Genomic DNA, 72,089 nt, shown 5'->3' on the forward strand with positions numbered 1-72,089 from the left:
TAGCTGTGATCCAGTTAGCAAAATTTTAACAAAGATGAGACTTTTTGTCTGATTTTGATATATTTCCATGGGCTTCCAAACCTTGAATCTGGAATTGTTTTAGGACATATTTGAGAATATCCCATTCACATGCCGACCATAATCAGCACCCATTTCACATCTGGCTGTCTCTGCTGAAATGACTGAATCCTGCAGTAATCCTGCTGATACTATCTGCTAGAAAAGAGCAAGGTATAGACAGTAATTGGTTATTGTGAGTAAGAGGATCTGTTCCAGGTCATCTCACACAAAATATCCTCAGAGGACCCTTCTCTTCCATTGCCTTTTAATCTTCTGCTAGTGATTTAACCTTTTAGACCAATATACAATTTGACTTTTCCCCAGGTCCAGCTTCTTCATAAAATAAAATGAAAGTACTCTGTGTAACTGAAGGCAAACTTTTAACCCATTGGAATTGAAGGTGGAGAACTGGGTTTTATGCCGTGAAACGAGTGGACTTTAAGCACAAATCAGAAGCCACTAAGCTCTATACCATGCTCAAAATCAAAATGACTTGACTGATTCACCGTTAGGAGCACATTCCTTTTGACTTATTGTTCCTATATTGGATATTGTTTTAATTTGATCCATCCCCATTACCTCCTATGTAGGGTAATACTTTGCCTAAACCATGACATCTATTAAGTCCATCTTTGAAATCAAAACCCATGTCATTTTCTTACTATCATTTTCCTTCTCTCAATTTCCTATTGAGATATTTCACAACTTTATGACTGCCTCCAGCCTATGATATCCTTCTTTCAGAAATGATTTATTAGTGGTCACTTAAGCAACTGTCAAAATGAAATTTTATGAACTTCTCGTCTTAATTTGAAGTGTTATTTTAAGTGTGTCCTAAAAGATTTGCCTCTCTTAAAGAAATCAAGGAATCTTGAACTTAGTGATCTGGAAGGGATGGGGTGGAGGGAAGAGAGAAAGAGAAAAAGAGAAAGAGAAGGAGTAAGAACATAAACCCCTGGACTCACAGGCTGTTTAGCTGCTTATGTGACTATTTCACTACATTGCAGTGGGACCCATAACCCAAACCCCTACAGCTGGTTAAGGTTAGGTTCTCAGCTCAGTGTATAACCATGCTATGGGACAAAGAAAAATGGCCCATGTGGACATAGAACCCCAAACCCTAATTTTATTAGTACTTCATTCTGAAGTAGATATGCTAAAGAAGGAGAAAAAAAAAAAAACAACAAAGTAAGTTATGAAACCTGCAAAGTTAACAAAGTTAACAAAGGATTACTGCTGTTCTTCTAAAAAATTAAAGCCATGATTTACAAGGAGAAATGCTTTTGGAAAGTTTTCTACTCCAGAACACTTATCTCTCTCCCCTGATTCTATTATCTCGATTTCTACCTCTTTCTCCTCCACTCTCTTCCCCTTCATTCCCCCTTAGGTCTTTACTAAACATAATATTTTTATAAACCTCCTTTGACTTTATATATTTAGAAAATATATATGTGGAGGATTGATGACAATATGAGAAATAGTGTCATAAATATTCAGAGTAATCAGAAAATAGTCATCCAGGGTAGCATTTTTCATGTTAAGCAACAATGAGAAGAGGACAGGTGGCCTTGTTAAATGCCCACAGTTGATTAATGAAATGTGAGATTGATTGTGAAATGCTTGGAGGGCCCCCCAGATAGTCTTCCCTCAACTTCTCAAGGAAAGGCAAGAAAATGCTTTCCATATCTCACAAAATAAGTGGATTAATATTTAATCACAGACTTTTTCTCTTGTTTCTCAATGTTTATGTAGCCCAGAAGAAAGGCTATTCCCCTGACAATAGTGTTATCACCCCACATTTATATAGTGCTTTATATTTTATGATGTGTTTTAAGATGAACCATCAGGCCTCATCTTAATGGCTACCCAGTCTCTAAGGATAGTGAGTAGAGCCTCATTCTCTTTCACTCATAGGTGGGACAACAGAGGGAAGATGAATTTACTACTATCTTGTCATTTGTTAGGACTGAGATTAGAATCTACTATTTCCTTCCAACATCTGTATATTGGTTTCATATTTGCTTAGGTGGAATTGTCTAAACTGAAGAAACTATTTGCTATAGTTAAAATTGCAACAATATTTAAATTAAACAAAAAACTGGACCTGCATTTTTATATAATTTATAATTATATTATTTGTAAGTTACAAAAGGGAATGATAATGATCATTTTGGGGAGATGAGAAGTATGTTTTTAATGGGAATCAAAAATATAATTTCCAATGAATATAACTTTGAGGTTACTTACCAAAATTGATCTCATTTTCTTAGTTTAGGTAAAATTTCATGGGTGTTTTAATAATATGGCTCTATTTGCCATGAATTTATAGATTTGGGAATCAAAGCTACTTTATTTAAAGGCATCTATTCTGTGTTTTATATGTTTATTTCCCATAGCGATTAGCTATTACTATGTAACAAAATATTCCAAAACCTAGTGGTTTAAAAAAACCATTTACATAATTTTGGGCAATTTGGGCTAGATTAAGCTATGAATTTCTCCTGGTCTCAGCTGGGTTCACTCATATATTAGCAATCAGCAGACAGCTTGGGTGAAGAATGGCTGATCCATACTGGCCTTAGTTGCACTAGTCTCTTACTCTCTGGCAGCCAGTCAGAGATTGTTCAGAAGACTGTAGTTGGGGGAGAGAGAGTGGGGTGAAGGAGAGGGAGAGAGAAAGGAAGCATGCAAAGTTTGCAGAGTCCTAGACTCAGAACTGGCACAGTTTCATTCTGCTTCATTCTTATGGTCAAAGTTAAGTCCTAACATCAAGCCAATAGGCTGTCTTTTGTTGAGAGTATCATAGTTACAGTGAAAAGGGAGGGGAGAAACACTATGTCCATTTTTGTAATTTATCACCTTACCTGTTTACTTATTTTTGATTTTGAGCAGATTATTGTTTGAGTTAGATGAGGTCATTGGTGCAACTATTTCAAATTCCTTCAAGGAGTTAGCTGGTATATATGCTACATATATTCTATATATGGAAAAAAATATTAATTAAATAATATATTTTTATTAACTGGAATTTTCTGATAGCTAAAATAATTTAATTTTACATTAGGGCTATTTTAGAATTTTGGAATGAAATTGTTAATTTTAGATTTAAAAAAGCTCAAGCAGCCTACTGATGGTAAATCTTTCTACGTGGATTAATCATAGTTACTCATGGTTCTGATTCATATAGATCCTGAGAATATTCCTCAGGAAATCACTTTTCATGTGTGTGTTGCAAGTAGATATTCCAGTAGATCTTGTCTGCTGGTCTCATTTATTCATTTAAAAATCCTCTCACAACTGGAATTTTGGAGATATTTATAGGTAGACAGAGAAAGAAAGAAAAAAGAGAGAGAAAGTACATATCCATATTTATGTTTGTGCAAGGTATTAAAAACTTCAAAATATAAAAACTTTAAAGGTTGGCAATATTAAAATGGAACGATTTAAGGTTAAAAAATCAAGTTGCAGAAGTGTTCAAAATAAGGAAGCATTAATTTTGAAATAAGAATAGTTGTATCATGATTTCAAAACTTCATACTCTTGGAATTAATACTTTAGTTTTTCATGCTTTCCAAAATCATGAATAAAAAAGTAGTAATACCGGCTTTCAGTCTTCAACATAGAATTAAAGAATTATCATAAAATTATCAGATCCTAAATTATAGAAACACTGTTATCTGAAGTTCTAATTATACCCACTTTTAACAACAGTTTAGTTTAATAAAACTTTCCATATCAACTATTGTCACAATTAAAATATAATTTATTATCTGCAACCAAGGGAGCTCATCCACCACGATTATCCTTTGTCTTGAGGAATGCAACCTTCTAGTATCTTCCACACATTCTTTCTTACTATAAGTCTTACTGCCTCAGAGAATCCATTTTCCATACTTTTAAAACAGATAAATAGTCCTCAACATATGTTGTTGTTCTGAGCAATCAACTCCATTGCTCAAAAACTTTCAATGATTCTCTATTACTTGGGGGAAAACACAAAAACAAAACCAAACAAATAAAAAAACCTCTTAGCTTTGGTTTCAAATCCAGTCAGAAATACAAACAAACAAAACTTTATTACTGAGATCAATATGAATGCCCTATTATTATGCTAATAAAGAGTTATTTACTTAAAGGAATGTCCTCAAATGAGTCTTGATGAGTCCAGGAAGAGGCAAGCAAGCCAATTTCCATTACAATGCCATCCTTGCTAAATATTCATGAGGTCTCACTTTGATAGAGCTCTTCCATCAATAATGTTAAAGATGACACCTGCATTATAAGAAAAGTACTTAGCATGTGGAAAGAGTGCACAGAGTTGAGCTTTAAGATAGGCAAGCCTTCTGAAAACTTACAGTGGTTTGAAGTAAAAGTGAAGTCAACAAGCTTTTCCAACTCAACCTCTGGTATTAGATTATATTCTTACATTTTGAAAAACAAAATTCCGGTTATAGTAGATTATCCTTTGTCTATAGAGGTTAAAGTTTGGACATATTTTTAGGACAATAGACTTTTTGGTAGAAATCAAACAAATACATTAATTTAAAAACATTTTTGAGAATAATATTTTTATTATACTGAGGAGAAAGGGATGAAAAATTATGGATGCAAAATAGTGGTGGAATTTATCCTGCTGAGACTATATGTACCTACAGATGTTATCAGGTGGCAGGGCCATTTTACATGTATATTGTTAGTCCTATCTCTCATGTTCTGAGAGTATTAGGTAAGTACTCATTAGCACTGAAGGGGTAAACAGTCTATTTCCTGAAAATAGAAAAATATATGAGAAAACAATGTTCCCATCAAAACATTCTTTAGGCTGAAATATAAAATAGAGCAAAAGGATAAAAAAAAACAAAAGATGAACAAGAGAAAATATGTTTAGGATCTATGGGATAAAAGCAAACAAAAAGACAAACAGACAAGTTCCTGTATTTCATTAAGTATATTTTTAAAGGTTTATTTCTTTTTTAAGAGAGAGAGAGAGAGAGCAGGGGGAGGGTCAGAAGGAGAGCTGAGTGGAGAGTCTGAAATGGGCCCCATCCCAGGACCTTGAGATCATGATCTAAGCTGAATTCAAGAGTTGGATACTTAACCGACTGAGCCCCCCCAGAGACCCCTCAGGAACATTAAGTATTATAAAGATAACAATTTTATCCAAAGTAACTCATTTTTAATGAATTTCAATAAGTATATAGGGATTTTTATTATGTGAAGTTTTTTTAGGTAGTTTTTTTAAAAAGAGGTTTTTTAGAAAGATAGTTCAGTTACAAAATGATGGGAAAATTATATTACTCTCTATTGGTACAGATCAAGAAAATATGGAAATTTCTTATACAAATGTTCCTAACTTTTTGGAACTCAATTTGATAACTGATACCAGTAGGTCTTTTCTTCAAGGCATTATACTTCTAAAAATTTATTCTAAGAAATATAATCTCAGGTACTCATAGTGATTAAATACAAGATTTATCTTCACAGCAATAATGATAAAAAAATAATTGGAAACAAAGATCCTATGGGAGATTGGACAATCTAAAATTCATCCATCTAATGGAATACTAGGCATGGTTAACAGTTGTGTTTTAGAATTTAGAAGAATATGAGGGATATATCAAATAAAAGGTAAACAAAAGTTGCAAGATGATATTTATAATAGGATTTATCAATGTGATTTCTGTGTGTGTGTGTGTATATACAGACAGAAGATAAAGAGAGGAGAGTGTGAGAGAGAGAGAGACCAAATGGCAGTAATGTTGTCAGTGGCAATTACAGATTGCAAACAACCATCCATTGTAGAAAATGGCACACGTCACCTAGAGATGCTTTCAGTTACCGGTAACAGTTGTTTAAACAGAATAAATGTGACTTAAAGAAATGCTTGTTCTAAGAAAAAAATCTGAATGTTGGTGTTCGTTTCTGGCATTGATTTAGTGACCGAGCATTGCTGTGAGGGCCCCAATTTCCTTCCATGTCTCTGCTGTGCCATGTTTGGATTCTCAGTTTTTATCCTTGTGTTTATCACAGTAATAAAAAGGCTACAACAGACTTAACCATTACATCTGAATTTAAGGCAAAAGAAAGAGATTGAGGAACAATACCAGCCATATCTGGGATCCTCAAAGAGGAAGGCAAAAGCTTTCCCAGAATTGTTCTCTCAGAATTGACTTTATGTCTCCTTGACCAGAAATGGATCATGTGGTCACTTCTAGATTCAAAGCGCTATGATAAAGGGAGGAACTTGAGTACCACAAATGATTTAGTCCAATGGTTCTTAAACTTGGCTGCTCACTTATATCAATGGCTGTCAACTAGTGTTCTAAAATATGAAAGATATATGTTGGTCTTGTGGCTAGGTAAGAAATGGAAAACAGTCATTGACAAAAATCAGAAAATTCTTTTAGTGATTCCAGACTAAAAAGTTCTTCCTTTCTCATGTTATCCTAGCCTTTTCCTGTTAGCTGCCAGCAAGACATTTAATTGCTTAATCAAACTACTTTCTTCATAAAAAACAATGAAGGGGAACAAATATTCATTTCAATTATCATCATGCTGGTCTAGAAATATGAAATAAGATTTTTTATAGGAGAAAACTGAAAACATTTGAAATGTACTAAAATTATTATCTTTGTTCCATGGAAAATTCAGTGCTATCTAGGAATATCCTCTTAGGTTATCTGATCCTATAGACCTCTATGCCTTTCATCATTTTTTTTTATTTAAATTCAAGTTAGTTAATATATACTGTAGTATTGGTGTCAAGAGTAAAATTTAGTGATGCATGACTTACATATAACACCTAGTGCTCATCCCAACAAGTGCCCTCCTTAATGCCCATCACCAATTTAGTTCATCCTCCCACGCATCTCCCCTCCAGAAACCTTCAGCTTTTTCTCTATAGTTCAGAGTCTTTTGTGGTTTGCCTCCCTCTCTGTTTTTTTTTTAATTTTTTTTAAATTTTTATTTATTTATGATAGTCACACAGAGAGAGAGAGAGAGGCAGAGACACAGGCAGAGGGAGAAGCAGGCTCCATGCACCAGGAGCCTGACGTGGGACTCGATCCCGGGTCTCCAGGATCGCGCCCTGGGCCAAAGGCAGGCGCTAAACCACTGCGCCACCCAGGGATCCCCTTCTCTGTTTTTATCTTATTTTTCCTTCCCTTCCCCTATGTTCAACTATTTTGTTTCTTAAATTCCACATATGAATGAAATCATGTAATATTTATATTTCTCTGACTTATTTTGTTTAGCATAATACTCTCTAGTTCCATCTACATTGCTGCAAATGGCATGATTTCATTCTTTTTTGATGTTTGAATAATATTCCGTTGTGTGTGTGTGTGTGTATACCACCTCTTCTTTTTCCATTCTTTGGTCAGTGGACATTTGGGCTCTTTCCAAATTTGGCTATTGCTGATAGGGCTGCTATAAATATTAGAGCACATATGTACCTTCGAATCAGCATTTGTTATCCTTTGGAAACACACCAAGTAGTATAGTTGCTGAGTCATAGGATGGTTCTATTTTTAACTTTTTGAAGAATCTCCATACTGTTTCCCAGAGTGACTGCACCAGTTTGCATTCCCACCAACAGTGCAAAAGGGTTCCCCTTTCTCTGCATCCTCACCAACATCTGTTGTTTCCTGAGTTGTTCATTTTAGCCATTCTGACAGGTGTGAGGTCATTTCATTGTGTTTTTTATTTGTTTGTTTAGAGAGAGAGAGTAGGGAGGGACAGAGGGAGAGAGAGAATTTTAAGCAGGTTCCATGCCAAGCACAGAGCCCCGATGGGGGGCTCAATCTCATGATTCTGAGGTCATGATCTGAGCTGATATCAAGAGTTGGATGCTTAACCGACTCAGTTACCCACACACCTCTCATTGTGGTTTTGATTTGTATTTCCCTGATGATGAATGATGTTGAGCATTTTTTTCATGTATCTGTTAGCCATTTGCATATCTTCTTCGCAGAAATGTCTCTTCTTATCTTCTGCCCACTGGATTAATTATTTGGGAGATGTTGATTTTGGTGAGTTCTTCATAGTTTCTGTGTACTAGCCCTTTATCTGATATGTCATTTGCAAATACATCTGCCATTCTATAGGTTGCCTTTTGGTTTTGTTGATTGTTGCATTCATTATGCAGTAGCTTTTTATCTTGATGAGGTCCCAATATTTATTTTTGCTTTCATTTCCCTTGCCTCTAGAGATGCGTCTAGTAAGTTGCTATGGCCAAGGTCACAGAGGTTGCTGCCTGTTTTTTCCTCTAGGATTTTGATGGTTTCCTGTCTCACATTTAGGTCTTTTATCCATTTTGAATTTATTTTTGTGTATGATGTATGGTGATCTAGTTTCATTGTTCTGCATGTAGCTGTCCAGTTTTCCCAAAGCTATTAGTTGAAGAAACTATTTTTTCCATTGGATATTCTTTCCTGCTTTGTTAAAGATCAGTTGACCATATATTTGTGGATCCATTTCTGGGTTCTCTGTTCTGTTCTATCAATCTATGTGTCTGTTTTTTGCCAATACCATACTATCTTGATGATTGTGACTTTGTAATACAGCTTGAAGGCTGGGATTGAGATGCCTCTGATTTTTTTCTTTTTCAAAATTCCTTCAACTATTTGCAGTCTTTTCTGGTTCCATACAAATTTTAGGATTGTTTGTTCTAGTTCTGTGAAAAATGCTGGTGGTATTTTGATAGGGATTTCATTAAATATGAAGATTGCTTTGGGTAATATACACATTTTAACAATACTCTTCCAATCCATGAGCATAGAATGTTTCCCTTTTTAAAAAAAGATTTTATTTATTCATTCATGAGAGACACATAAAGAAAGAGGTAGAGACATAGGCAGAGGGAGGAGCAGGCTCCATGAAGGGACCCACTTGTGAGACTCAATCCCAGGACTCCGGGATCATGCCCTGAGCCAAAGGCAGATGATCAAACCACTGATCCACCCAGTCGTCCTGTTTTCCCATTTTTTTTGTCTTCAGTTTCTTCCATAAGTGTTCTATAGTTTTTTCAGCATACAGATCTTTTATCTCTTTGGTTAGATTTATTCCTAGGTATCTTATGGCTTTTGATGCAATTATAAAGGGGATCGATTCCTTGATTTCTCTTTCTGCTGCTTCATTCTTGGTATATAGAAATGTGCCAGACTTCTGTACATTAATTTTATATCCTGTGACTCTGCTGAATTCCTGTATCAGTTCTAGCAATTGTTTTGGTGGAATCTTTCAAGTTTTCTGCATGGAGTGTCATGTTGTCTTGTGAAGAGTGAAATTTTGACTTTTTCCTTTGCAATTTGGATGCCTTTTACTTATTTTTGTTGTCTTATTGCTGAGGATAGGACTTCCAGTACTATGTTGAACATAGTGGTGAGAGCGAATATCCCTGTTGTGTTCCTGACTGACCTTCAGGGAAAAGCTCTCAGTTTTTCCCCACTGAGGATATTAGCTGTGGGTCTTTCATATGTGACCTTTATGATGATACTGAAGTATGTTCCTTCTATCTCTACATGGTGGAGGGTTTTTATCAAGAAAAGGTGCTGTATTTTGTCTAATGCTTTTTCTGCATCTATTGAGAAGATCATATGATCCTTGTCCTTTCTTTTATTAATGTGTTATATCATGTTGCTTTATTTGCAGATATTGAGCCACCTCTGCAACCCAAGAATAAATCCACTTGATCATGGTGAATTATCCTTTTAATATACTGTTGGATTCAATTAACTAGTATCTTGTTGAGAACTTTTATATCCATGTTCATCAGGAATGTTGGTTTATAATTCTCCTTTTTAGTGGGATCTTTGTCTGGTTTGGAATCAAGATAATGCTGGCCTCTTAGAATGCGTTTGGAAGTTTTCTATCCATTTCCACTTTTTGGAACAGCTTCAGAATAGATATTAATTCTTTAAATGTTTGATAGAATTCCTCTGGGCCCTGGAGTCTTGTTTGTTGGGAGATTTTTGATTATTGATTCAATTTCTTTGATGGCTATTGGTCTGTTTTTCTTGTTTCAGTTTTGTTAGTTTATATGTTTCTAGATATTTATCCAATCCTTCCCAATTGCCAATTTGTTGGCATATAATTGTTCACAATATTCTCTTATAATTGTTTGAATTTCTGTGGTGTTGCTTGTGATCTGTCCTCTTTCATTTGTGATTTTATTTATTTGAGTCCTTTCTCTTTTTTTTTTTTTTTTTTGGTAAGTCTGGCTAGGGATTTATAAATCTTATTAATTCTTTCAAAGAACAAGCTCCTACTTATGATTTTCTATTCTACTGTTTTTTTTTTCTGATTTCTATATCATTGATTTCTGCTCTAATCTTTATTATTTCTCTTCTTCTGCTGGATTTTGGCTTTATTTGCTGTTCTTTTTCCAGTTCCTTTAGCTCTAAGGTTAGGTTGTGTATTTGAGACTTTTCTTGCTTCTTTTTTTTTTTTTTTTTTTCTTTTCTTGCTTCTTAAAGGCAGCCTGTATTGCTATATCCTTCTCTCTATGACTGCCTTTGTGTGTCCCAAAGATTTTGGACTGTTGTGTTTTCATTTTCATTTGGTTCCATGCATTTTTTTATTTCTCCTTTAATTTTCTGGTTAACCCATTCATTCTTTAGTAGGATGTTCTTTAACTTCCATGTATTTGTGGTCTTTTCAAATTTTTTCATGTGGTTGATTTCAAGTTTCATAGTATTGTGGCCTGAAAATATGGATAGTGTGATCTCGATCTTTTTGTACCAGTTGAGGCCTGATTTGTGACACATTATGTGATCTATTCTGGAGAATGTTCCATGTGCAGTCAGTAAGAATGTGTATTCTGCTGCTAGGATGAAATGTTCTGAATATATCTATGAAGTCCATCTGGTCCAGAGTGTCATTCAAAGCTATTGTTTCGTTGTTGGTCTTCTGTTTAGATGATGTGTCCATTGCTGTAAGTGGGGTATTATTGTATTATTATCAGCAAGTTTATGTTTCTTATTAATTGATTTGTGTGTTTAGGTGCTCTCAGGTTGGAAGCATAAATATTTATAATTGTTAGATCTTCTTATTGGATAGACCCCTTTATGGGTCTTTCCTGATATGGTGCCCTTCATCTCTTATGACTGTCTTTGGTTTAAAATCTAAAATTTATGTCAGTTTGTCTGACATAAATATGGGTACTCCAGCTTTGTTTAGATGGCCATTAACATGATAGATGGTTCCCCACCCTCACTTTCAATCTAGAGGTGTCTTTGGGTCTAAAATGAGTCTCCTATAAGCAGCATATCAATGGATCTTGTTTTTATTTAATCCATTCTGTCGACTTATGTCTTTTGATTGGAGCATTGAGTCCATTACACTCAGAGTAAATATTGGTAGATATGAATTTAGTGCCGTTATATTTCCTGTAATGTCAGTGTGTTCCTGTATTTTGCCTCTGTTCCTTTATAGTTTTGGTTGCTTTTGGTCTCTATTTCCCATTCCAAGGATCCCCTTTGATATTTCTTGCAGAGCTGGTTTAGGGTTTATGCCCTCCTTTAGTTTTTGCTTGTGTTGGCAACTTATTATCTCTCCTATTCTAAATGACAGCCTCTCCTTGACTTTTCTCTGAGAAAAGGCTTCCTCTTTGGGCACCAAGGCTTTTCTTTCCCTCAGTTCATACCTCTGAATGTTGCTATCTGACACATTCTCTCCTTCCAATTGTGCAGATTGTATTCTTAATCCTTAGATCAATTTTCTAGTTGTTCAAAAATGATTTGATGTTAATCTAGCTGTGTTTGAGGGACAAGGCAAGCTCAGGGCTCTCCTACTATTCTGCCATCTTAATTCCTCCAGCTTTCATTATTATTGAGCTATTTTATAACTTTTTAAGTTGTGATTAACTGATGTGAATGCAAATAATACTTGTCTATAAACATACAAATAATTTATGTTTGGTGGAATTAACACCTCTCCTACTTCTACTATATAATCTATCAAATTCCCATGTATCTGTAAGTTCTTATCTGCCAGTATATGTATGGCATTTTCAACTTTTGTTTCAACCAATCGTCACAGTGTATTGCTTCATTCCTTCACTAACGAGTTAAACAAAGTCTTTGATGTATTGATTTAGGAGTTCTATGCGAACTGTGATGGACTCTGAAGTATTGGTTAACAGTTGAAAGCTTCTGAGGTTAATAGGTAAAATAAAATTTTGACTTGACTTTGTATCTGATTTGGTCTCACCCAGAGCTGCTTTATTAGTATAAATAAAATCAGTAGTTAGGATAGGAGATGTTTCATTGAAACATCTGAGATTTAAATAAATCAAAATAATAAAACAACTTACCAACAAACTTGCAGAAAAAAGTAGCTGTAGAAAAATATTATCAAATTTATCAAAAGCTAATTTATATGTTGTGCATAGAGTCCTAAATTCAGAGGAACATCATTCTCTTTCACTGTTTTTTTTCCACTCTGTTTTGTCTAGGTTAACAACACAAAAATAGTATCATACTCAAGAATTTTCAAGTTAAAAAAAAAAGAATTTTCAAGTGACTCAAATTTGGGCATATATGTTTTAAGAATTGGCATTAGTTTTTAATTTAAAAAGATAGGGGAAAATAGATGAAGGTCTTTAATTTTTGATGAATTTAGAAAAGAAGTTTCTAGAATTTTAAATTTTATCTCAAACAAGTGTTTAGGACTTTTGTAAGGACTTAGTAAATGTGCCTTTACTTTCAAAACAACCTGTTTTGTTTTTTTAAAACTTTGTTCCATTTTATCAAGTATTTGATAAAATTAAAAAAAAACAAAAACTAATGCATTCATTTACTCTGAATTGTTAATGACTAAAGGTATTGTCCCTTCCTTGAAAGAAGCTTTTAATGATTAATGGTGGGGTTGCAAGTACCCTGGCAATTCAATGTCTGCTGTTTTGGGGTCAACATAAACATTTTCATTGACCCCCAAATTACATCATCTAGGCTGATGTTATTCTGTACAATACATAACCTCTGTACTGTGTAACTCATAGTATTTATTCTCTGGTCTTTATACAGCTTGAAGTACTTTTAGGTCTGTAACGAGGTATATTTAAATAATTTCTTTTGTCATAGTAGGAATATTCAACATGAATTTAGTAAAGTATGTGAGCTTTGGACAAAATTAGCTAACTACCAAACATCATTGACCCTTCTGACTTCAGCCAGCTAGCATGAAATGTCAATTATACCACTTTGCCTGAAGATTTGGTGAAGTGTAAAACATCCTCTCCATAGGAATTAACCTACACTATGAATTTTTCCCAGTTGTTAAACAGAGTGATGGAATATTTCAATTGTCATGAAACAAATAGCCGTTATAGAACGATAACCACAAAGAAAAGGTAGAATTGCAATTAGAATGCTCATAACTTGCAGACTAAGTTTGGGACCAGCTGAGTTAAGGATGTATCTTACTCCTAATGAAACCTGAGCCAGATCTACTGCATGCTGGGAGCATTACTGTTGGAGATATCTTTGTGGCAAATGAGTTGCTCTGTTCACCCAAGTGGATCTAACAGCCATTTTCCTGAACAGTTGGAGTCATTTTCCTGGCCAGAATGAGGTCTTAAAAACAAAAACAATAACAATAGCTCTGCTTATCTACGTTGCCAAAAGTATGACTGGCAAATCTATGTTTAATGAGATGAAAGGTAGATAGAATGTATTGGAGAACCATGTTTGGCAACATCTCAAGAGAATGATGTAAGTTCTATTTGAGCAGCCATTTCTACTTTGTTGTGTTGAAATCTTAGGACTGATATAAGTATCTCAGGTGTTTTGGGGGGAGGGGAGGGCAAATTGAAGTGGGTAGACCTCTATCTTCTGGAGAACCTCCCTCATTTTTATCCAGTTTTTAAAAATCAATGTTCCTTAATTTTTTTTATTCATAGAATTCCACTGCTAAAAATACTGTACAAGAAAATTCCTCTACACCAGTGATACTCACAGGGGCTCTTTTGTCTCCAAAGGGTATTTGATAATGTCTACAGATATTTTTTTGGTTATCGCAACTTGGTAGTGCTATAGGCATCTCATTGGTAGAGGTCAGAAATTCTAGTAAACATCCTAAGGTGCACTGGATAGGACAGTTTCCTACAACAACAACAAAATTACCTGACCCAAAGTGTCAATAGTGCTGTGGTTGAAAAACCCAGCTCTAAAACAGAGCTATGATTTCCATAACAGCTCTAAATTCTCTTTTGAAGTGCTGGAAAATATTGATTTTACAATACTGTGGGTATTATTTTTCTTTGTTTCTAAAAGGGCACATTTTTTTTCTTTGAGAAACATCCTGATTTAGAAAGAAGATAAGAAATTAGATCTGAGTTAAATTTTGATCCTTCTAATTATTCTCTCTTTAGTCTTGGGATGTTCCTTGATCTTTCTGTTTCTTCCTTTGGAAAATGGAGATAGTAATACCAATTTATTGAATTATTATTAGAAATAAATACAAAATATATTTGTTTAGCTCTTTGTTTATGCAAATAGGAAATGAACAAAAATCTCACCTATTGGCAGATACATATGTAGTAAAATTCTTTAAGAATGCTGTTGTGGCCAGAGCCACAAGATTAATATTCCCTTTAGCCTAACTAAACTTTAGATAGGCATCTTCCTAACTGTAGGTCCTTAGAGCATTTACTTTAAAACACTTAAAGTGAAAATTCTTTTCTACCCCTTTGAAATGTATATAATCTCCCAGCCTCTTGCCAGTTTTGTAACCCAGAAATGTCTTTCTCATGGACCTGGTAGCCATCCCTTTGAAGTGTAATTATGCAAAAAAGAGCCCCTATCTCCATGTTTCTGTGGGAGGGTAGGAAATTAGCAGGCATCAATCAGCAAACACAGATGATCTATCAGACAGAAAACATTTGCAAATCTAGGAATAACTCCATGTGTTCAACCCATCCTATTGATCAACCTCCCTACTAATGTCCTCCCTTTCTTTGGTAGTCCCCGCCCCTTGCTCAGTTTCTGCTTTAAATCAAGAACTTAAAGGCATATTCTACAGGGGCCAAGAAATGGGCTTAAAGTGGAAGACTTTTCTGAGCAAAGAAAACCCAGATAACCTTATCTAGGGAAGCAGCGAGGTGGAGGGGTGGCTCATTACATCAGCTTTATAAGATCCAATCTTCTAAAGTAAGTGCCAGCTAAGAGGGAGTTTCCTGAAATTATCATAACCCTCTCCTGGAAATATCAGTCATCCTAGGGCCCGATATTGCCCAATATGGATGGAGCAGACAACAAACTACTTTATGGGTTTGGATCTCTCAGCTAGATCCAGAATTATTTATAGGAGAACTTTGTACTCATAACCAAGTTGTATAATTTCTCTTGAAGAGATAGGATCCTACGTGCTATGCACTATAATTTCTTACATATCACATTTATTTAGCTACTTCAATAAAAATAATATAGACAAAAAAAAGGAAAACTAAAAATTCAAGAACAGAGTAACAGTTTTATTTAGGAATGTGAATTTGGCAATAGGCCAAATCTGCAGGCCACTTATTTTGGTTTTGTTGGCACAAAGCTACATGCATTTGTTTATTGTCTATAACTTCTTTTTCACTAAAAAGACAGAGGTGAGTAGTTGTGACAAAGTCCTTACAGCCCCAAAAGTCTAAAAAGGAACTAAAATGTTCTCTTTGGCTCTTTGTGGGGAAAGTTTGCTAATTCCTGTATGAAGAGTAGAAGTGTATACAGGTTCTGTGATTTAACTGGGATTACAGAGTGGAGTTAATTACTCTGGCCTGTATGACCAGCTTATATGTTTTTATGTTACTGATAAACTTGTCCCTACTGTTATAAAAAGTAGCTAAGAGTGTAGATCTCTTAGAAGGTCAAATAAATGGCACCCCTGTAGTCTTCTAGGGCTCTGAACAGTTGAGAAACAAAACTGGGAACAGTAGCAGCACCTGGGTGTCTTAGTCAGTTAAGCATCTGCCTTGGGCTCAGGTCATGATCTCAGGGTCATGGGGTATAGCCCTGAGTTGGGCTCCCTGCTCAGCGGGGAGCCTGCTTCTACTTTCCCCTCTGCATCTCCCTCTGCTTGTGCTCTCTTGCACTCTTCTTCTCTTTCTCAAATAAATAAATAATATCTTAAAAAAATAGAGTTGTCAAAATCAGGAGCAGTAGATGGAAGCTTTCTCAGTGTTGGTAATGATTCAGTGGGAAAGTGTGTTTAGTATCAGCCCTTGGACCTGTTAACCGAACCTTGTGATTAAGCAGATTTACCAACTGCAGCAGGGCAGCACCCCTACCGCCCCCAAGAGGGGCAGCAATAGCTAGAGATGGGAGTATCTGAGCCAAACATGCCAGCATATTCTTCCCATATTTATCAATAATTCTGTCCAGAAATGGAATAGAGAAAGGTCTAGAGAAAGCTCTAGAAAGAAGATAGAAGTATATGCTTGGTGAATTTCTCCTCTAGAAAACCAGGAGAGGTGAAAAGGGTTTCCTTCTAATTGACAGTTCAAGCATAAGTCTTAATAATCAAAGTGGAAGATATTTGAGATGCTGTACTGTTTATATATTGCTTATTTTTGCTTCATGTTTTTTTTTCAAAAATGAACAAAATTTACTTCAGTTAGAGTACATAAATTAACATATATACTAATGTTTTTCTAGAAGCTTTATAAAGTTGAGACATTAAGTACAGAAATGCTTAGTCATATTTACATTTGCAAAATCTTAAGTGAGGACAGAATTTAGGCACTTCTAAAGTTCTTTTTTGTCCTTGTTGCTATGCTGTGGCCTCCATACTTTTCTTCCTCCCCACTTTTTTAGTCCCCACACCTCACTCACTCTGAATGCAAACATTATCAAGTGACAGGTAAGGAGGAGATATATAACTAAGGATAGTATTAATACAAATAAAATATTATGGCCTTATCAATTGTCAAGTCATCCCTTTGTCCAACTTTGGAAAAGTTTGATTTTTTTTTTAACTTACTTTGTTTAGTAACACTGCTGAAAACTTTAAAAAGTATATAATTACATTCTGAATATTACTTCTTCTATTAGCTAACAACTTTGTATTCCAGCATATTGACATATGCTGATAAATTTCCCCAGAATGAAATGTAGTTTTCCTTATATATAATCTCTAGTGAGCTCTGCCTAAGCTTGAGGTCTAGCTTTTTGCCCACATCTTCACTTAATCAAGTGAATTGATAGGTTCTCAGTACCCAATGGATCCAGTGTGTTAGTACAAATGTTTTTGCTTCATAGTATTACCTAGGGGAAAATGTATATATGATGGATGATTTTCTATTATTTGAAAGAGAGTGATACTTGTTCTTCCATGAGGAAAACATCTCATCAAAGATTATGAAAAACAAAACAAGCAAAACCCAAAACTGAATAGTAATGCTAGTTCAATTTCTTATTGGATGCATACTTCTCTATGGCAAATTAAGAATCTACAAAGCATCATAATTTGATACCTTCGTACCACTGTTGTAGGAAATACATTAGTGTAAATTGGTTTTTTCCTAACTGAATCCTTATATCACAATGTAATTTGGATGAAAGGGGTTTCCAGAAAAGTTTTATTTTATTTTAAAAATTTCTGTTTTATTTTGCTCACTGGCATATTGAACAAACAACAAGCCATTGGGGTATTGAAACACAATATATGACTGTATCATTGCTTTAATGAATGTTGAATCTAGAAAACCTAAAATATATTGAGATTCTCAGAATAATCACAAGGGAAGAGCTGTCCTGTGGATATGAATAATGTAAAGAACCAGTTGAGCCATCCATCTTTATTTCAGTAACAACTAACTCCCAAACATCAAAATAATTACCACTATTACTACTGGTTTATTATTATATTAGACAAAAAGATCCTTGGCTGAAGGTACAAAACAATTCAAACTTGCAAGCCTTTAGGAAATTAGTTACAGCTCAATTTCTGGCTCACTATCTCTGACTAAGTGATAAAATAATAAATTATTCTTGCAAGGGCAACAAAAACTAAAATAAATGAGATTACATCAAATTAAAAAGCTTTTACACAGTAAACCATCAACAAAATGAAAGAGCAGCCTATTAAATGGGAGAAGATATTTACAAATCATACATTCAATATGGGTTAAATATCCAAAAATACAAAGTCCTTACACGACTTTATAGAAAAAACAACTAACTAAAAAATAAGCAAAGGAGGGGCACCTGGGTGGCTCAGTTGGTTAAGTGTCTGCCTTCAGCTCACATCATGATCTCAGGGTCCTGGGATCAAGTCCCATATCAAACTCCCAGTTCAGGGGGGGAGTCTGGTTCTCCCTCTCTCTCTGTCCCTACCCTCACTTATGTGCTCTCTTTCTCTCTCTCTCTCAAATAAATAAATAAACAAATAAATAAATAAATAAAATCTTTTAAAAAATAAGCAGAGATTGACAGATATATATTTTCAAAGAAGGCAAAAAGGTGGCCAACAGGCAATGTCAAGATACTCAGCATCACTAATCATCAGGGTTATCGTATGGATAGAGGTTTCTATGATTTGTCCTGCATAACTGACTACCCCGACCTGCCCATACACAGGCTGGCTAAAGAATGTCATTTGTGAGACTTGTACTTCTTAAGTGACCTTGGCACCCTAGTTGACATTAGCCGACCTCCAGGTCAGAATTGGCCCTTGTGGTCTGGACACCAAGAGCTGTAAATTTTGTCTAACGTCCCTTCTGGCTCCAGGATGGACTGCTCCCCTCAGAATGGAATTTTAGAAGGGAGGCAAGCACACCTAGCCCGGGCTCCATGAGTATGTAAACATAGAAACGCAGCCCACTCCAAATTGCACATAAACAAACAAATGTTTAAATTCAGACCCCATTATTTGGCCTATAAATACAGCCCTTATGGAGAGGATCAGTTGGAAGTCTCCCCTGAGGGGAGGATGCTCTGCTCAGGCCTTTCCATCAGGACTCCAGCCTGGGAGCAGCAGGAGTCAGCTCCCAGGGCTCTACAGCCCTCTCCACAGGGCTTCCCTAGTGGTTGAGGGTGGATGTTGTAAGTACCTGATTTGATATAACTCTGTCTTATTCTCCTTCTTATTATTGCCCTCATCTGTGTGCAGATTTCCCTTTTTTTCTGTTTCTATTAGATTTTTGTAGTATCGATAGAGGTGTTCTCCTTCGAAACTGAGAGTACAGTGGCTGTGACTCTTTTCTTCAGAACACAGGAAAATGCAAACCAAAACCACAATGAGATATCACTTCATACCTATAAGATTTCCTACCAACAAAAAGACAAGAAAAAAAATGTTGGTGGGGATGTGGGGAAAAAAAAAAAACCTTCGTACACTTGGTGGAAATGTAAATTGGTGCAGCCACTATGGAAAACATTATGGAGGTTCCTCAAAAATTAAACATAGAGCTACCATTTGATCTGCAATTCCACTTCTGAATATTTATGTAAAGAAAACAAAAACACCAATTCAAAGAGACACATGCACCTCCCTGTTCATTGCAGCTTTAGTTGCAATAGTTAAGATATGGAAGCAACCTACTATCCATCAACAGATAAATGGTTACAGAAGATCTCGCTAGCTCTCTCTCTCTCACACACACACACATGCACACTGTCTGAAATATTACTTGGCCACAAAAAGAATGAAATTTGGCTATTTGCAACAACATGGATGGACCTAGAAGTGTTATACTAAAAGTGAAATGAATCAGAGGAAGACAAATATCATGATTTCACTTATATGTGGAATCCAAAAAACAAAACAGATGAACAAACAAACAAACAGATACAGACTCACAAGCATAGGAAACAAATTGTTGGTTACCAGAGTGGGGAAGTGTCGGGGTGGGGGGCAGGCAAACAGGCAAAGGGCTTAAGAGGTACAAACTTCCAATTATAGAAGTAGGTAATGGGGAGTATAATGTACAGTATGAGGAACATAGTCAATAATACTGTAACCTTGTGTAGTGACAGATGGTAACGAGACATGGGGGTCATTTCATAATGTATAAAAATATTGAATCACTATGATACACACCTGAAACTAATAGGATATTATTATCTGTCAATTATACTTCAATTAAAAAAAAGCATAATATTGTTGTTAATCGCTAATTCTACTCAGGACAATATCTTGATACTAATGACCCTCTTGAACACTGTGTTTCTTTGGAACTTTGAATTTTTAGTTTCCTACACATGCATCGAGAAATTTCCCATATCATTTGTGTTGGCTGAACTTATGCTTATTGTCCTGCCCTTGGATGGTATGGCTGAGAGAATTGTTTCCTTTTGGCAAATTGTCACCTCAGTTAGTCTGAAGAGGGGCCTTGACTGGGAGCATAGCTGACATTCTGATGTGATCCCAGCAGGCAAAGACAGACAAGCTGTCATCCTCCCTGTAAAACGGCTGCTATGCAGAACAATTCTGTCTGGTGGGGAAATGCTAGATTTCCCTGGAGATAGACTACTGCATGTGGGTTTATATTTATTGCAGATTCACTTGATTTGGTAGATGGATTTGGATGGAAATTCTTATTATTAGTCAGCCTGATGTTTCTTTAATGTTCCTCGGTGGTATTCCCCCGTAGCTATGTCTTGGCTCTGGAAACACAAAATCTCAGTTTAATGATTGGTATCCTCCCTGGAGATTTTCATTCTCCTTCCTCCCCTGCTCCTAGAATTCTCCATAACCTTGTGGAGCAAACCAAGTCAGCACTCAGGGTATATATACTCTCAAGAGTTTCAGATACTCTTACAATAATCGTATTAACTGGAGGCAAGAGAATATTTGAATATTCAAGAGAATATGTGTATCTTGGTTGTTTGATTTCATAAGTGGACTCACTTTGCTAGAAGCACCAAAGTATATATCACTTTGAACAGCCAGTTATGTCTTTTTTGTCTCCTGCTGGTAGTCCAATTATCTTGTCAGATTTTTGGCCTACAGTTGATGCTGTCTGATTAGAAAGGCTGCATACTAAAAGGTGCTCTGGTGAAGAAACTTCAAGAGTTCTAACAACAACAACATTTATTTTCCTTTCGCACAGTGGTCCAGTGTAACTCAGTGTGGGTATTACAAGTCAGCTCTGTACTGTCATTTAGACACACACGTTGATGTGCCATCAATATATGACTTAAGGCTCATGTGTTCATGGTCACTGCTATCTTGCCAAATCAAGGACTAGTCTCAGAAATCTCCTCTAAAGGGAGTGAGGCACAAGTACACATCACTTTGGCTTACATTTTATCAACCAGACCTTAGTTACCTGACTACTTACAAGAGGAGTTAGGAAATGGAGTCCTTATCTGTGGCTATATTCCAGCCTCAACTCCATGCTACGGACTAATGGGAACCATATGTTGTTGGATATCTGATGGTATCTTCCACATTGTTTTCATCTCCTCAAACTCTGTGCTCTTCTCCTTTACATGGAACCATGGGGACCACTAAGTTCCTCTTCTATACCCTAGGAACATGGAGAACTCTTTTTCTGGGTCCACTATACTATGGTCCCTTCCTTATTGGCCCAAGGCAGAGGTCTATCCCCTCAAACCTCCCATCTTTAGAAAATTTCAGCTGAGTAATATGTTATACACTCTATCTTCATATATGGCCCTAAACTTCTGGAAGCAACCGTCAAGTTCTTCTGACAATACTATCACTGACTCCTACTCTGGCCCCATGACTCCACCAAGGACAACTCCATGATGGGCCTGTACACCTCTGGTCAGTGACCCTCCTGACAGGTGTGGAAAGTCTGTCTTCTCATTTTTCAGGCACCTCTAATCTTAACAAATTAGCCTCTTAGAGATTACTCTTACCTGGCTGGGTGGTGGTGGGGGTGGTGGTGGTGGTGGTGGTGGTGGTGGTGGTAGCAGGGATTCTCTTAAGAAGATGGTATATCCTGTAATGCTATCAATTTCTCTCTTTCTGCTCTCCATTATTTTTGGAGAAACTAGGCAAGGGTTGGCTGGCCTGTTGTTTGGGGTTAAATAGTATGCTGAGCAACTTATTAATATTCCTCTGAGGGTAACACCTGAATCCAGTTGTACATTGTGGAGCATTTATCTCTCCTTATTTATCAACTTTGGGAACTAATTGCCCATTTTGAAGTAAGAACAGTCATATGCAAAATACTGTTTTCTAGATCTTGTCTATGCCCATGCAGTATTTTATAGAGTTGTCATCATAGCACAGATCCAGCTTTTAGTTGGCAATTGGTAATCAATTAATAACTGAACAATATTCTGTGATGTTCTTCCTTATGAACTTTTACAAATATTATTATCAATGTCATAGGAATTTTATAGGAATTTTGAAAATTACAAAGAAAGAAGGTATATTTTATAATTACTTTTCATAAAAACTGATCCTTTTGAGATTTTTCAAAACAATTTGAACAATGAAAAGTAAAAAAAAAATTAAAAAACAAAACTCAAGAGCAATGGTCACACCAAAGAAACATTCTGTTTTGACTCAGACTCTTTTGGTGATGCATTAAAAATTTTAATTTAATAGAAAATGTTGTTAAGTATAGAACAGACATTATTATGAAGAAATTGAAATTCAGGATAGAAGAAAAGTAAATAAGACAGCTTAACTAAGTTCATGTCTCTAGACCAGGCAGATTTTATCTCACAATACTGGAACCCCTTATAGCAATGGCAAATAAAGCAGAGATGAAAAAATAGTATAACTGTTGTGATAAGAGAAATGTGGGGACAAGATATGTTTCCAAAATACTTGAAAAATATAAAAAAGTAGTGAGAGGATCATAGCTTGAAAAATATAAAAAATAGTGAGAGGGATCATAGGGGAAAGGAGAGAAAATGAGTGGGAAAAATCAGAGAGAGTGACAAATAAAATCAGAAACTCCTAACTCTGGGAACAAACAAGGGGTAGTGGAAGGGGAGGATGGCAGGGGGATGGGGTGACTGGGTGACAGGCACTGAGGAGGGCACTTGACAGGATGAGCACTGAGTGTTATACTATATGTTGGCAAATGGAACTCCAATAAAAAATATATACAAAAAAAAACCCCACCCTCCATTTAATTCTCGTCAAAACTTCCAAAATACATTCTTGATTTTATTGAATGTCTACATTATATATGTAATTCTTAAATTTTGTATGCTTAAGATTCTTTAAAAATAATACTAAAAGCTCCATTAAAAGTGTACATCTTAATGAATTAAAGTAAGAAAAATGTCAAGTAGCTACCACCATGTTAGTAGATAGGACATCATCCATAATCTCAGAGGCCCTCAACGTGCCTCTCTTACGCATAACCTCCTCTCTCCTGTTAAGGATTATAGCATTCTGACTTCTATGGAAATCACTTTAACTTCCTTAGTTTTATCACCCAAATGTGCATGTCTAATCTGTATAGTTTATTTTTTACTATATGGGGTATAGTTGATAGGCAATAGACTGGAATTATGCAAAATGTACACATGTGATCACACCCATGAAAGCACCACTACAATCAATATAGTAAACATATTCATCAGGACCAAAACTTATTTTGTGCCCGTTTGCGATGTGCCCCCTTCCATGACTTTTCCTGCCCCCCCCCCCATCTCCTGGAATATACTGTTTTACATATTGGTCTCAAAATTCCCAGACTTCACTTAATATCATTTCATAGTAAATACATAAATAAATCCTGTATCTGTAGTCCCACATTTTTTAAGTTTCCCGAAGTACTAGTTAAATAGAGTGAATTGGTTTTTAAGATGTTATACCCAAGACCACACATCCTCCAAGCTGTTCTAAGACTAAGAAAGGACTACTTTCCCATGGAGTACTGAATTCCCATTAAGTAATTATAGTCAGATATGGCTGAGAAGTGTTTCGAAAGATAAGTCCCAGACATTGCTTTTAAAAATATGTGTATATTTATATAATATTTTATTTATATTATTATTTACTTATATTCAATGCATATTTATATGTATTAGCATTTGATAATTTAACATTTTAAATATTAAAAGAACTTTAATATTTTAAATATTTAGTATTTGGTTATATTATATATTACATTATTTTATTACATTAAATGTACAATTAAATAAAGGTAAAATAAATTTGTTAATATATCATACATTAACTATGTAAATATAGATTAAATATAGATATATATGTCATAGATTCCAGAATATATTCTAAGCCCATGAAATGTGTCACAGATAGAATAACATTAACCTTAGTTCATGTTGACCCCTGTAGGAAGATAATCATATACTATTTGGTTTATACTAGTTTCTATAATCTCTAAAATTCAAATAGATTATTTTTACATGTATGTCACTGCTCCTTATGGAATTATCACATAAATATGATTTAAGTAATGGGTATAAAGTCACTACTTCAATGAGTTTTATTTGTTTTACAGATATCCTGTGTTCATTTGCATTATTTTGTAGTGCTTCACTTACGTATCTTATTATGTTTTATACTATGGAGTCTATAACTTTCTATTATGATTTCTTCTTCAATCCACACCCCCTGTAAAATTTTTGTTTTGTAATAGGTTTTAATATTCTTTATATTTTTAAGTTTAAGCTATTGCAGTAAATGAGAAACAGGGATTTTTAAGAGATGGATATAACAATGTTCTTCTGTACTCATCAATATTTTTACTGTGTATATATTTTACCTTATAAATACTACAACATTATACATTTTAAATTTAAAAAAGCAAAGTAAGTCCCTTACTCTATACTTAATGATTATTTCCAATCTATCTTTCCATGCATGGATTTGTTTTTTTCATAATTAATGTATAATTTTACATTCATTTTTTTAATTTACTGCACTTATGACTTTTTCATGGAGTTTCTTAGGTTTAGAGTCATAATTTACAATGATTTCCTATAATATTTTTGAATGGATGTGTGCTAATTGATATTTGGGTTATTCTTAATACATGACTCTTGAAATAGTATTTGGTTTTTTTTATTTCTTTTTATTGAACTGTTCTCATTACCACACTCAGCCTTATGAAATTCTATTCAGTCTCCAAGATTCAATTTAAACATAATTTCTTTCATACAAAGGTTTTCTGACCCCAAATCCCCAGCTTATTATTCCATAAGGGTTTGGCCTACCTTTTCTGTACTTCTGTAACCCTGCCTATACCCCCCAGGTATGGACCAGATGCATTCCCCTCAAAATTCATAGGCTGAAGCCCTGACCTTCAATGTTGATGGTATTTGGATGTGGGGGCCTTTGGGAGGTAACTAGGTTTCTATGAAGTCACAAGCACAGGGCACTTATGATGAGATTAGTTCTTCTAAGGAGAGAGAGCTAACAATCTGTGCCTTCTGCACACACCGTGAGGGTAAACCTTGTGAGGACACAACCAGAAGGCAACAATCTGTAAGTCAGAAAGCATGGTCTCAACCAGGACTACATCTGCTGGCACTTCGTTCTCGGACTCCCAGGCTCCAAACCTGTGAAAAAGAAATGCCAGTTGTGGGCAGCCCCAGTGGCTTAGCAGTTTAGTGCTGCTGTCAGCCCGGGGTGTGATCCTGGAGACCTGGGATCGAGTCCTACATCGGGCTCCCTGCATGGAGCCTGCTTCTCCCTCTGCCTGTGTCTTTGCCTCTCTCTCTCTCTCTCTTTCTCTCTTTCTGTCTCTCATGAATAAATAAATAAAATCTTTTTAAAAATGCCAGTTGTTTAAGCCACCCAGTCTCTGATATTTTGTTACAGCAGCCTGAAGTGACTGAGACGTCTACCTCTATTTCCTCAAGTAACACACTGAACTAAAATTGGCTTCATATGTGTATAAACTCCTCGAGAGTAGGAAATGTGTTTAATCATTCCTTCGCATTACTGATTTTGGCAAAGTGTTTAACAGCACGGAAATGATCTTCAGTAAAATTAGTCATAGTTATAAATCCTGTAGATATAATATCTGTCTTGAAATCCTGGTCTTGCCACTTCTTACCTGTGTGAGCTTGGAGGTGTTGCTTCCCTGTGCCTCAGCCACCTCATTGGTTGAAGAGGACAGTAAGAGCGGCTACCTAGTAGTAGTAATAATAGTAATAATAATGGATATCTCACAGGTTATATTGAAGATTAAGTGTATTAAAGTAAGTGCAACAAACAGTGTCTGGAGCATAGTATGAATTTGTTTCTTATCAGCTATTATCATTACTATTGTTATTATCATCATTTTACAATTATATCTGTTGAAAGAATGCTACATTGTACCCAAAGATCAAGAGGAATACATATAATTTCCTTGAGATTAAGATAAATATCCGATAATTTTGCAATAGGCTAACAGAACCATATAGTTATAGATTTGGGAGGAATATTACAAAGTGATTCATGCGATCAGTATCCTTGAGCTGTTTTAAAAAACAAGGAAAGGATAATTTAAAGAAAATGTTGAAGTCCTAACTGCCAGTACTTCAGAATGTGACCTTGTGTGGCAAGAACATTGTTTTATATATCATTAGTTAAAATAAGGTCACAGGGGGGTAGGGTAGGTGGGCCCTTAATCCAATAGGACTGGTATATTTTCCGAAGAGGAGCACAGAGAGAAGATAGCCATGTAATGATGGAGGCAGAGATTGTGAGGAAGCACCTCCAAGGCAAAGAATATTCAGAATTTCTAGCAAACTCCAGAAGCCAGAAGAGGCAATAAAGGACACTCCTAGTTTCAGAGGAAGTCACAGCCCTACCAATACCTTGACTTCTTGTTGCAAGTCTCCAGAACTACTGTGAACAACATTTCTGTTGTGTTAAGCCCCCCAGTTTGTGGTACTTTTTTGTGGAAGTCCTAGGAAACTGATGCTAGACGCATGTATTTTTTGCCTGTGAGAGGGTTGTAAATAACCTGTGTCCAGAGGGAACACTATGGTAGATTAGAAATTACTATACAGTTTTGGATATCCTCCAATAGGAGGTGTAGTTTGATCCTTTTCCTATTCAGTCTGGCAGGCTTCTGTGAATATTTTCTCTTTCGGCATGTTGAGAGAAGCCCAGATCTCACGGAGAGACCACATGGAGGACTGAGGAGGTGATCTGGTTGAAGGCGAGCTACTACAGCAAACGTTAACTGCTGGTCATGTGAACAAGTGATCTTGGACGTTCCAACTAGGCAAAGCCTAGGAGGATTGCCCCAGAAGCACGCAAGTGAACGCAGTCAGTGTATAGATTGGTGAGGAATAATATATGATTTTTTGTTGTAAGCTACTGACTTTTGGATATTTTGTTATGCAGTAAAAGCAAACCAAAGTATCTTCATTTATTGAATTCTTATTATGTGCCACACACTGTGGGGGACACTTTATATTCATTATCTCATTAAATCTTCACCAAAATTTATATGTCAGATTTTACTCCCACTTTAAGGTTAAGTTAGGACGTTTTCTGGCTAAAAGGGGACTGAGAAAAGAATCCTATAGAAATATGTTAAAACCCACAGTCTTTATTATCTACTTTAATATAATTTTATTAAATGACCTCATAACTTGGATGAGTTATTAACTCTCTTTGTAAATGTTTTTCTCATTCATGAAACAAAACTGATTTCTTATGATGATCTTAGACATACATAGAGTACCCTGTGTAGCCTAAAATCAGATATACGTATGATGTGAAAACCATATCTTAGCTACAAGTGCAAAGCATAAACCTTTTGTTTTGAACTAGAAATGAAATGTCTCTTACTTAAATGTTTTCATCAGTGCACTTGCTGCTCCTCTAATTTTGCTAATTCATTTTGCCATCAGTACTGGTGAGAAGTGGTACATGTAAGAGCACAATAATCTTCTTCCAATTTGAAGGCACAAACTCAGAGGCACTGAAAATGTTGTAGTGTTTTTCATTGCTTGTTCCTTTATTCTCGATATCCATTAACTTTCAGCTTGTGTTTTCAACCACTGTTGAGTGCTGGCTTGATTCTTACTACATTTATTCCTTTGGGCCGCCTCCCTATCTTTTCTAGAGCCAAACCACCCGAGCTGAAGGCATCCTTGTGATATTAAAACCCATGCTGACACACCTGCACAGCTGCATTAGCATCGGGAAGATGGTGAGGTGCATAAATTCAGAGGAGTGTGTCAGGTAGCCAGCTGAAACCTGGTACTAAGGATATAGTTTTTCTGCTTGCTCCCAGGAGACTGATGTTCACTGAAATGTATTCACTGGAGAAGTATTTGTTTTTTTTTCAGTAAAGCAGTCAGCTTCAGAAGGCATTGTTTCTACAGTTTTCAATAGCAGCATTATTAGACAATATACAAACATATTGAATACCAATGTCTTTTCTTAGTACCTTATTGGTGCCATGGTTCAGCTTCATAAAATAAAAGAGCACCCTTTGGACCAGAGACTATTTAATGGGAGAAATAGGTGAAATTATACAGATGTGTGATGCTTATGGATACAGAGATAGGCATAGATAGAAAAATAGAAATAGTGAGATAGATGATATAATCAGAGTCACATTATTATAATAATACCCTCTGGCTAATGTAGTCTGCTAGTTTTCTTCCTGAACTGGCTCTTCCCACTGATATCCCCTTAATCAAAACTCTCCTCTTGTCTAAGCTTAAGGATCAACCTAATCACCTTGATGTAGAAAGTCTTGTGCAGTCAAGCTTCAAGTTGACCTCCTTCTATTGTCTAACACATCACCTGTGCTAGTCAAAATAGATTTCTCATTGCCCCCCCCAGAAAAATCATATATGATTTTACTTGTGTGAAATACTCCTATAACTGTATCGTCCTCATCTGGAATGACCTTTTTGCTTCTCTATACCTATGCAAAGCAAACTGAATTCAAGCTCCATAAAGCCTGCAATAAATGTTCTCTCTTCCAGTGATTCTTTTCATTCTCTGAAATTCTACAGCACTCATTGCCTCAACCACTCTCTTGGCACTTTGCCCTGCATTTTTACCTATCATTTTATGTATGGATCCTGTCACCCGAAAGAGCTTGTCAGGCCTTTAAGAGTAGAAACCATGTCTCATAACTATTTATCTTCATTGCCTAATATAGAAAGCCCTGTAGGTAGTGTGCTCATGATTAATATTTGATGCTGATGATTTTAATAAATTTAGTTATGCACAGATCATATGTTACGCTTAAGTTCCTTGTCTGTCACATTCTTGGCATTAGGGAGAGTTTTTGTCATGACTCTATGTTAAGATCGGCAAAACAACTGTAGATGTTTCTGTCCAACATAATTTTTCTAATAATGACCTATAAAATAAATACCAACAGGAAGAATTCTTGACTTAACAAGGAGATATTTATAGAAATAGCAGAGCTTGATTGAGTTTAAACTACAGGGCAATTGTCTAAAAGGAATGGAAATGCTATGGAAACAAACCTCTGATTGGTAGAATCCAGGTTTTTCCATTCTCCCCTCATATGACCTTTGTTAGGAAAGCCTAGACACTAGAGAATGTGTGCTATTTTTTTAATAGATTGCACTAGAACCTACAGGAAACTGCTTCCTTCTTCCCTGGAAACAGATTCTTGCCCTGGGTAAATGTGTCAAACCTGTATCAAATATTTTCTTCTTCTAAGCACCAAAACCCTATTTATAATCTCACTCCCACATTAAAACCCTCACTATGTTACCATCACTGTCTACCTATGAATTCCTTAACAAACTATCAATAGTGGTATGATATGCAGAAAAATCATTCCCCAAAGATTTCTACAGCCTAATCCCTGGAACCTGAGAATGTATTACATGCAAGACAGAAGTAGTATTGGAGCTAGAATTTAGGTTGCTCATCAGCTGATCTTGAGATGGAAAGTTGATCCTGGATTATCTGGGTGGCCCCAGAGTATTCACAAAAAATACGTAAAAGTGGAAGAGGGAGGCAGAGGAGAGAGTCAGAGAGATGGCAGCGTGGGAAAGACTCAACCCAAAGTTGCTGGCTTTAAAGATGGAGTAACAGTCCCATGAATCAAGGAATGCAGTAGCCCCTAGAAGCTTCAGAAGGAGACTTGCCAACTGATTTTAGCTCAGTGAGATCCATTTCTGACTTCTAATCTCCAGAATGGTTAGAAAATAAATTTGTATTGTGTTGCTTTAAGCCACTAACTTTGCGGTAATCTGCTATTGCAGAAATAGGAAAGTAATACAAGTGGGTGATTTCACTGATTTGTTTGAACAATCCCCCACCAATGGAAAGGGAAAAGAACTCTAATTCCTATTTCATAGAAGATCTTTTATTTTTATTTTTTTAAGATTTTATTTTATTTGTTTATGAGAGAGAGAGAGAGAGAGAGAGAGAGAGAGGCAGAGACACAGGCAGAGGGAGAAGCAGGTTCCCTGCAAGGAGCCAGATGTAGGACTCGATCCCAGGATCATGCCCTGAGCCAAAGGCAGATGCCCAGCCGCTGAGCCACTCAGGTGTCCCCATAAAAGATATTTTATAGGTTAGCATTTTCCACTTAAAATCAAGTTCCTCACTCGAGGCTTAGTGCTTCCAGTTCTTTAAAGTTCTTTCACAGCCATTATCTCACTAAAATCTCACATCATGACCATCCAGTTGCTATTATCTGCATTGAACTGCTGAGGAAATTGAGGGTATAGAGGTTCAGTGACTCACGTTCATGATACAGTAGAGGACACACAGTGCAGTCTAAAACTGAGAGCAGAGAGAGATGAAACAGACATCTGGAGTATCCAATATTGGTTGCTCTTTATGTCTAAGTCACCTTAGAGTGAATGTAACCCTTTGTCATATTTTATACATTCGTATAATTATTCCCAGAATTAGTATTGTGAGTTTCATTTAGAAAGTGTGAGAGAGATCATTTTTGTAAAGAACCTTAAAATCTGGCAAGGGAAATTAGTAAAATGTCATGATCTGTAGTAATTTTAGAATCCTATGGGGCCACCCTTGTCTACCTCTTAAACCATAGCTCCTCCAGTTCTTTCTTGTCCATTGTGTTTTAGTTTCATTCTCTTTCTGTGTCTTGACACACTGAGCTCTTTCCCAACTCAGTACTTTTATAACTAACATTCCTTTTGTCCAGAAAGTTGTCACCTGGATTTCTCCATGCCTAATTTTTTTTCTTATAATTTAGCTTAAGTTTCACTACTTAGGCCTTTACTAATCTCCTAAACTAGAAAGGACAGTAACTTTCAGTTACATGCCTAATTTTATTCTTAGCATTTATGATGCATTGCCATTTATTTATTTTTTGTTGTTGTTGTTAATTTTCTATCTCCCCCTCGGGAGATGGAAACTCTATGGAAGCAAGAGTCTTGTCTATGCTGTTCACTGGTATATATGTATTTTCAATACTTCAAATATTGCCAGGAAGGTATTAACTCTGTGTTGAAGGAACAAATAGTTTCCACACATTCTTGATACCTGTAATACTACCATTAGATCTAACAGACTGAGATGATGAGGGCTCTAAGGAATTGACCTAAGTCAGACATTAGTAAATGGGCATCATGATTTTCTCTCCTGAAAGTCCATTTGCCTTAGGGATATATATAATCAGGTGAACGTATTGAAAAGCATGCACTGAAGCTGAGTTTGGACATTAGAAACAGTTGCTCCCTTCCCTTCATTCTGTTTTTTATGATATGCTGAACATTTAATTTATTAGCAGGCATAATGGTATAAGGGAAAAAAAACTGTTGTGTGATATCCAGCACTGACATGATAAATGCTGCTCCACATGAATTGATCTTGGGCCTGAAGAGACTATGCATTGTACATGGCAGTTTGCCAATCTGTGCCATATAAACTGCTGTCATGGGTGAGTAATGTTAAGATTCATAGGTTACACTGTCTTTATCTCCAAATGATTTAAAAATAATCACTTTCTTCCAGTTTTAAAAATTAGATATCCGTTTGAAGAGAATTCATAAAATATAGTTATTTAGAGAAAAAAATAAGCCACATGCAAGCATATCACCTGGTAATAACTGTTATGATTTGGATGTACATTATGGCAATCTTTTCTCTATAAGTATGCACATACATGCACATATACATCTATTTATACCTAATATGTAATAAATACTTGATAGATTTCACTTGAATATATAGATGAAGGAAGGAAAAAGTAACTATTGGTGACTCCAATCTGATTGAGAATATATTTTGTTTCAAAGATTAGTCATTTGTTTCATTTAAACTGTTGTTAATATTTCACTACTTTGTTCTCATCATTCTAATTTTCTTTCGCTACTTCACAAAGTCTTGGGCTTTTAATTTATCAGTCCAGTTCCATTTAAAGAGATCCAAAACCCAACTTAGAAATAATAAAACCTACTGAAATATGGCAGACAAATAATAAAGCCACATCTCTTCTCCTCACATCTATTCTAGGGGAAGTATTTATTTAAAATTAAAAAGAAAACTAATCTCAATAGATGTGAAATTAGCTTTTGGGGAAAAATATCCACATTCATGATACATGCTCTCAACAGACTAGCAATGGAAATGAATTTCCACAAAATGAAATAGGGCATATATGAAGAACCTAGAGCTAACATTACAATTAGAGAGTCAGAGTCCTCCCTATAAAATTGGAAATTTTGGAAGAACAATTAACCACTTACCACTTTCATTCATCATTGTACTGATGGCACAATGCAAGTGAAATAAACACGAAGCATCAAAATTAGAAAGGGAGAAGTAAAACCAATTCTATATGCAGACAACATAACTATGTGTATAGAAAATTTTAAGTAACCCACAAAACAAAAACAAATAAATAAATTCAACAAGTTTATGGAATAAATGTCAATATGCAAAAAGCAATTGGACTTTTATATATGAGTAACAAAGTTAAAATGATGAAATCAATATAATGTGTAGCTGCATGGTAAGCTATTAAATGTGCAAAGATGAACTTAATGTAAGTTTAGAAAACTTTTACACTGAAAACCACAAAACATTGCTTCTAAGGAATAGTAAACAAAACCTAAATGGAGAGGTATACCATATTTATGGTTTGCAAAACAAAATTGTTCAAAAGTCAATTTCCTCCACGCTGATTTATAGATATTATTCAATCCCCATAAGAAACCTGGCACACTTATTTTCTTGTAGACATTGACAAGCTTATTCTAAACTTTATATGGAATGAAAAGGACTTGAATAGCCAAAAAAAAAATGTAAAATAAAGATCAAAGTTGTAGGATCTGTACTACCTGATTTTAAGATTTATTATTAAACTATACTAATTAAGACAACGTGTTATTGATGTAAAAATAGATAAATGGAAGAGAATAGAGGTCAAAAGTAACCTCATGTGCAGTCACTCAATTTCTGACAAAGTGTGAAAATGATTCAGTGGAATAAAGGAAGGAAAGTCTCTTCAACGACTCCTGCATATCCATATGATGTCTACCTTGCACCATACAAAAAATTAATTTGGGATGAATAGTGGCCCAAATGACTAAGTTAAAAGTATTAGTCTTCTGGAAGAAAACGTAAGAGAATACTTTCATGATAGGTGCTTTAAAAAAGTTTTGTAAACAAAAAGTGATAACTGGCAGAAGAAAAAAAAAATGAAACAATAACTTGATCAAAAATTTAAAGCTTCTGCTCACCAAAACAAATGTCATTACAAAAAGAACAGAGCAGTCACAGACTAGGAGAAAATATTTACTATATATATAGCTGACAAAGAACTCATTTGCAAGATATATAAATAACTGCTACAAATTGACAATAAGAAGTCCAATAATCCAATTACAATAAGCAAAGAATTTGAACAGACTCTTCATAACAGATGATTTACAAGTGGCCAGTAAGCATATGAAAAAATGCCCAACTTGGTTTGTCATCTGAGAAGTTACATATTAAAATAACAAGGAGATATCACTGCACACTTTCCAGAATGAATAATATTCAAATGACAGAAGATACCAAATATTGGAAAAGATATTCTCATACAGTGCTGAAAAAGAGTAGAATAATACAATCGTGTTGGAAAAACGTCTTGACATTTTCTTTTAAAGTTAAACATACACAAATGCTATGACTAGCATTCCGCTCTTAGCTATCCAAGAGAAAGGTAAACACATGTCCTGTGAAAACACTGTTACATGTTTGCTAATAGTGGCTTTAGTTATGATAGGAAAGGGGGAAAACAAGGAAGAAAAGAAAAGAAAAAAAAAACCCAAGTGTTCATCAACATGTAAATGTATAAATAATTTGTGCTACACTTGTAAAATGGAACTTTTCACAAATGTAGGTAAGTACAAAATGGATGGTTCTCGAAAACGTTATGCTACTTGTGAGAACCCAGGCACAAGAGTACATAATGAATGATTCCTTTTCTATGGAATTTTATTTTTTTAATTTTTTTAAAATATTTTATTTATTTATGAGTGATAACAGAGAGAGAGAGAGAGAGAGAGAGAGAGGCAGAGACACAGGCAGAGGGAGAAGCAGGCTCCACGCAGGTATCCCAACATGGGACTCGATCCCAGGTCTCCAGGATAAGGCCCTGGGCTGAAGGCAGAGCTAAACCACTGAGCCACCCGGGCTGCCCTCTATGAAATTTTAAAATAGATAAATTAATCTATGGTACTAGAAATAAGAACAGTGGCTGCCTCTGAGTGCAGGGCCAAGATTGAATACAAAGGTAAATGATGGATATTCCTAAGGGCAGTGACAAAATTCTTCATCTTTATAGGGATAAGGGTACATGGGTTTATTCATCTCTAAAAATCCATCAAACTACATTTTAGCATTAGGGAAATTCACTGTATTTAAATTATGCCTTAATTTGCAAGAAATTTAAAATGGGGGGGTCAGTATTTCAAGTGAAGAGGCTCAAACAATCTCTAATTCATATGTTTCAAGACACATAATTTGTTTATGGATCTTTAAGTCAAAGCTACCCATAGTGAACTAAACAACAATAGGGTCTAGGTAGTTGAATATATTGCTTTCATTTGTATCGGGAATGCTTTGGGCACAAGTGACAGAAAGCTCAGTAAAGATTTTGTTAACAATAAATCCATCAATAGGATTATTCATTCCTGGTATAACTCAGCTTGAAATCTCACACTTTGTCCTCCCTTTCAAGATATGGTTGGTGCCCTTCCAGTCAGCCACATCAAGAAAGGACTGGGAACAAAAATTTTCCTATTGATATTTTTATTTTTATCAGGAAAAGGAAGTCCTCAGGGGGTAAAAATATTGTCTTACTTCTCATTGTCTAGAAGGTCTTTGGACACCCTTAGACCAATTTCAGTTTGAGTGAAATAGGGATGTTGTGATTTATTTGAACCATTGTTTTGGCCTGTGTAGGAGCTTCCCTTTCTGAGACCAAAACATCTCCTCATCCTACCATAAAATCAAGGTTCATTTCATAGGGAAAATTTTGAAGTTGGGTTTGACAATTACACTGATGGTTGCTAATGAGCAGTATCTCACACATACATCTTCCTTGCCTAACTTCTGTTAAGATGAGACACTTACTTCCCACTCCTGATATTTTTCCCCCCATGAGGAAGGACTTCAACTGATTAAACTCCTTCTATTCTTTATCCTTTTACTCATTCTGCCCCAGATGGTAGGAAGTGACTTAGTTGTTGGGTAAATTTGGGAAGAAGAAACAGGCTATGTTAGCTCAGCAGTGAGTGACTTTCTTTTAGAGGAGCCAGACCTGCTGCTCCACCAGGGGGAGGCTTTGCCTCCATGGGGGCCGTGGAAAGGATGTGAGCACAGGGAGGACTTCCCCAGTCTTCAGGTATCAATACTCTGTCTAACTCTATGCAGTTCTGGGGAATCAATGTTAGAAAGGCCACGAGGCTCTGACACCCAAGCTAATTTCTCTGACCCTGCATTTATAAGCAGTAAGGCGGATTGTTACTCTCTATATTAATTTTCCATGTTTTTGGAACTTCAGTAGGGAGGAGGGAAGCTGTTTCTTAAGTCCCCTGAAAGGCTTCAACAATTGGTGCATTGGCTAGGGGCATTTAATACAAGGAGCAGAATTCTGAAGGAAAAGTATATTAGAGAAGGCCATGAATGTATCTCTGGACCCGGGGCTTTCATATGTTACCATAGTGTTCTAACCTTTGAGGGGAGCTTTGGAGGTTTATTATCAGTTTTTAGCTGTCACCCCTTGCTCTCACATTGCAGGCTGGACTAAGCCTGACTTAACTGTACTCTAGTGTGTAGGCCTTAACCGAGGACACAAAAGGGTCTGGTAAAAGCAAGAGACAGTCCCAGCAAAAGCACATGGCACATAGAAGTGTTCTAAGCAAAGATATATGGGAATCACAGAGTTGCCTGGGCAAAGCTTCTTAGCTCTGCTATTGGTGGTCTGGATTGGCTTCTAATAGGTATGTGTAACCAGTTTTAATTCATAGGCTTGGCTCTTCGTAACAGACATAAATCTGTGGCAAAGATTATATTTACAGAAAAAAGAGAATCTTTGTGTCCTTGGTGTTGGTGAGTATAAAATAGTTGTTACATTTAAACATTAAGGAAGCCAAGTTCTTATAATTCTGTGATTTACAGTTCACAAAATCTAGTTTAAAGTCAATGCCAGATGACTGTTCCAAATCCTATCATATATTCAGAGCCAAGGAAAAACTGTTGGGTGTAATTAATCTCATCTCTTTAATGCAGCTATAGATGTATATGTATATTTGTGTATGTATATATATGTATATATACATATGAATGAATGAATAATTCTCAAAAAATTAGTGGATATATTTCAAGATGATTGAATTATTATGGGTGGTATTATGCCCCGAGAGAACATATTTCACAGCTAGATGGAACTGAAGAATGGAAGGAAGATAGTGTCTTGAAGGATAAAAGGCTGTATTGTTCTATTCTAATCCCCTAGGACAGGAGGCATCAAACTATAGCCATGGGTCAAACTGGGCTATTTTTGTAAACAAAATTTAATTGGAACACAGCCACAGTCATTAATCTAAGGTAATCTTCACTCCACAGTGGCAGAGTTGAGTAGTCGTGACAGAGAAGGTAGGAGTCATTGACTTTTTACAGAAAAAATTCGCCACCTTTCCTAGAAGAGGGCAATGAGTTTCAAACTTGAACATACATCCGAATTGCCTGGAGGATTTGCTAATTTACGGATTACAAGGTCTCATCTGCAAAGTCTCTGACTCCGATGTTTCCATTAGGCCCCTAATTTGTATTTCTAGCAAATTCTCAGTGATGGTGATGCTGCTGGGCTGGAGACAGCGTTTCGAGAAACTCTTCCTTACCCACAAGCTTCAGAAGCAACAATAGCAATTTCTATAATCTGCAAAGGTCAAACCAAACCTTTTGTGGAAATGTGGTGAAAGCCTCAGGTCTAAGTATCCATCAAAAGAGGTAGTGGCAGCAACGGAAAAGGGAAGAAAAGAAGAGAACAGAAAAGAACAGAATAATAATACTAATCACGAAGAACCAGAAGGTCATTGGATGGAGTTCACACTTCCTCAAGTACCAGGTTTTGAAAATCATGCATGTCCACGAGGAAACGGGCATTAACAAATGGAAGGAATATATGCTGTATGGGAAAAAAGTCTCCTTCACCCACTTGATCCTTCTTCCAAATGGGGTCCATGTGTTCAGACAACAGGGAAGCCCAGGAGCAGGGCCCAGGTGCACCTGTCACGCGGCCAGCCAGGTTCCAGGGTGGGGGCTGCAGCTGGGGGGGGGGGGTGGTACGGAGGGGGCACGTCCCTCTGGTGCCTCTTCGGTTACAGGCGCACCCATCCGAGGCCGTCGCCCTGAGCCTCGAGGCCCACGCGTGAGCATCGTTCCTGCTGTGGCCAGTCGCGCAGCTCCGGCCGTGGCGCATTCACGGCCTCCCGGGCCCCGCGGAACCCGCCGCCCTCGCCGCCCTCGCAGGCCCGCATCGACTCCCCAGGGTGGGACTCCAGACACCTGGGCATCGTCTCCCCAGGGTGGGACTCTAGACACCTGGGCATCAACTCCCCAGGGTGGGACTCCAGGTACCTGGGCATCGACTCCCCAGGGTGGGACTCTAGACACCTGAGCATCGACTCCCCAGGGTGGGGCTCCAGACACCTGGACATCGACTCCCTAGGATGGGACTCCAGGTACCAGGGCATCGACTCCCCAGGGTGGGACTCTAGACACCTGGGCATCAACTCCCCAGAGTGGGGCTCCAGACACCTGGGCATCGACTCCCCAGGGTGGGACTCCAGACACCTGGGCATGAACTCCCCAGTGTGAGACTCCGGACAATTGGGCATCCACCAACGACTGGCATCTCCGAATGGCTAAGACCGTGGAGACCTCCACCTGCCTTTGCTGTGGCCTTCCCACATTAAGTATGCATATGCGTGGCTGGGAATGTGTTTGCTGGGCCTTGACTCCCAGGCCCTGTGTGGCTCACCTCCTTGATGTGGTGATAGCAGGGGCAGCTCTTCATTGTCCCACATGCCCCATTCACTCCCTCAGGTGTTAAACACCAGAATGTACCCAAGAACTGGCTTTGCAGTTTGTGATCCCGAAGGAACATCATCTCTTTTCTGAGAATCGAGAACCTCAATATCACACCAACGTTTTGCTGAAAATGATGGGGTTTGGACTTAACTTAAAAATTTGGAGGTTTGGACCACAAACCAAAGGGCAGAATGATTTGAATCTAAATAGTAAGGCAGTGGAACTTCCATATTCGAGGATTTTAACTTGCAAGTGGATTTAACCATTCTCCCTTGGAATTTAATACTGGGAGAGTGTTTTTTATTTCCATTGGGATGTCCCTATTCGAGGGTATTTTTATTTGAATACATTCGATGTCCTTGCAGAATTTCTGGAATGCTACGTGGATGCTGTGATTGGGATGGAAAACTAAATAGGAACTGGGTTTTTACTCTTGGGTACAGAGTGGCCTTGGAGCAGACCTAGATGGTGCTTTGTTCTTATCAATTTTAGCAAAATCTGAAGTATCAGTGGTTCCAGGATGATTCCTAAAGAGCAGTGGTTGGGAATGGAGAGGCAGTCTAATGTATTTCTCTGATAGACTGTTGGTCCCCTCAAAGAGGACAGTCACACTCCTGCTTGAGTATAGGCTTTACCAAAGGTTTAATAGGTTTTGAAGAACAAAGTAGGGGAATTTTATGGGGAACACTTAACCCTCATTCTTCCTGTTTACTGCCTGTAAAAGAAACTCAGAATGTGTCCCTTTACTCACAGCAACCCAAAGGCAGTGGAGTGAACAGTCTGATTAGTAAAACTGGGAAGAAAAAATAGGCGTATCCGCTAGTCATCTGCTCTACTCGGAGCTACCACTTCTTCCTTTTAGAACTAACGTAAAGCTGTCTGCTAGGGGGACAGGTTGCTCGGTTTTTCCAGAGGTAGATTCTGCTTCCCCTGACTATGAGAGACACTGGGTGGGTAAGTCAGCCTAATTTGGGGGGGTTCAATATTAGGAGCGCATTTAGCTCTCACAACAAAGCTATGACCTTTAACTTAGCATTAAATTAAGAGTAGTAGTATTTTGACCTCCATATGCCACTGTTTTACTTCTCAGTATGTTTTGAAACTAAATAATAAAGATGCTAATTTGGAGGGAAGAAGCGATCTTCCCTCAGAAACAGATTTTACCCCTTATTTACTCTTACTACATTGCTTTCTTTTTTGACCACGAAAGCAATTTTTCTATAGTAAGCTAGTGAATGAAGGGATTTTGTCAATTAAAACAACAAAAAAGTCTGTGGACTCTAGATAACCTGTGGAGATTTGTTTTATAAATCTCTTCTCCCCCTACAATAAGTAAAAGTGTCAGCCTCACTCTGAGAACAGGTGTGTACATTTACATTAAATAAATTATTCATTTGCTAATATCGTGGGATTGTTTTGTGGCGCATGAGAATAAAAGAAAGCTGTAATAATCTCCATCCCTTGCATTATGCTTATAACATTAGAAAATAGGTTTTTTTTTTTTCTGGAAATATTCAACAAACAGGTTCTCTTTTCAGTCCCTGAGGTACTATAGTAGGCAACAGAATAAATCCAATAAAAATTTGGAATTTATTTTTGTTCTTTGTCATCACCTTTCGTTAATGGTATGTAGGTTTCAATATCAAGGCACATGCAATATGGTTTGGCTAGACTGAATGTTATTATTTTGATTCCCTTTGCTAAGCTTAAAGTATTCTCCTTTCCCCTTCCCTTCATTCTGGGGAATTTTGTACACTCACTCATAGTCCTAGTTTTTCCCAGAGCTGGAAAATTCCCGTATCTAGTCTTTGGTGCTTTTCCCATGTACACATACCACTGTGTAGCCTCTCCTGCTCAGCCATTCTAAACTCACTAATTATTCCTTTCTAAACACCACTGTATACTTCCTGCCTCTACCACTCAGTTCGTTATTTAATATTTTGTCATTCGCATGCACGGTGTGCATACCGTGCAGATCTAAATACAGGCTTCTTAGCCAATCTTAATATTTTGCGCATCACTCAAAGCATTATATTTTGCAACTTGTACATAACTTTTAGGCACCACTTTTGAATGTACCTAACTTTCCTAAGTGGAAGAAACCTTATTCAAGGAAGATAAAGAACCCTTTGGAGCTTCTACTGAGGGTACAAAAAATTTAGTATGTGCTTATTTTCTAAAATCTGTACCACATATATGGTTGAAATTATGCCTAACATTTGAACGACTAATAATTCACACATGAGAATAATTTTAGGTATTATTTTTCATGTATCTGAGATGTATAAACCCTATTTAGAGATGGAACTATCCTTTTTTAATTGGTATGTACTCTTTTGCTTTCATTTATAAAATCAATGTTACTGAGGCATAATTAGCATATAATAAAATCCACCCATTTAAGAGTATGATTCAGTGAGTTTTGAATTATAAACTATGTAACCATCACTACATTCAAGATATAGGACTTTTACTCAACCTAAAAGTCCTTTGGAGCACAAAAGGTTTGTGTATGTGTGTCCACGCATGCGTTTATTTACTTTTAAATTACAGTAATGTGCCATAAAAGAAACTTTTTTTTGGCATATAGTTTGTTTATTGGGACACTTAAACATTATCTACGTCATGTTTTAGTTAAAAACTGAAGCTTAGAGTGATTTTTCTAAAGGACACAGATATAGCTAGTATAATAGGAAATAGCTAAGCCTTGATAAAGCCTTGCTTTTAAAAGGGTGGACATGATAATCTTCTAAATGGATAAAGGAGAAGCTCATCAACCCACAAGGCAAGGAAGTCTTAGTTGCCTGCTTGACTTAATTTACCTGCTTCCTTTCTGTCTGAGACCAGGCAGGGGAAGAGGAATCAAGAGCTATACTGAATACTGGCGTCTGGGCCGATGACAAGCCAAATGATCAGGTCTTTCTCTCTAATCCTTACCTAGTAGACTGCTGAGGACTTCTCACAAGAAGTGAATTATTTTAGTCATAATAAGAAATCAGCCCCCACAAATAGTAAATCCTCACTTTTCATCTGTGTTTGCCATGTCGTTCCATGCACCGAATTGTTTTAGCTTAATGGCCTATTTTTCAATCACTTAATATGTTGATGCTAACGCAGAGGCCTTTGTGGATATCTTCTGGTCATTGGGTTGAGACAAAAGGTTCATTTTTTTCATCCTGTGATGTGCAGACAGAAATGAATAGGCGGTGGAACAGATCCGCCATGCATTGCTGCCACTCTGCATTATTAAGCATGCAGCACTCGGCCTCTTGGCTTTTTTGGGTATTCATTTTCAGAGACAGGGCCCTCTTTTACTTTGACTTTTTGCTGTGAATGAATAAACTGCAAATAAAACTGCTGAAACCTGCTTTCTCCCTCAGACCACTTATTTCTTTGGATGCTTCCGATTCAGAGGCAGTAGGGTCTTCAATAGGGACTGTTTTAACTTTTACAAAAGGAGCTGTAGTTCTGCCCCTGAAAATAAAGTAAGTTAACATTTCAGAGTAGATCTATGAACAAAACACTTGCTGCAGAAACTTCCTGGTAATTGTTTTTTTAAAGAATACATACGATTGGGAGAAGATGAAGCTGAAGACACTCAGTGACAAAATCAGGCTTGTCTCCATTCGAAATTGCTGACTGTATGAAGACCGTGTAGACCCCCTCAGCCTTTGTTTATTTTATAACTTTAAGTCTCATTAGCCAAGTGCCCGCAAACTACCCTCCTCCCCTCAAAACCTCAGGAAAGGATCTAAGAAGCTATCTCACATTAAGGCTTAAGGACAGACTCAACATTCAGTGTTATCCCTAAATGGCATCTCTGATCTTGGATAGACAGATGAAACTTCATGCTAAATGAATGATGCTTCCGTGGTATATTCAGAGCTATATTTTTAATCATCATTTGGCAGAATTAAAATGTTCCCTAAGAGCATACATGTCTGACTTTGTGTAAAACTGTACAAGGCGTGGATCACTGCTCTCCCCGACAGCTCCTTCACTCAGTGAAGAAACCGTTGCACGCTCCCACTCCACTCCCTATAACCATAGCCAGTTGGGCCCTGAGGAAGAACTGCTCTGAGAACTCATTCATTCACTTAGCAGGAACAGTGGATTGTGTAGCTGGACATACTAGAGAAAGTTGGGCCAAGCAGATTCCTCTCTGGGGAAGAACCTTCATTTCTTCTCTTGCTTCCCCCAGCAATAGTGAGTCATGTTCTAGGGAGGTTGGACACTGGGGCAAATCGAGTCGGTTATCATTGTTCTCACTCTTATTTTTAACTAATTGATTTCTTTCGCTGAATTTGTTCCCATGGTGACAACACAGGCCGCTTGGGTTAAGCAGCTCAGAAAGAGCAATGAAACTTGAAGGAATTCATTTAGTTTTGTCTCCACTTGCCATCATTTCCAAATGCTGCCAACTGCCTCATAGGTCACATCATCTTTGAGTCCCCAGGATATCTCTGATGAATTTTAAGATTGTTTTTATTTTCTTCCCCATTTAAAAAGGGCACTTTGTTTTTCCTGACACACACACAATACTTTTACTGAAGCTTCCATGTCACATACTTCAATACGTAATAGTGACAAAATCCATAAGGAAGAGCAAGGACAAAAACTGACTGATGTGGGGCCTTTGCACAGCCCATTTCCCCAGTGTAGCTCTGGTCTTTCTCCTATTCTTTAGCCCTATCAACTAACAATGATTATTTTTTCTCTCTCACCCCAACTATTACTTCCTCGAGAAGCCTGCTCTGGCCACTCACGCCGAATTAGGCCCCATTGTTCTTTCCGTCCACAGGTCCTTTAAGTTCTTCTTTAAAACTTTTTATCATAGTTTGTAATTACATAATTTTGTGATTGTTTAAATAGCATCTTTCGTTTGTCCCAACTAGGCTCTGAGCTTCTAAAGATAAGGTGCCTGACTCTTTGGTTTATCACTGAAATTCTAGCACCTAGCACAATGATTGTGAGTGGACTTGATAAATATTCATTTTTTTAAAATTTTTTTTTTAATTTTTATTTATTTATGATAGTCACAGAGAGAGAGAGAGGCAGAGACACAGGCAGAGGGAGAAGCAGGCTCCATGCACCGGGAGCCCGACATGGGATTCGATCCCGGGTCTCCAGGATCGCGCCCTGGGCCAAAGGCAGGCGCCAAACCGCTGCGCCACCCAGGGATCCCTAAATATTCATTTATTGAATGGATGGAAAAATATTTAATTTCTTCCATCCTAAGGCTAGAATCAAGTTGACAGTTTACTTGGATGTATTAGTCAGCTCGGGCTGCCGTACCAAAGGGCTGTAGACTGAGTGGCTTAAATAACAAAACTTTCTCGTAGTTCTGCAACCTGGGATGTCCAAGATCAGGGTGTCAATTAGGTAAGAGCTCTCTTCCTGATTCGCAGATGGCCACTTTCCCCTTTTTGTCCTCACCTAGCAGAAACAGAAGTGGGAAAAGAGAGATCTTCCTCTTCTTAGAAAGGCATCAATCCCATTGGATTATGAGCCTTTCTCACCTCCTCACAGACTCTATCTTTGACTACAGTCACATTGGGAGTTAGCGCTTCAAAATAGGAATTTTTTTTTGGGGGGGGGCAGGGGACACAATTTTGTTCATCTAACTGGATTAAGCTTACTTGACCTGAAGTTATCACTGTCCTTCCAGCAGACGTTTTAACTTACTACTTTGCAACTCTTCTGTTTTCCTCTTCTGCAAGCAAGTCATTATATTTTTGCAAGAGAACATTTTGGTTCCTGCTAGACTCTACAGTCTCTCTATCTCTGTCTGTCTCTGTCTCCTCCTCTGTCTCTCTGTTGCTATTTGGCTTTTGGGAAAATACACTTTTCAAAGTTTATTATTTTCTCTGACTTGAAAGTTCTGGTGCAGGATGCCAACACAAAAGTGTATTAATATAAGCAAGACTCAAAAATCATTATTGATGCATTAACATATTAAACATATTTCTCGTGAAAATCTTCAGTGTTTGCCACTGAATATTACTGGGCTTTGATGTTCTTTTTTCCTAGATGGCTTTTATTTTCCTCTATTTCATATCCTTGACTGACGGTGAGCCCTGGTTCTTGATAGTCTGCCTTTACACAAAGTCTTATATTTGTCTGCAAAGACTCTATTTAATTTTTAAAATCATTTTTATTACTCTGTTCAAGGGAGTCATCTGGAAATGACATTCTGTAATAAACTGCCTTTGACAAATATTATTTTTTTTCTTGTGAAAAGCTCCATTTCCTGTTTTTCTTCTTTAAATAGCCATTGGCAGTTCTCTGATTGAGAATGCAGGGCTACCAGAGGAACAGCTCTTGCCAAGTGAGCTTTTTTTTTTTTATTTTTTTAATTCCTCCTGCTTTTATGTTATATTTAATCAAAGTGCACCATTTTACATTCTTTTCTTTTCTCCCGATTTTACTTTAAATCTCTTTTCTGTAATTGATTTTCCGGTTTTCACTGAACCTGCAAATGAATGCAAAAATCTGTTAAAAGAAACTTTTCATTTATTAATTCACTGTTGCGTTGGCCGGCCATTTCTGGGGGAATAAGGAAGTTGAATCAGGTATGAGCCTGGTCTGTGAACAGGCTACTTGAGTACTGATTTTGAAGGTCCTCAGTGAATAACATTCTACTTGAAAAAAACAGTTTCAGGCTAACTTCGTGCATTAATGAGGCGGTCATATTGACTAGACTTGTGAAACAAGAAATAAGCCTCCTTCCTTGCTACCTTACCCTATTTGAATTTCATGCCAGTCTGGACCTTAAGTGTCCCTTTTCAATGGAAGGGTTTTACATCTGTCTGATCCATTTAGGGTAGAGCCGGGGGCATTTATGACAAAGGTGACCAGGTAAATGGCAGTAATATAAAACAGTAAAATCCCATCACCTGGCTGTGCTGATTTATTCCATGCCCATGAGAATCAATTTATTATCTAGACAGAATCAAGGACCAATTTATCTATTAAAGCGTTAGCACTAAAATGTTAACTTTTTTTTTTTACATAAATGTTTTAAATATCCATTTACGTTCCAGAAGATGATGGAAAAATGAAGTTAAATTGGTCATTGTTTCTACCTTCAAGGATGTTATAGTCTACTAGAAAAAATATAGATAATAGATGAATAACAAGGGAGAGAGTGATTATGAGCATAGGAATTCAGAGAAGGGAGTGATGATTGTCATTTCATTTATGAAATAGAAGAAAGATTTTCAGCATGGAGGCATTTGTACTGCCGCCTGAAGGATGAAGGAGAATTGAGCAAATGGAAACGATAGGCAGGTATTCTGGGCAGAAGAGCCAGATAAAAGAAATAACAAAGTCATTTGTTCCCTAAATAGGTTGGAAAGGAAGGACTGGAAAAGAACACAGAAAATATTGGATGTCACTTAGATTTTAGACATTGTGAAGATCTTAGGGGATCTGAGGTAGGGGAGAAGAAATAGAAGGAAACAGTAGAAATTTATGTTGCATAGAATTGTAGACTTTACAATGTATTAGGAGGTCAGGAACTAGCAGTCACATTTGAGTCTGTAGTCTTTATCCCAGGTGATTGGGAGAATGATGTTCTCAGAAAGAGGAGCTATGAGGTTTGGAGCAAGGTGTTTTGGAGAAGGAAATATTCGATTTCGAAAATAAAAAGATGTTTCTATAAAATCTCCCCAAGCCTCAATTGTTTAAAGCAATACATAACTTTCAGGGTAGAGATTTAATACTAGATTTTAATATAGATATAATTCCTAGAACTTCATATCTGAGAGAAATTTATAAGAGCGCCTCTGTCCCAGCTGACATAGCCTTTGTTCCCTACTACTATTTTGTTAAAGAGGTTACATGATAACTTACTATCTGCATTTTGTTTTTGGTTTGTTTTCACATAAAGTGCAGTCAAGAAAGAAGAGAGCTATGTAAAGAAAACCCAAACAGGCCATATATAAGGAGGCAGAAGCTTAATTAAAAAAAAAAAAAAAAAAAAAAAAGACCTACTGAGGGATCAAATTGGAAACTGGGTGAGATAGCAGGTGATGACTTTTGAATACATTGATATTCAAATTGGATTCATCTGATGATTGTGGGCTCTAGGATTTAAGATTCACACGCCTTTTCTAACTGGCGTCAGAGCTCTCTGTTTTCTGAAGATTCTGACAACAGTCTACGGTGGTATGAGAGCTCTGCCATATGTGAAAACTATACTGGAAAAGCCTGGGCCTGGACTGTGGGTGTTAAATAGAAGAGCGGTCACATGGAAGACTCTCCAGGCTTGTCTTTATATGGAAGAAAAGGATGGTTTGTACATCTGTGTGTGTGTGTGTCTGTGTGTTTAACAATTATTTTGTTTGAAAGAGAAGAGAAAATACTTTGTTCTAATTTCTCCTCAAGTGTTCTTTAGCTTTTGACCTAAACCCAAGTGAGATTTTCTTTCTTTTTAAGCACAAAGACTTTAAAGAGTATTTGAGTTCTTTTCAGCGAGATTTTTTTTTATAACTCTCAAATTCAATTGCCTTTGAGGAAGTACTAACAATAGAGAATCAAGTAACATTTTCTCATGTGCTCATATAACCTAATTGATTAACTAGATGTTTATGTGTATTATGAAGGTATAAATGCTATAGGTTGTCTTACAAATTTGTTGATTTCTTATTTAAATTCTGAGGTTCAGATGAAACATCAGCAATATCTAAGCCCGTGTTCTCCCACCCAGGTCTATATAAAATCTCCATTCTTATTTTGAGTTCTGCAGCAAGTGTCTGGAAACCCATTGGAAATAGATAATGGGAGAGTGCTGTTTGATAAGCTACCTTTTTTCTTTCTTACATCTACTAACTAGGTAGAGCGAACCTTGAATTTCTTTGGAAGTAGAAGCAAAGCCAAGTAGACTAGATTGAAAAATTCAGACCAGTTCTCATGAGAGAGCCTAGGCACGTAGGGATTTAAATCACAGGCAAGCAAATGGGAATAACGGGTTAGAAATAAGAACCAGAAGATAATATAAATTATGAGAAAGTCAGGTAAGGACTGTGTGCAATAAAGGAGCTTGGTATTACAGTGGTAGCTGCCTGGACTGGAGCTTCCTACATATTTTATGTCAGAGGAACTGTACATTGTTCAGAATCCTGGACTGTGATTTGAGCGCAGTGAAATGGGGAAGAAGAAAAGCAGAAGCAAAGTAACTGCTGCTAGTGAAATATGACCCTTTAAAAATATTTGAAATGAAAATTATATATATTTAGGATGTATAACATAATTTGATATACATATACATAGTGAATGGATTAGTATAGTCAAGCTAATTAACATATTTTAAAACTAGAGAATATATTTAATTTTAATTTCAAACATTTTATTTATTTATTCATGAGAGACACAGAGGGAGAGAGGCAGAGACTCAGGCAGAGAGAGAAGCAGGCTCCATGCAGGGAGCCTGATGTGGGACTCCGTTCTGGGACCCCAGGATCACGCCCTAGGCCAAAGGCAGATGCTCAATGGCTGAGCCACCCAGGCATCCCTATATTTAATTTTAAAATTAAAATTTACATATATTTATATTATAATTAAATTAAAGCTTATTTAATTTAATATATTTTTAATTCCAGCCTAGTTAACATACAGTGTTATATTAGTTTTAGGTGTACAATATGGTGGTTCAACACTTCTATACATAACTCAGTGCTCATCATGAGGAGTACCCTTAATCTCTGTCACCTATTTCACCCATTCCCCCCACCCTCCTCCTCTGGTAACCATCACTTTGTTCTTTATAGTTAAGAGTCTGTTTCTTGGTTTGTCTCTTTTTTTCCTCCTGTGTTTGGTTTGTTCCTTAAATTTCAAATTTGAGTGAAATCCTATGTTATTTGTCTTCCTCTGACTTATTTCATATTTTGTACTCTCTGGATCTATCCATGTTGTTGCAAATGGCAAGATTTCATTCTTTTAAATGGGCTGAAAAATAGTCCATATACACCATACCTTCTTTATCCATTCATCTATTGATGGATGCTTGGGCTAAACTTCTTATATAGTTACCATTCTGTGTGTGTGTGCACACATGGGTGTGTGTGTGTGTGTGTGTGTGACAGAGAGAGAGAGAGAGAGAGAGAGAGAGAAAGAAAGAGACAGAGAGACAAAAGGACATGAGAGTCCCTGAAATCCTGGAATCCAGTATTCAATACAGTATTATTCACTCTAGTCCTCATGTTACATGTGAGATATGTTGACTTACTCATCCTACATAACTGCAACTTTGACCCACATCTCTCCATTTCCCCTATCCCTTCCACTTGCTTTCTACTTTCTGCTTCTATGTATTTAAATTTTTTAGATTTTACATATAAATTAGATCATGAATTTTTTCTTTTCTGTTTCTGGCTTGTTTCTCTTAGCATAATGTTTCCATGTTCATCTGCATTGATTTTCTTCCTTCCATCTGTCTGTCTATTATCTATAACAATTTCTTTATCCATTAATCTGTTGCTGAACACTTAGGTCATTTCCATATATTGGCTATTGTAACTATTGCTTCAATGAACATGGAAGCATAGCTATCTCTTCAAGGTCCTTATTTCCTTTCTTTCCTTTGAGTATATGCCCAAAAGAGAGATTGTTAGGGTAGTTCGATTTTCAGTTCTTTGGTAAAACTCCATGTTATTTTTCATAATGGCTGTCCCTGTTTACATTCTCACCAACAGTACACAAAGGGTTTCCTTTTTTCCCATGTCCTTGACAACATTTACCTTTTATTTATTTTTTGACAATAGTCATCCTAACAGATATGAGGTGATATATCACTGGGTTTGATTTGTATTTCCATGATGATTAGTGATGTTGAACACCTTTTTGTATGCCTGTTAGCCATTTATTTTCTTCTTTGGGAAAATGACTACTCAAGTACCTTGCCCAGTACTTAATTGAGTTATTTGATGTAATACTTTCTGTGCATTGTTCTATCTATCAAGATAAATTTTTATCTATGATAAAATCATTGAAGGGTCATATCATGTGAAACATCCTAGTTCATACGATAGCTAATTGACCAACTTAAATTTTAATAATTATTCAAATTTGGCAACACTACTTTAGCGTGATCTCTTTCAAACAAGTAGCTTACCCCTAAGACCATAGAAACCGAGCTCTTCATCTGCTCATTCTAAGAAACTAGAGAGACATGTATACCAGAAGATAAATGGTTCTGGTTCTAGGTATAAATTTTTCAGCAAAAGCAATTTGTTTTTTGCTTATCTAAACCACTCTATTTTTGGTTATTCTAACTGGTCCCTGACATCAGCTGATGTTGCAAATGGTGACAGCAGCCAATACAAACTTTCTTTCCTGCCTATGGTCCAACAAACAGCTGACCTCACAACTCTATTACTTGGTAGCAGTGGCCAAAACAGTAATCATGTGCTTGGAGTGAACAGTAAACATTTGGCCCAGGGAGTCGAAGGTAAGAGATTAATTCCATCTGTGTGTTACTTCCTGAAAGCAACAGCTTTCTTGAATCTACCTTGAAGTTCAGAAGGGAGACCTTTGACTACAGCCTGGAATAGTAGAAAGGGAGAATACAAGGGGAAAAGGCTTGCAATTTCATGATACAACTATAAATCAGTAGTTATCTTTGCTATTTAATAGATTATGTCCTTTGTTGTAGTACCTTTTTTGAATTGAAACTAATGAAGTTCTTCTTGCAGGAGAGGATGTTTGAAGTGATTGCTTTTGATTTTTGGGAGCTCAAAAGAGCTAGTATTTTGAGGAGGGGAATTGGTTAATCATTAGTATTGTTAATGAAATTTATTAGCAGCTGCCTCATCACTTTTAGCCTCTTATTATATTATAGGAAGGTCTGCTACTTTGTGATGTGCTACAAAGCCTATCTACATAGAGCACTGAGGGTTCTGGCCCTGAACTAAAACTCTGTTCATGGATGAGAGAGAAAAATCTCTTAGAACATCAACCTCAGGATGAAGAGGAAGATGAATCCTTTACTCAAATTCTATGCTAGGACTCCTAAGAACAAGATAAGCCACAAAGCTCCAAGGGAAGGGAAATATTAACAACTTTTTAAATTTTGTTCAGACAACTTTAGGAAATAAAGATTGTTTTTTTTTTTTTTTTAATTGCACAATGAAATAGGAGGTCTTTTCCACTTAACAGGAGTGAGCTGTAGCTTTGAGTATTGTAGTTTTATCTTCTGCTATTCAGGATTATTCCCATCAATGCAGTGGTGTAAAGATCCTTTGATTCCATCCTTGAACTCTGCCTGCCTTGAGCATGATCCTATCATATTTCTTCCTCCTGTAGAAACTGACAGTCCTCACCCACACTCATTCTGTTTACATAGTTAACAGCTTAAGTTGACTACATCCTTCAGCCTATTTCCTTGTCCTCCTGTCTATAGTAATTATAGATAGGGAAATATTATTGGAAGTGGAGTCCCTGTTAGAAATAGAGTTAACTCCCTTGAACCTAATCTGAATGCCTAATAGTTTAGATGTTATCAATGCCTAATGACCTCAAGAGAAAAAACTGAAGGCTGAATATTTCTAAATTAGAGATAATTTAATTATGAGGAAACCTTCACATTAATTCATATTAACTTTCACATTATTAGAAAAATTTCACAGTAGGAAAATTTCTGAATATATTGTGGCTTTGGTTATACCAGTTTTCTCTATCTAAATTCCCTTATTTATCTTTGGAATATTAAAAATCACTTGAACTGTCCCTGAATCATTAAATTCACAACATGCTTCAAAATTCTTCTGCAAAACTTGGGAAGAGGTTTTAATAGAGAATTCAAATTTATAAAATAAAAATTTATTATTTTGTCACTATCCATTTTATCAAAGGTGACAACTGCATAGTAGCATCTCGCATATTGATTTCTTAGATAAAAGAACCGAGTACTTCCATCTTAACAGTCTTAAAATACTAAAGCTGTTTTTCACACCTAGCAATTACTGAGAATGCATTTTTCACACAACTGGCAAATGTATCAAGCCGCATGAGCAAATCCAAATGCTAAAATGTCAGGAGAGCAGGTGAGATCACCTATACCAACACAAACTAGACGTTTTTATTTTCAAGGAACTGCATTTCTTTCTCTCTTAAGAACAATGACTAAAACTAGGAACACAGTCCACGAAAGAGTTGAGCTAATTCCCATAATGCCACCTCTGCTCACTCACTCTTCTATTAAAGCTGCAGAGGCAGTCCTCGTTAATGCCTTTTTGTCCTATGAACTGGTCCCATTGTGGTTCAGAATGAGAAAGTAGAAGGGTAAAAACAATTTTTTGGACTAGTTGAGCAAGTGATTCCTTGGGGATTCACCCCTGACCTTTTCAAGGGCCAGATTTCCATAAATAAATTGGGGCTTTGTTTTCTTCCACGAAGATTGCTAATTCAAACTTAAAAGACATTTGAATGCCAGAATCGCTTTACTGTTCTTTTGCTGTAATGATTTAGATTGAATGTCATTGTGCACTCAAGCTTGCCAGGTAATTGAGCAACTATGGTCTTTATTTGATGATATAGTCATGGCTCTTTAAATATCAATGACCATGGTGTTGGAGTATAAAATACTAGTTGGCAAATATGTAGTGATTATGAATAAGATACACATCACTACAAAAATTTGTTATTTTTAAATTAATGGGTTTCAACATTATTAACTTAGAATAAATTATGTCCTTAAAAAATTTTAATTATGTAATTATGAATCAGATTTCCCTTGGAGAGCAGAGCACTTTGTTGAAAGTATAGGCTTTTATTTTTTCTTCTTTGCTGGTGAGAAGAGTAGCTATTTTAAAAATAACTTCTTTATTCAGCGAGATTTCTTTTTGGGGTTTTCTGGTTTTCATGGCACGTTCTCTCATAATCTCTATAGTTCATTACTTTTCATATGTTCATTATTTGTATTAAAGAATGGATCATGGTTCAGTAAGATACATATTTTTAGTTTTTGTTTTGTTTGTGGGTGGGAATTGGCTTAACTGATTAATTTTCACCTTACCTTTCAGACTTTGAAGTGAGTCCTGCATTGGTGCAATGGCTGACCAGTTTGTAGAACACCTTTGATCATGAACCCAGAGAGGAAGCAAAAGGTAAGTAAATTAACACTGTATGGCTCCAGCTCTATGTAAGCAGTGAGGTGGGAATTTTGACTACTTAACACCAATACTATCAAGATGATTAAGCACAAACTATGTACACCATATTCCATACTTAAAATACATTACATTTCTAAATTTTTATAACTACTCTGAAATAGGCATTAAAATCTCCTCTTTGGGTGATCCCTGGGTGGCTCAGTGGTTTGGTGCCTGCCTTCAGCCCAGGGCATGATCCTGGAGTCCCGGGATCGAGTCCCATGTCGGGCTCCGTGCATGGAGCCTGCTTCTCCCTCTGCCTGTGTCTCTGCCTCTCTCTCTCTCTGTTTCTCATGAATACATAAATAAAAATCTTTAAAAATAAAAAAATAATAATAAATAAATAAATAAGTGAGTGAGTAAATAAATAAATAAATAAATAAAATCTCCTCTTTGCAAATGAGCAACTTAAAGAGGAACAGGTCATTAAATGGCAAAGTAGACATTTGAACAGAACCTGTATTTCCCCAAGTGTGTTTTGCAGAACAAAATCAAGTAAGAAGGGTCCTGTAACAATAATAAATACACAAACCTATCTGCTGAATGAATGAATAGAATCATGAAAACCCACTTTTGTTTGAATCCAACTAATACTTATCATGCACTTACTTTTTGCTGATTGTTTTCACATAAAATAATTCATTTGATCTCTTCATACCTTATGCTACTGGTTAAATAATTCTCATTTTACCTATAAAAAATGAGATGCAGAAAGATTTATCAATGTGAGGCAGTTAGTAAATTAAGGAACAAACATATTCTATCACCTTATCTCCCAATGGTTGCTTGTCTCCCTCACCTATAGGAATGTTTTCCTGAGAGCTTTGGACCATGGCATGTCTTAGAATATGAATTAATATTATGGTGCAAACAGGTGGTAGCATTTTTAGTTTATCTGACAAAACTCTTGATCTACTTTGTTATGAAGTTGGGCTGTGGAAAGAATTTGGACACAAAGGTCTTCTTTGGTTCCCTCATTTTAGAAGTCCAGAAGAAAATAATATATTATGTAACAGTCATTTAAAATAGACTGTGTTTTTTTTTTTTTTTTTTTTTTTTTAATGTGCAGAATAGGGCACAGGCTGGATGGTTTTATCTCCCTAGATTACTTTCCTTAGATAACTTTATTGTCTAATATAGTCAGGCCCTCTAGGTAAATATATAGTAAAAACTGATGGGGGGGGGGGCATGTACGGCTTGTGTTAAATATTTGAAAGATTTTTTAAAAAGCTTTTATTTATTCATGGGAGATAGAGAGAGAGGCAGACACATAGACTGAGGGAGAAGCAGGCTCCCTGGGAGGAGCCTGATGCGGAACTCGATCCCAGGATGCTGGCATCATGACCTGAGCCAAAGGCAAATGCTCAACCACTGAGCCACCCAGGTGCCCCTGAAAGATTTTTAAACTCTGTGCTGGTGATGGTGTGGGAAAAGGAGCACTGTTTCACAATGCAGCTGAAGATGTAAATCGGTATCCTACTTCTGCAAGGCAGTCTGAAAAATATGCGTCAAAATGTAATATACTCCTGTTCTCTTACTCAGCAATTACACTTCTATCTTCTAAAATAGTGATACTTTAAGATATTTAGCACAGTGTGATTTAAGGCTGTGATCACTTTGAAACAAATATCCTAAAATATTTATCCCAAATATCTATAACCTAAAATCAGAGATTTGGGTAAGTATGTCATAGTGCACGTTTATAATATCCCATTATGATAATGTGGTAGATCTATATTTATGAGGAAAGAAGTTTATGATATAGTATTAAATGGAGCAAGAAGTCACAAAATACTGTATTCATCATTTAGGTATATATAACTAGAGGGGGGAAAAACAGTAAAAACATTCACCAAAATGTTCACACTTGTTGGTTCTGGTAGTAGCATAACATTTTAATTTTAGTTTTAATTTTCATGCTTTCCTTGAACAATGTTTTTTCAATATGAATATGCAGGCCTACATTCCCTTTCTCAAAACCAGCATGGCCAAATATGATTTGGAATTGAGAAATTTTTGAAATCGAGGAGGTTTATGATGTACATACACTTTATAATAGCCTATACCTTTAGTGGGATCTGAGACAACCTCTTGTATTCATGCACATTAATCCTTCACAAGCAAAAGTATGGATACGCATGGTAAGTAGCACCGACTTGGCTTTAGATCAGTTCAGGTCAGGTCACCTTTTATCACAAAATGAGTTGCAAAATCTCTGGCTTTCAGAGCTTTATTTATTTATTACTGTTTGGAATTTCAGATAAGGAATTGTATACCCGTACTATTTTTTTTTAATCTGCAAAGGAATACTCTAAAAATACACTTAGAGAAAGAAGCGGGACCTGTCATCCTAAGTCTGAACCCCCATAAGTTCCTCTTGTGTTAGTGTTGGCATGGCGGTTGAAAGGCAGGTGGGTGTGTGTAAATGAATTCCTCTTAGGGTTTGGTTTTGTTTTCCTGTGTTTTCTTCTCTCTTCTCTATATCTGCAGGATGCAAAAGTGATACAAAAGCTTTTAATATCTAATGAAACATTACTTAGGGCAAGTTAAATCAGCTTTTGACAGCTGTCTTATATTGGTTTAAAATGGAGGGAGAAAGAGTGTTAATTAAGTATGAGCTATTAAAAAGAAGATATGAGTGATTTTCGGAAAACTGTCTTCTGCAGCTGACATACCAACAAATTGTCTCCTGGGAAGAAAATGGTTTTGCAGGCTCTTCCCCAGTCTAACTGCCTGCTTTGCTAGGTGGGGGGTTAATAAGCAACATCTGACAGTGGCAAACGTACTCTGTCACATAGCCTACCGTACATTTCAAGATTGCTAAGCATCTGTTTTTTTACTGGGATCATTTTGGTAATCTCCTTTTCAAAACAGGCCTCAGTCTATAAACAGAAATCACTTTTTCACACTTAGGGATGTAAGTTAGATAGAGTTTTGGAATTATTTTTATGGTGCCGCCTTCATGTTCTAGGATAAACCTGAAGTGGTTACTTGGGCTCAAATTGCCCCTTAATCTTATGGAAACAAAGGTTAAACAAAATGATTCTGTTTGTTTTATTGCTTTGTTACTTGTCTTTAAGACATTTCTTTCCACCAACTTTACCCTTTAGGAGTTTATTATGGAATGGATAGAAAATACAGAGAAAAATATTTTAAGAAATTGCAACCATCCACAATTTTTCTGCTGGGAATTTTTGTGTGTATATATTTATACTTTGGTATTTGTGTGTGTGTGTGGCTAACAGATAAATGTGTATACGTACTGCTGTAAACACATTGCATATGTTAATCTTCCCAATATCCCCATGAAGTTGATACTATGCTACATATTTTATGAATATTGAACATATGAAATAGTGGGATCTGCTGTATATAAATATAAATGGTATTTTAATAATATTTCTTTTTACTTAAGACTATGATTTCATCAATTTTCTGTACCATTATTTTTTTTTGAAAACTCCCCTTTTTAAATGGCTTTATTATTTTGAGAGAGAGAGAGAGCACACAGAGAGAAAGGGAGAAGCAGACTCCCAGCTGAGCAGAGAGCCCAACACGGGGCTTGGTCTTAGGACCGTGGGATCATGACCTGAGCTGAAAGCAGATGCTTAACTGACTGAGCCACCCAGGCGCCCCTTGAAAACTCCATTTTTATGGCTACATAATATTTGGCAGCATGGATATACTATTATTTAACAAAGCCATAGTTATTGTGTAGTATAATTGTGCTCAGATTTTCACTTTTATAAATGATGCAATAAATAACCATTGTATATTGCTATTTCTGTAAGTAGTTGATTGTTGCCTACTGAAAAAATCCTAAACATGAAACTATTAGCCCACTTCTGATAAACATGTTTAAGGTGATGGAACATAGTACAGACTGCAGGTTCTGCAGAAGGCCATATGCATTTAAGCCCCAGCAACTCCACTTAGTAATTTAGTATGATATACAAAGTTACTTCAATTTTCCAATAATCAAAATGGGTAAACCCCTTAGAATTTTGTATAGAATTAAGGAAGACAATATATCAAAATTATTTAACAACAGATGAATGTGTAGACAAAATGCAGTATATCTCTACAATGGGAAGTTATTCAAGTATAAAAAGGAATGAAAAATAAAAAATAAAACAGAATGAAGTACTGATACTGATGTTTCAAGACGGATGAACCTTGAAAACATCAAGCTAAATAAAAGAAGCCAATCACAGAAGAAAAAAGACTTCATGATCCCAATCATACGAAAGTCCAGAATAGAGAAATCCATAGAGACGGAAGGCTTAGTGGTTGCTTAGGTATGGGAAATGGGAACAAGGGCTATGAGGGTGTAACTAAAGGGCACTGAATTTTTTTAGAGGTTATGAAATGTTCTGAAATTGATTGTAGTGGTGTTTAGACTTACCTCTAAATATACTAAAAGCTAATTATATGCTCTAAGTGGGTGAATTATATGAAAAATGGATTACATTTCTTTAAAGCTCCTTTTATAACAGCTGCATTCAAAGTGGCCTCCAAAAGATGAAGTAGGGTTTAAACCTCTTGAAAATTGAAAGAAGCTCTTTGACTTGCCATCTTTTTTAGTCTCCAGTGGATTCCATTTAACTTTTGACATATACATATACACATGTATATGAATTTTGCAAGCCTTGCATTTTCATGTTAATCTCTCACTATTAAGAGCATCTTTATTTTTCTAGATGGATGTCCTACCTCTGCTATTGGTATGAAGAGAAAAAACTGATCTCAAGGATTGTTAGCATAATTTGAATGGAGGCTTGGCCCATTTCAGCGACCATTGTAGTCTAAGGTCAGGCAGACAAGAATTGGTATTCAAATCCCATGGGTCTTACTTTGGATCTCTTTTTCTTTAGTATAAAATTTACTTCTAAGCAATTCCATGTATTTATTTCATTAATTCCAATAGAAAAGTATATTTTTAATGTCGCTAACTTTCAAATTCAGGCGGAACATGGGTACTTAGGAATTTAAAATACTCAGAAAATGACCTGCAATGTAATTTCTGTTTCAACTGTAACTTATATTTTCTGACAGGAGTTTGGTGACTATTCTTTCCTGGAGATATCCTAATGAAATCTAATATTCCAGTTATTTAAAGTAAATTGGCAATAAGCTCTGTATGTGTCAAACACCTTTGTTCCTGGATGGAAGCTTGGCTAACTGTTCACAATAGCACTTGCACATTATGTTACAAGTTTGTACCTTTGCAGATGGTCTAAAGGTTACATTGAAACAAAACAACCAGGTATTTAAAATAATAATAATAATAAAAATGAAAAAGCTCTATTCTTTTTACCGGTTTTCTTTTAAAGACTTGGAAGTAAAAATTTCCAAATCATCATAAGAGATGTAAAGAAGATCAGATCCTGATGTTAGACTGGAAACAGAAATCCAGATTTACCCTTCTACCACCACCCAAAGTCCTGTTTCCCTAAAATAACAGAGATCCAGTCAGTGGAATATGCCAAACTACCTACCGAAATCTTCAGTTTTCTTCTCCATTCTTGGCTTCATGATCCTAAAGATCTTAATTTCTGGGACAATCTGGGTGATTGATAAAGTTATTTTGATTATTAATCCCAAGTGTTTTGGTATGAACTGGAAATAAAATGAAGAAAACGTAACACCTTTAAAGAGTCCCTGATTTCAGTGATGCAGTGTGTCACTTCTGAATCTGTTGTTCTCCCCATAAGATAAAAGGTAGAAGAAATGGCCATTTACTTTGGTAATATCATCTACTTTTTCAAAACAGTCTTATTAAGATGTAATTTATAAACCATAGAATTCATCCATTTAAAATGTGAAATTCAATAGTTTTTTATTTTTTCACATATTCACAAAGTCCTGTGATCATCACTATAATCAATTTTGGGACACTTTTATCACCCTCAAAAGGAACTCCATACCAATTAGGCACTTTCTGTTTCCCCTTAAGCCCTCCAGGCCTAAGCAACCACTAATCTACTGTTGCCTCTAGAGAGTTGCCTCTTCTGGACATTTCATATGAATGAAATTATATAATATGTGATTATTTGTGACTGATTTCTTTTACTTAAGCATAATGAATCAAGAATTTATCATGTTGTAGAGTATATCAATACTTCTGAATATGGCTGAATAATATTCCATTTTATGGACCTCCCACATTAGTTGAATAGTTGGGCTGTTTTCAGTTATTTGGCTATTAGGGAACAATGCTGCTTGAACACTTATGTAAAAGATTTGTTGTAGATAAATGTTTTCATTTCTTATGAGTATATACCTAAGAATGAAACTGTTGAGTCTCCTCTGGTAACTCTGTTTTACATTTAGAGGAACTACCAAACTGTTTTCCAAAGGAGCTGTGCCAGCAGTGTATGAGGGTTCAAATTTTTCCATATCCTTGCTAATACTTGTTACCTGTTTTTTTTTATCCTAGTCATTTTATCAGCCAGTATCTTATCCTTTTTTACATTTCTATAATTTTGAAATTTTCAAAGTAATAATTGTTTTAACATAAAAGAAATGTTAACAGAGAAGTGGTTTTTCATTGATGACTTGAGCCAACTGCCTTTTCATAGAGTATTTTCTTTAAATTCAAAATGTTTAGACAGCTTTAGTGCAAAGAAATATGGCTAGTCAACTGGGATTCATAATCTATGGTTTATATTTCAGAGTCTTTTCAGAGACTAGTTTCTTCATCTTGGAGCAATCTTTCCTCTCTGGTCTGGTGGTAAGTTTGAGATAAAGTTAGTAAAGTGTTTACTCTCCCAAGAGAAAATCACACTATCAGTTTATAGGAAGAGTCAGCGAGGGGAACCTTTACAAAACACATTTTTTCTTATTTCTGAATCTAAATGCTATATAAAAACATTTGCTTCGACCCCAAAACATGACTATTCTTTGAGTTAAACTGGTTTGTTTTTTTCTTATATGTTCTATTTACATATTTCTTGGTTATTTTTATTCTCAAAATTATAGAATATCACAAGTAGAGTTGTAAATTGATTTTAATGTTTACATGTTATATTATCAATGTCCTTAGTTTTAGTTTGAAAATTTACAGTTTGATGAATGCTCATGGACATGTAGGAATTTGGTGATCTACATTGTGAGATCTCCCTTCTAATCCATGTGGATTTAATGATATTTATCAGACACTGATAAATATCAGGGGACTGATACCAGGGCACTGATAAAAGTTCAGGAGACAGATGTTAAAGTAACAGACATGGGATCAAGAAAGCAAGCTTTAATTATTGTTTAAAATAGCTGTTTATTAGTTTCTGCAGACATCCTGAATAGTCCTAATAAAGGCAGATTCTACTCATTAAAAAGTTGTATATATATATATATATATATATATATAATGAATTATGTAATTTATTTATTTATTTATTTATTTATTTTTTAATTTATTTTTTATTGGTGTTCAATTTACTAACATACAGAATAAACCCCAGTGCCCGTCACCCATTCACTCCCACCCCCCGCCCTCCTCCCTTCTACCACCCCTAGTTCGTTTCCCAGACTTAGCAGTCTTTACGTTCTGTCTCCCTTTCTGATATTTCCCACACATTTCTTCTCCCTTCCCTTATATATTCCCTTTCACTATTATTTATATTCCCCAAATGAATGAGAACATATAATGTTTGTCCTTCTCCGATTGACTTACTTCACTCAGCATAATACCCTCCAGTTCCATCCACCATGAAGCAAATGGTGGGTATTTGTCATTTCTAATAGCTGAGTAATATTCCATTGTATACATAAACCACATCTTCTTTATCCATTCATCTTTCGTTGGACACCGAGGCTCCTTCCACAGTTTGGCTATCGTGGCCATTGCTGCTATAAACATCGGGGTGCAGGTGTCCCGGCGTTTCATTGCATTTGTATCTTTGGGGTAAATCCCCAACAGTGCAATTGCTGGGTCATAGGGCAGGTATATTTTTAACTGTTTGAGGAACCTCCACACAGTTTTCCAGAGTGGCTGCACCAGTTCACATTCCCACCAACAGTGTAAGAGGGTTCCCTTTTCTCCGCATCCCCTCCAACATTTGTTGTTTCCTGCCTTGTTAATTTGCCCCATTCTCACCGGTGTGAGGTGGTATCTCATTGTGGTTTTGATTTGTATTTCCCTGATGGCAAGTGATGCAGAGCATTTTCTCATATGCATGTTGGCCATGTCTATGTCTTCCTCTGTGAGATTTCTGTTCATGTCTTTTGCCCATTTCATGATTGGATTGTTTGTTTCTTTGGTGTTGAGTTTAATAAGTTCTTTCTAGATCTTGGAAACTAGCCCTTTATCTGATATGTCATTTGCAAATATCTTCTCCCATTCTGTAGGTTGTCTTTGAGTTTTGTTGACTGTATCCTTTGCTGTGCAAAAGCTTCTTATCTTGATGAAGTCCCAATAGTTCATTTTTGCTTTTGTTTCTTTTGCCTTCGTGGATGTATCTTGCAAGAAGTTACTATGGCCGAGTTCAAGAAGGGTGTTGCCTGTGTTCTTCTCTAGGATTTTGATGGAATCTTGTCTCACATTTAGATCTTTCATCCATTTTGAGTTTATCTTTGTGTATGGTGCAAGAGAGTGGTCTAGTTTCATTCTTCTGCATGTGGATGTCCAATTTTCCCAGCACCATTTATTGAAGAGACTGTCTTTCTTCCAATGGATAGTCTTTCCTCCTTTATCGAATATTAGTTGCCCATAAAGTTCAGGGTCCACTTCTGGATTCTCTATTCTGTTCCATTGATCTGTGTGTCTGTTTTTGTGCCAGTACCACACTGTCTGAATTATGTAATTTAAAAATTTGTCACATGATCTGTTTGGGGGCCATATCTTTCCAAGGTCAGGCAGAGTGGCTGTGAGATGTTTCATTTTGTTTCATTAGACTTACTGGAATATAATAGTAATATATTTCAGATAAAATTTGGAGTGTACCAGCTTTGATCTAAGAAGGACTTGTTTCTCCAGAATTTTTTTTTTTTGTCCTATAACTGCCCCATAATCTGTAGGACAAATTTCCTTAGTGTAGTTGGCCACAGAAAGCTGTCTGTGTCTGTGTCTGCATCACCTTTCCTTGCAAAGTGAGGATGGCACAAGAGTGGGACATTCATGGAAAGGTTCCTAACAGGGGCTGAAAGCATCATCAACATGAATCAGCTAGAAACCTCCTGTGGTAATGGCCTTTAAGCCAACTTCCCACAGCATTCATACCATTCCGAGATGCTTTGGAAGCCCAGAGTGAGAAGGGACAATGGGTGAAGGTCAAGGCTTCCCATTCCTATTCAGATTAGTGCAGTACAGTTCTTGAGTCTGTGAAATATTTTGGAATATTTCTATATAGGAAAAGGTGATATGCCTTAATATTATTTCAATATTCTTATTTAACATATCTATAAAAAATAACTTTAAGCCCATCAAAATAAGCCAGAATCTTCCCCTTCCATTCAATTTTGCCATATTTAAGACAGTCAACATCATGTAATCACGAAGAAAGACATCAATTTGACAAAGCACTGAAATATAAATACATAATATTTACATTTGTGTAAGGAAAATACTGAATAAAAAATATTTAATCTGAAAGATGTGATTATAACCAAGATAGGTTTTATTTTTAGAAATCTTTTTAAATCTCTAAACTTAAAAAACATAACTTTTATAAAAGGAATATAGTTAGAATAAGACACAGTTCCATACTAGCCACAGATATTAAGAAGATCAAAAGTACTAATTTTGGATCTTCAGCTAATAGTTCACAATATTGATCAAATCCCAAAATATCTTGACTTTGAGACTCTTCACATATAAAAAAAGATAAAACAGAGTTAGCTAGTTGCATCATTTTGTAAGTTGCCTTCTGGATCTAAAATTCTGAAAACTGTTATTAGGAAAATCATCTGAATATGTTTAGATTCAGTTGCATTGAATATTTGGTTCTTCGCACCAGCAGCACTTAGCGTGAGAGAATTTTCAACCTCTGTAAAACAAACAAGTTATGATCCCCTTGCTTTAGATTGTTGAACACATATCACATAATCGATGTATACTTTTTATGGACTCAGCATTGCCTCATATATTTGGTGATACAAAAGAAATGTAAATAAATTTTCCCACAATGAATTAATAATAAATTTGGATAGAGGTCATATTGCTGTGTCAATGAGGAACCATTCAAGAAATAATAGAGTTTAAAATGGCAGCCTGTACTATGATATAGATGAGAGAATAGGATAACATATGAGGTTATTACAATCATTAAATGGGGAAGGGAGATAGAAACATATAGTGGTATGCCCAAGGGCAAGTGCCCACTGAGCCTTATGAGTAAATCGTGAAGAAAAATATTATGTGGGTGTCATTTATGTTTGTTACCACTATTCTATGTCTTGGAGAGCTGAGGGTGATAGAACCAGAACTTGCAAGAATCTACCAAAGACAATCTGCCTTCTATCAAGAAGGTTAAGAGAAGAGAATTCTGTTGGAAAAAAGGAAGTCTCATAGAATGGGAAAAAGAAAACCTCAATGTTAGTCTTTTCTTTATGTATTTCTTTTTCTCCAGATACTTTTTTTTTTTTTTGGCTTCATTAATTTTCCCCTCTCTTGCTTTCCTCCTAAACGTAGCTTAGTCTTTCATAACTTTGAAGAGTGACTTGGCTTGCATGCTACATTTCCTTAAGTAAGAATGATAATCTTTTTAGAAGCAGGAATGCCAACTCTCCTTATTCATTGAAGTTTTTTGGTATTATCCTGCAGAAAACTTTATTTAATAAATGTATAAGCTGAAATTAAGGCAGTATCAAGGAAATTATATATATTATATATATTATATATTAATATATATTGTGTATTATAATATATAAATTATATATTATTTATATATATATAAATACCTGCTAATGTCCCACATTGCTTATAACAACGATAGGTGAAATTCAGAAAATGTCTACTGTAGCAATTTAGTAGTTTGTGCTTGGGTAGAGTAATAAACTGGCTTATGCTTCATTACATGACTGACTTCATTACAGGAAAACCATGCACACTGTTTCTGTCAATTAAATCCTCATTTACTTTCTTAGGCACTAATTAAGAAGTCCTTATCATTCAGGTAGGGATAAATAATAGAAACAATTACTGTCAGATACAGACATATTTAATAAGCTTGGACAACCCACCTGTCTACTTTTGGTGACAACCTTTTACTTAAAGCTCCAGAGTCAGAGGCTCAAAGTTTTCTTGTGAGTGAAGGCTGGCATTGAGAGGCAAGAGAGCTGCTGTTTCCTGTCAAAGTCTCCTTAGCTAAGCAACTTTGTTGGCCCCATTCCTCTGTATATTGATTAGAACTGTATAGAAACTACTGGAAATGCCATAGGGGAAGTGAAGTTCCTTTATGTATACATTATATGAGTTGGCAAAAAATCATGCTAGATATAGAGCAAATGCATGCACAATTTGTCAAAGTTTCCATAGAAATATGCCAAGCAACTAGATTGAATAGCCAGGTTGTTTGTGAGTATCTCCACATTTTTAACTGAGTGGGCCATATTGTCTACACTGGTCCACTCTAGTCCTTTAGAATCCTCTTCAGATTCATGTAGACTTAAGTATTCTTTTAGGCTAGCCTTTTTTTTTTTTTTTTTCTAACTGCTGTGTGACAAATTGGTGCTGGTCATCATTCAGGCTTTCATAATTCTCTTTCCTGCTTCCACAGCCCAATACATTAAAAGTGAGTAAATTGAGAGAATCCATTGTGAATCAGAACACTAAGAGAATTCATGCATCTGTGATGACCATGTTCCATATTCCTATGCCATTTCTCTTTATGACAGACTATTTTTTGGCCTTGAAACATACCACCCAACTGGAAACAATACTCCACCAGAAAGTCAATCTGATAAAATAACGTTCTGATTGGTAAGGAATCTGACTCAACTTAGGGGTTTGAGTCTACAGAGAAAATTCAATAAGTGAGTTCACCAAGACATATTTTAAATTACTTAACAGATTTTTGTTAAAAATAGGAATGTCATACTTGGAAATTTCAACTATAAAGAATGCCTTTAAATATACCTGATTTTTTTTATTTGTACAGGAGGGGAGGGGCAAGTATTTTTATTTTAAGAATGGAAACTTCTTACAAGTATATGAATGATAGTTTAGGTATAACTTTAGTGACAGCCTTAAGGTGAACAATTCTTAAAACATGGTTGTGGAAATTCGATTACATATAGATGCTAAGAAAGGACAATATTGGTTAAAGAGTATGCAGGGAAGATTGCTACTACAATGTGAAACAGTGGACATTTATTTATTGTACAGAAAAACAAGACAGATGAAGGAATTTTAGCTTTCCCTGCCCCTTTTCTTTCAATTCACCAGTTTTGTCTTAATAAACATCACTATTCAGAACAAAATACAGAGGTCAGAACCTGAGCACTATAGTTAGCTACATCTAGTTTCAAACTTGTCAACAGTGAGCACTTCCTGAGAAATGTATTTAACTTTTCTCAGTCTCAGTCTACATATCTACAAAATTTAGACAAATTAAGTACTTACTGGGATGTAGTAAGAAATGTCACGTACTATGTGCTGGGGATTTTTCTAAGTATATTACATGTAATCCACTGAATTTTCACAACAATTTTGTGAGATAGGAGCTAGTCTAATTCCTCTTTTTTCAGATGAGAGAAATGAGAGACAAAGAGGTTTTGTAATATTCCCAAATTAAAGAATATGTGATGTATGAGATTTGAACCCAGGCTTTCTGTCTCCAGAGTTTAAGCAATTAGCCACAATGCTATAATAATGAGTATTCAGTATGGTATCCAGAATGTAGTGAATGGCCCATAATTGTTAGCATTGGATGCTATCACTGGTGAGGCTCATAAATAATACCCTAGTTCATTTCCTGAATTCAGAATCAATTAAAAGGTAAACATAAGTATTAGTTGGAGATCAGAATGTTACTGGCAAACTGATTAGAAAATGTGGTGTTAGGGCTGCAGCTAAGTAAGTGTGGTAATATCATATTCCTGAATTAATTTGATTTCCCACTTCAAACTCTGACAATTCAAGGATCCACAGAAGGGACAGTCTTCTCCCACAGCAGAGAGGGAACCAGAGTACACATTCTGTGAACAGTGCCAGTGGTCCTCAGCCATATTTTCGTGGCTCTCTTTTTTTTTTTTTTTCAACTCCCCATTCGGGTAAGACTGTCTTCTTCTCCTGAGGAATAGTGAGTGACAGTTGGAGAGCAAAGCTTTAGGTAATGTCTCTCCACTGGAAACAGGTCAGGATTCCTCCTCTCCTAAACCAACGGTTGCTGTTTGCACTGCTAACATTGTTCCTGTTGTTATCACAGGAAGATTCAAGGGCCTGTCCTTGCTCCTCAGCCTGAGCTGAGAGCTGCTAGGAAGGAAGTGACATTGACTCAGTCTTAAGCGTTGATGCCCCTAGATTTGCTGAGATCCTGGCCCAGATGAGGGAACGACTGTGCTTCACGGCATGGTCACCTTTGGTTGCCTTAAGCAAGGCAAGAATACGACCTTTAAAAAACTGCAGATTTCAGGTGTGGTGGGAAGGAGTCTTGTCCCACCTAAAAGTATAGGAAGGACATGTTATTTCTAGATGCCATCAATGGACTTCCATCTTTTAGCTCAGATAGGAATAGATCTACCAGAATGTGTTTTCAGAACACATCATCTTCATTAACAGAGGGATTGCTCTGTTGGTCATGTTAACACAGCTGTCCTTGGAAGTGCCCTAAACACAGAGTGAATTTTCTTTTCCCCCATGGAATTGATTCTTACCTATTTCCTTGAAAGGAGTTTATATAAAAGTCTGAAGATGAACATATTCATAACTACTACATTTTCCCACCAAAATGACATTTTTCGCAGAAACTCCCCCAGGGACCAGAAAGAGATAAGCCTAGGAAATTAGCCATAGTAGTGGTAGATGATGCCATTGTAATGAGGGTGTGAACCAAGAGGTGATCTGAACCCTATGTCTATAGTAGTTGAAATAATAAGCCACTTAGCAAGAGAGCATGTCAGTGGTGCACTTGAATACCATATGCACATTCAAAGCCCAACTCTAGAAGCTTCACACCCCAAATTTAATGCCACTTTATCTATTTAAAGCCTTGCCCTGTACATGTCAAAACAATTGGTTATCCTTTAAAACAATTATTTGCAGATGCATTTAGTTAAAGGCATCTGACATGGAACTAAAGTGCATTAAGTTTCCTGGAAAAAAAGTCATTGTGATGCCACTAATAATGTGTTGCTTCAAACTGATGAAAGCAAAGGAATTTAGGCTGATGAGCCCTTAAAGAGAGAATGCAGTGTGGATTGTGGATTCTGCGAAGAGATAGAGGCTGAAAGTACATTCAACCTACCTCCTATCCTTCACCTCCATCCCTATAGGAAACTTCAAAGAAGCAAAGCACACTTACTTGGCTTGGTCCCAGAGAAAAAGCCTCTGAAAGGTTGCATTTCCTTATTCAAAAGAATAGACTTTATCAGGGTCCTCCTGGCTTGAGGTTGGCATTTGGTCTGAGAGCATTATATAGTTTCCTGAAAAGTGACAGCTTTAAATTAAAAAGAGAATAACAAAAGCACAGGGAACCATAGGTTCTTTTTTCCATTACACTTCTCTTGAATGCAGTGCAATTTTCATCTTCCCTTGTTTCCTCTGACAGGAGGTCTCTATGTCTGTCTGTGGTAGAGGAGGCATGTGAGTCAGGAGGACTTCCAGTCCTCCTTCGCTCTTACGGAGGTCACCCTAGAGCTGCTCGACTGGTTTCAAACCATGGGATTCTTCTTCATTGTCAGATTTATTTACATTGAGTCTACTTCTTGAGGAAAAATAATAGATATTTTATATCCTATGGAGTAATTTCTGCCCATCTTCCTTTTCCCCACCTCAACCAGAGTCTTTTCCCCTACTCTTTCCATATAGCATAAGAATGTATGCTTCTTCTCTTTCCTCTCATATATCCATACCCTGTCCATACTCAAGGCCAATATCTAGCATTTTGTGAAGTCCTTCATCTGCCCATCTTGAATTAATTTCTCTTTTCTTCATGTTTGTGTAGTCCCTAATTGTATCCATATTATGAAACTGTTAATATTCTGTTTTGACTTGGCTTTCTTTTCTCTCTAGATTTTGTTTTCATTGTTTTAATAATTTACTGCACATTGTTGCCAGATTTCTTATCAATTTTGGTAAACAACTGGGATTTATAGCAGTTAAAGGCTTAATAAATAACCTGTCATTTCTAAACCTTTTTTTCAAAGCACTCCTCTGCTCCCATTACCTTATTAGATTTCTTGAAAATATTTGAATAAAGTTCAGGTAATTCAATAGACATTACCTAGACAAAAATTCCCAAAAGTCTGTATGTACCTTTGTCCTTATAAATACAAAAATATCAGGATTTTTATTATTCATTTATTTCAATGGTAAATTCCTTGGGTAACTTTATGCATTCAGGGCTAAATTTATTATTTCCAAAAATTTGTGCAGCTTTGAGATGTTAATTTACTTAAGAAGAATTAACTTCATTTAAAAGAAAAAATTGTATGCCACATTTTTTCCTGTTGTCACCCACCTCCACATGTTACTATAGAGATACACTGTAAGAGTTAAGTAATTTGGTGAAGATTACAATGTATTCTGTGATGGAGCTGGGAGTAAAACCCATAGGACTGGGACCCACTTTGTCAGGAATTTACCTGACAAATGTACCTAGCTACATCTAATTTCATGTCATATGTAAAATCAGGATAAAATCAGGATTCTGATGCAGTGTAAATGTTCAGTAAATGTGAAATTTAAAAAAAACTCATCATTTTAGAAATGTAGAACCTAACTTTATAGAGATTACTTGAATATATGACTAGGGCTAGTAAAGAGAGAATGAAAAATTTTCCTAAGTCAAGTCCATACTAATATGGTAGAGTTTACAAGACAAAAGAACATTGGTCTTTTGAATAATGTCTTAGAAACTCCTGAAAACTCCCATTTACCCGAATATGATATGTAGAAATGTTTTTTTTTTTTCAGAAGAAGTAATTGCTGCCCAGATAGAGTCTACAAATTATACTTTTGCAGTTGCTTTTTGAACTGTTTTTCCTTTAAGAATTTCTTGTGGACTTGTATGTAATCCACTGTACAAATAATTTAGAAATATGTAAAGATTATTCTACTTTAAAAAGTATTGTTTATTGAACATCTGCAAAAAATAAGTATTTCTAGATGTCTGACTCTAGGTATTAAAATTACAAATGAGAACTTATACAACTCTCTGGGCTCTCTGGTTATCATAGAGATGATCATAAAGCATACAGCTTCTTAAACAATTAGTTTGGTCCCTGAATACTTTCTGAAATCCATTTGCACAGTTGGGCAAATGAGATTTTTCTGTCTCCCTCTCTGTCTTCCAGTCGTGCTCACCCTACACAGAAAATTTAGATATCACAGGGATGTTTCAGGTAGGACAACAGACAAGTGCACAGCAGACAGGGTCAGGATGTCTTGTTAAAAGGATTTGAAAATCGTAAACTTCCAGTACCTTCCCCTGATGAACCTATAGGAGGATAGAGCTGGCCCTCTAGGGACAGGAGAATGGCCCAGAACTGTTGAATCTATGTCTCAGAAAAAGTAAGTGAACTGTCATCAACTAAAACCAGGCGAGGGCAATGGACAGAAGGAGAGCAGACTGACAATCTGAAAGTCAAGGAAGAGCGAGTTCTAGAGAAGGTTGGACTGAATAGAGGATGAAATAGAGATATTACCCAAGAATCTGTCAGTTCACCCTTCACAGATGAACCCAACTTATAAATCTGCAAAAAAGGCAATGGTCCAGAAATCTTCCCCAATAAAGCCCATAGCAAACATGTTTACAAAAAGCTTCCACTATGATACTGAGCAAAAGTTCTCTCCTTCCTGATTTAAGAAAACTAAGGTGAAAGTGAAGATGAAGTAGAGATTTCGGGAAATGTCTGTTTTGGACACATTATTGACACCAAATATATTCTATCTGCAGGTTGATTTTTTTAATATTGAGAGCACATTTTTTTTTCCTAATGATTTCTGCAGCAGAATGGAAACTGTTTTCTAACATAGTCCCTTTAAAAATTTTTAAAAATAGGGATGCCTGGGTGGCTCAGTGGTTGAGCATCTGCCTTTAGCCCAGGGCGTGATCCTGGGGTACGGGATCGAGTCCCACATTGGGCTCCTTGTATGGAGCCTGCTTCTCCCTCTGCCTGTGTTTCTGCCCCTCTCTCTGTGTGTGTCTCTCATGAATAAATAAATAAAACCTTAAAAAGTTTAATATTTTAGAGCAGTTTTAAGTTCACAGCAAAATCAAGAAGTAGGTACAGAGATTTCCCACATATCCTCTGCCCTTACATATGCATAGCCTCACCTACCATCAACATCACTCACCAAAATAATACTTTTTATTAAAAATATGTTATTTATTTATTTATTTTAGAGAGAGAGAGCATGTGAGGGTGGGGGTGGGGGAGCAGAGGGGGATAGTAAGGAAGGGGAAAGAATCTCAAGTAGATGCCACACTGAGCATAAAGCTGGACTCAGAGCTCAATCTCACCTCCCTGAGATCATGACCTGAGCCAAAATGAAGAGTTAGACACAACAGACTGAGCCACCCAGGCACCTCAAAATGATACATTTTTTATGAAGGATGATCCTGCATTAACTCATCATGATTACCTAAGTTTACAGTTTCCCTTAAGATTCATTCTTGGTGGTGTACCTTCTATGGGTTTGGAAAAAAAAAATGTATAGTGACATGTGTCTATCATTATAAAAGCATACAGTGTATTATCTTCCCTAAAAATTCCTCTGTGCTCTATTTATCTCTCCACTAACCCCCCAAAATCACTGATCTCTTTATTGTCTCATAGATTTGCCTTTTCAAGAATGTCATATTGTTAGAAGAATACAGTATTCAATTGTCATAACATTCCTTTTTTTTGTCTTGTGGGCTTTTTAACATGTCATCTCTCTCCACAAGGTATTTCTAGCTAAGTTCGCCCAGAACGTTTCTGCCGACAACACACAAGTCAAAATCTACCCCCTCAGTGGAAGTGGGTCTCCCTCCTCGTCTACGCTTATCTCCTCTGAGCACTCCCTGTTTACAGTTCCGTCTGGATTGATGTTACACATTAGAGTTTGTTATCTGTTAGTGCATTTCAATAATTCCATAACACCAATTTTGACTTCCCAGCTAGACTATGAGCTATTCAAAGGCAGCAGTCAGTATCTCACAGTTCTCTTTTACCTTTCACAGTATTTATCTTGGCACTAGGCACATAAATAATGTTTTAGAAATAACTGTTGGTTGATTGAGAATCTTCCCTGAATAATGTAAAAGACTTTACCAATGAGAACTTGAATTACTTATTCTCTCTGAAAAAACATTTTGCAGATTAAAGAGGATGAAAATACTCATACTCTAAGCACTGAGAGCTTGCCTTCTCTCTAATTATTATAAATCATAGCCTGAACATTTAAACTCTTCAAGTTTTCAGTTTTTTTCCTAACTTCCTCCAGCAGGAAATCCAATCAAGCGTTTGCTTACTGCTGTTTCTGTACTCGCCTCCAAGCACCCATTGTAACGTATATGCTAATTGTGATTATTTTTAATGATTTCTTCAAGTTGTTTTTAATACGGAGTTGCTTTAGTACAACTCATTTTTAATACAGAGCTCTAGGTAAGCATGACATATCCCATTATTTATAATTGCATCAGCTTCCAAAAACCATTAAACCCATTCCTGATAGGTATTTAGACAGCATTGACCTCTTGCAATCTACAGAGAATGGTCCTCTCTTCTAACCTTGTGCTGAATCCAGCTCCCCTCTTCTCTGACAACTGGAAAACACAAAACTCTTAGTGATGTATTTATCTCTTGCCTCCCACTGGAATGTGAACTCCATGATCCCCTTTCTCTGTGGTGCTGTCAATCTTGGTATTAGGCAGTGGAAGGATCCCTCACCCTCTTCCAGCCAGATATCTTTATGTGAAGCCTGACCACAGGGTGAATTTATTTATTTATTTTTTTTATCTGCTGTGATATCTTCTTTACTTACTTGATATCTTCTTTAATTCTGATGTTGTCTGGGCCACTTTAATTTCTTCCTCAAACTAATAAATTTCTAATTGCCCAAGCTTTAGCTCTAAATACATATTTTGGAGGGTTTTAGCATTTAAGTCTAAGATAAACACTTAAATTCCTCTGATACATTGTCCCTCTAGCTATGAATTTCTTGTCCAAAAGGCTTTCTGGAGGGCTGAAATCATCTGCCATTAACTCAGACGCTTTGCCCACAACCTCTGTTTTTTTTTTTTTCTCTGTTAACCTTATATGCTGAAGAATATTGCTTGCCCCTGGCTATCTCCTATTTCCCGGGTTGACCCACATTTTTATTAAAACTCGGGATTTGAG

At 36.3% G+C, this 72,089-nt stretch overlaps 1 long non-coding RNA gene across 1 annotated transcript; it reads right to left on the bottom strand.

Annotated features, from left to right (window-relative positions):
* Nucleotides 1-44,620: 44,620 nt before the first annotated feature.
* Nucleotides 44,621-53,268, bottom strand: LOC140642304 (uncharacterized). The gene is made up of 3 exons (XR_012038782.1): nt 53,214-53,268; nt 52,469-52,527; nt 44,621-44,926 (listed from the first exon to the last, which is right to left on the bottom strand). It is a non-coding gene; the product is annotated as an uncharacterized lncRNA (long non-coding RNA).
* Between the last annotated feature and the right edge of the window lie 18,821 nt (nt 53,269-72,089).

The sequence above is a fragment of the Canis lupus genome, chromosome 11 (genome assembly GCF_048164855.1).
Source record: "Canis lupus baileyi chromosome 11, mCanLup2.hap1, whole genome shotgun sequence".
NCBI lineage: Eukaryota > Metazoa > Chordata > Mammalia > Carnivora > Canidae > Canis > Canis lupus.